Raw genomic sequence first — 60,948 nt, 5'->3', positions numbered from 1 at the left:
AGCATGGGAGGTGTCATGGTCCCCACCACCCAACAGCTCAGAGCATCCAACCCCAAATCCTGACACCCTCCCAGCAACCAGGGGGGTTGGCTGGGGTGGGGGATGAAGAAACACTCCTCAAAAACCATTATTAAAAAGCAAAGCGTGTGGCCACAGCCGCTGGTTTAACTTAGAAACACTTCAAGTGGCCCAGAGTCTTCCAAAAAACCCGAGAGCTGCTGGCCCTCGTCCCCCCCACCCTGTCCCACCCCCTTGTAGAATTCCATAAAAGAAAAGTTCCATGTTCCACAAAGTTTCCGTTTGTGTGCTGCTGATGGTCTTGTTTGTGGGTCACTGTTGGGTTGTTTCCCCCTTTCTTGATTCCTCTTTTCCTCCTGGCTCTCTGCACACCCAGCACTTCCCATGAAGCCCAGCACGTGCTGAGGGACACGCAGAGAGGTGATGTCCCTTCTCCTGCTGGGACAGCCTGGGGATGGAGCAGGAATGGCCATCAGCTCCTCCACGAGGGCCCATCGAGCCCTGCCCCCGTCCTTGCCACGGCTCCCAGGGAGTGGCAGGGGACAGGGAGCACACGGAGGGGGACAACAACGGGCAGGAGGCTGAAGAGCCAGAGGCAGCTGCTGGGTGAATTCCAGCTGAGGAGTCAAGGAGCCTCCAGGCGAGGACAAACCCAGGAATAAAAACAGCTGGGGACAAGAGAGAAGGGGCAGCAGTCCAGAATCCATTGTTTGCCGTCCCGTGCCGTGCCGGCGGGGCTCCTGCAGCGGGCACGGCCCGGCCCCGGCGCTGCGCAGTCCCCGCCCCGCCCCTCCGGAGCCGCGGGGTGCGGAGGATGGAGGGAGGGAGGCGCTGCCGGCTCCCAGCGCGGCGGGCACCGCTCACATCATGACGTGCCGCCGGCGGTGCAGGGCCAGGTGGTCGGAGCGGGAGAAGCTGCGGTCGCAGTCCGAGCAGCGGAAGGGTTTGATGCCCGTGTGCTTGCGGAAGTGCCGGGTGAGCTCGTCCGAGCGGGCGAACTTCCAGGTGCAGCCTTCCCACGTGCATTTGTAGGGTTTCTCGCCTGTGCAGGGGAGCACCGAGGGGTCAGCGCCGCCACAACAACGGGCCCCCGGAGCCCTCACAGAGATTCCAAACGGGGAATCCCTCCGCACTTCCACCCAGCACCCCCAAAGGGCCACAGCACCATCCCATGGGGAATGCAGGGACACCGCTCCCAGCCCTACCTGTGTGTATCCTCCGGTGGGCTTTGAGGTGGGAGCTTTTGGTGTAGACCTTATTGCAGCCCTCGAAGTCGCACTGGTGGATGCGCCGCTTCTTCAGGTCCGGAGAATCGGCCCTGGGCCCCCGCGCCGCCGGCCTGCCGGGAGCAGGGAGAGCTGGAGCCACGGCCCTGCCGCCCTCGGGGGCTCAGGGGGGCTCAGGGGGATAAAGGGCGGGGAGGCACACGCACGAGGACACTCACTCTCTCGGCAGGTCCTGGAAGGGCGCCGGGCCGCTCTCGGAGGCGCTGTCCTCGCTGTCGCTGTTCATGTCCATGGGGTACACAGAGCCAGGGTCCATTTTCACTGGAGGGGTCCGGGAAAGAAAAGCTTTAGGGCACAGAGAGGTGAGGGGTGAGGACAGAACAGAGACTTCCCCAAAGCACCCACCCTACATCAGGGTGCAGCCTTCCCGTTGCTCCTGCAGTGCTCCTGGCACAGCCTGTCCCTACAGAGAATTAAAAATCCAACTGGGTTGATGGAGAACCCCCAAAGGGAGGAAACAATTTGGGGGCATTACTTTTGGCTGCCTGCTCCTGCCCAGAGCAGGGCAGATCCAGGTCCCCCACCCTGGATAAGGTGGGAAGCTGGGAATGTCCTAGGAAAGGGGATTGTGGGGGGCACAGAGAGCAGCTGAGCTGAAACCAGAGCTGCTGGCAGCAGGCAGCCAGTGGGAAGGGCAGGGCAGGCTGCCAGCAGCAGGATGGGTGGAGAACAGGCAGTGCCATGCCCTGTGTGTCCCTGCCCTCCCCATGTCCCCTGGGGGGCACAGGCTGGGGGCTGAGAGGCTTTGTATGAGAGTGGCACACGGCAGTGGCAGGGACACTCCATGGTGAAAAACTAATCCCCCTCAAGGTTGCCCCTCCACGAGGCAGGACAGACACCCTCCACCCCCCAGGTTCCAGCATTCCCCCCAGGTGCCCTTACCAGACCCAGCGTTCTTGCCGTCCCCCCCGATGAGGGGCACGGTAATGGCGGTGACGCCGTCCGTGGGCACGGTGGTGTAGACGACGGGGAGGGACTGCACCACCACGGGGATGGTCTGCAGGTTGCCCATCTTGCTGGGCAGGTTGACGGAGGGGATGGTGTGGATGACGTGGAGGATCTGCTGCCCGCCGCTGCCCTGCGTGGAGGCCAGGATGGAGCCGGGCGAGAGGACAGCCGGGATGGCCGAGGTGGAGCTGAGACCAGAGGGCGGGATGGACACGGTGCTGGGAGCGGGAACCGGGGGAGCCACGAGCATGGGGGAAGACTGGACCGAGGTGGTAGGTGGTGGCGGCGGGGCCGAGGCCGGAGCCACCTTGGATTTATTGAGGGAGAGATCGACGGGCTCGGCCTGGGGCTGGCTGCAGTCGCTGGCCAGCAGCTCCTCGGGGGGCTCCGTCTTGATGTCGGCCAGCAGCACCGGGGGGTCGAGGGGGCCCTCAGCCAGCAGCGCCGACGAGCTCATGGCGGGCGTCGCCTTCTCCTGGCCCTGCAAGAGACCCGCAGTCCGTGAGGAGCCAGGGAAACTGAGGCACGGGGCGGGGGCGAAGGGGTTTTTTTAACGGGCTCTCACCAACCAACCGACCGGGGCGGCGCCTCGGGGCGGCTCCGGCGGGGCGTGGGGCCACCCGGGGGTCGCCGGGCCGGGCATGGCGGGGCCCGCCCGTCCCCTGAGGCGGGGCCGGGCCCGCCCGTCCCTCACGGACCCGCCCGGCCCCTCACGGCGGCGGCCGCGCGCGCCGAGGGCGGGAACCGCAGGTCCCGCCCCCCCGCCCGCGCCTTTGTGCCGGCCCGGGCCCGCCCCCCGCGGGCGGGGCGTGGCGGGGGCGTGTCCCGCGCGCGGGGCGGTGGCGGCCCCGCCCCGCTCCTTCCCCCCGCGCCTTAAAGGGGCCGCGCCCCCCCGGCCCGCGCGCCCCCGCCCGGGGTCACTCACGCACTGACCCGCGGGGCTCCCACGCGTGTCCGCCGCGGCCGCAGCTCCCCTCCGCCGCCCGCGGCACCATCTCCCGGGCCGCGCCGCCCGAGGTGCGAACGGCCCCGCGGCTCCACCTGGGCTCGGCCGCGGGTGGAGCTTCTTAAAGGGCCCGGCCCGGCCCCCGCGGGAGGCACCGGGCACGGCCCCACCCGCGGCACGGCCGGCACTGCGCCCCCGCGGGACCGCGACACGAGCGAGGGACGAGCGGGACCCCCGGCCCCACCTCACCCCGTTCTGAGTCCCGGGGCACGCGTGGGGACGAGCGGTACGGGGGAACCCCCGGCCCAACGAGCTCCCCGTCACCCCCCGCGCTGCCCCGGGACCCCCCGGCGCTGCCCCCGGCCCCCCGCACGTACCTGCCCACGCAGGGACCGTCCCCGCCCGCGGAGCCCCCACGCACCGGCCTCGCGCGGCGGCCCCGCCCCGCCACACCCAGCGCCGCGCCCCGCGCACACGGCCCGGCCCCGCCCGGGGGGGCGGCGGCTACAGCGCACCCCCGGCACCGGCACCGAGCCCAAAGCACCGGCACCGAGCCCTGCCGATACCGGCACCGAACCCTCCCGGCACCGGCACCGGGGACTCGGAACGGGCACCGAACCCTCTCGATACCGGCACCGAACCCAAGGAACCGAACCCTCCCGATACCGGCACTGAATCCCCTCGGCACCGGCACCGAGCCCAAGGCACCGGCACGGAGCCCCCGCTCACACAGCGAACCCCGAATTCACCGTCCCCATAAAACCGGGTTCCCCCAAAGCGCCTCCACACTCAGGGCAGGGATCCCCCGAACCCCGCACCCAGCTAGGGATCCCCCAACAGAGGCACAGAGCCCCGGAACCCCCAAACAGAGCCCCCCACGAATAACCCCGAGGTACAGCCGGGAGCCCCCCAAACACACTCCAAAAGAGCCAGAGACACCGGGAGCCCCCCAAATACACCCCCAAAAGAGCCAGAGACACCGGGAGCCCCCCAAACGCACCCCCAAAAGAGCCAGAGACACCGGGAGCCCCCCAAACACACCCCAAAAAGAGCCAGACACATCCCCCTCTCCCCAGAACCCTCCTCTTCACCTGGGGACCCCCTGGCGCTCAGAGCCCCCTCCAAATAAACCATAAACCCCCAAACACCCCCAAACAGAGACTGAGACCCCCCAGGACCCATATATTGGGGCGACCCCCCCCAGCACAAACACTCAGCCAGGGACCCCCACCAAACACCCCCATAACCGCCAAGGACCCCCAAAACACCCTCCTCGCACACTCACAAACCACCAGCGCCCCCAAACACCTCCACTCTCAGGTAGGGACCCCCATAGACCCCCCCCCAAACCCCGGGATCCCCAAAACACCCCCCAACAAGGAGAGACACCCGTCAGATACCCCTCACTTAGGGACCCCCTGCAACACATCCCCAGGTCCTCGAAGCACCCCCTCCAGCCAGAGCCCCCCAAAACACACCAGGGGACACCCCCAGACAGACACACAACTGCCCCCCGCGCCTGGGGACCTCAGGGTCCCCCCAGAGCCCCCAGGAGCGGCCCCTCGCACCCGGGGGGTCCCCACAAACAGGTTCATTGAAGGGGGTGCGAAAGGGACACCCCGTCCTCCCCTGGGGGACCCTCCCTTACCCAAATTTGGGGGTCCCTTGCACCCCAAAGCCCCGCGGGGGTAGGGGGTGCGGGATGGGGCAGCGGAGTGGGCGGGGGGTGCTTGCTCGTTGCACCCCAAATTCCAGCACTGCTGACCCTCCCCCCCTTTTTGGGTGAACTGAATTCCTCCGTCCTCAGCCCGGTGCACCCCAATACAGCCAGGGGTGCGGGGTGGAGGCTCGGGGCCCCCCCCCTCAAACCCACATATCTGGGGGTGCTGTGCACCCCTCCCAGCACTTTATGTCCCCCAGTCCAAGGAAATAATTGGTGCTCCCCCCGTTTTTAGCCCTAAACAGCTTAAAGAGGCATTTCGGGTGACCTTGGGCGGGGGGGTGAGCGTGGGAAAGCGCCTTCCACGCCCCCCCCCCCACCGCTTTGTCCCCTCGGTGTCCCCACCCCTTCCCCCCGCTGCGTGTCCCCCACCCGTGGGCGTGGGGGGGTCACACCCCGCCGCCGCCGCCACACCCCCCCGTGGAATTTCCTCCGCGCTCCACCCTCCGCCGGCGGCCGCTGGGGACACGGGGGGAGGGGGGCACGGAGGGGACACGGAGCGGGGACCCCCGTGGGGTGAGGGGCGCGGGGGGCACGGGGGGGGGTCGGGGCCCGAGCGGGGCCTGTCCCTTTAAGAGCAAAGGGCGTGGGAGGGGAGGGCAGGGCGGGGCCGCTGTGACCTCCCGGCCGCGGGGGGGCGCCCTGCCCGGAAGCGCGCGCGGAGCACGGGGGGGGGGGGGGCACCCCACGCGCGACCCCGCGTGAGGGGCGAGGGGGGAGGGGAGGCCTGAGGGGCGCGGGGGGCGGGGCCCTCCCCCTCCATCCCTCCCTCCCTCCCCTCCCTCCGTGTCCCCTCCCCCCGCCCGACCCCGCGCTCCCATCCCCCCCCCGGCCCCCCCGGCCCCCCACGCGCGCCCCCCGCGCCCCCGGCCCCACGCACCGGCCCCCGCGCCTCCTCCGAGCGCATCCCCGGCCGCCGCCGCCGCCGCTGCCCCCGGGGCGGTGCCGGGTGGGGCGGGGTGGGGCCCCCACGGGCGGGGAGGGGCCGCGTGGGGCGGAGCTCCCCTCCCCCACCCTCTTTTTTTTGGGGTGGGGGTGCCCCGCCCTTGAGATGACATCATCGGCAGCCAATGGGCGGCTCCCCTCGCATCCGGCGTTGCCATGGGAACGCGCAGAATTTGGGGGAGGGGGGGTGGACCCCAATTTGTTCCCACCTTCTCACACGGAGTGCACCCCAAAATGGGGGGGGGGGGCGGTGCTGGAGGGCTGAGCCCGGGGAAGCTCCTGGCGCTTATGAAGGGGAGCAGAGACCCCCCCACATTGGGGGTCTGGGGTTCTGTGCACCTCCACCCACCGGCGCTGGAGCACCCCCAAACCCAACAGCCACGGGTGCCCTGGGGACACTGCCTGCACTGCCCCCCACGCACAGGTGAGCCCCCAGGTATGTGGGGCACCCCCTCAGCACCCGGGGTTGTCTCCCAGGGTGGCAGGGTCCTGCCAGAGCTGGGGGAGCCTCTCCAGGGACTGCAGCCATGGGGGGGTCTGGAGGTCCCCTGGTCCCTTCCTGGGGTGGAACTGCCGGTGGGAATCCATCCCCACGCTCCCTGAACCCCACTGGTTTTCCAGCCCTCATCCCAAGGGGACCTGGCTGCTCCCAGCGCTGTGTCCCCAGCCCTGGGTGTCCCCAGCCTTGAGATGTCCCCACCCTGCTCTGAGTTTGCCAGGCTGGGTTAATCACCCCATAATCCCCCCAAATTCAGGACTCTCACCCCCAGTCCTGACCCAGCTCATCCCCAGGGATGGGAAATCCTGCAGATGGGGACTAAGCCAGGTGTCCCCTACCCACGATGTCCCTGCCAGGGGTGGCTCCAGGAGCAGGTCATGGCCACCAAGGGGGTGACCTTGGCACACACAGAGCTCATCCAGGGTGAGGAGGGGCCTCCCGTCACCCCCCCACTTCTACCATACACAACCAGCACCAAACCAACCTCGTTTTGGCAAAAAAAATCCCCTTCCCCTCCTCAGGAAACACCAGGGAGGCCCCAGGACAGGCTCAGGTGGGGACTCTCCCTCAGCCAACCTCCCCTGGGGAGCTTTTGGGGACCTGCACCCACAGCACCCCCAGCCCAATGTCACCGAGCTGAAGGACCAGCAGCAGGCACAGGTGACCTCCCAAAAAGCGCAGAAGAAAGGGGGGAGCAGGGCAGGGGTTCCCCCCACGGCCCCTCTCCCGCTCCCCAGGGATGGATTTGGGCAGGAGGGGCAGGGAATGGTGTGGATGCTCCTCACGAGGTGCCCACAAGGCACAGTTCACCCCAGGGTGACTTTGGGGACTCTGTGACCCCTGGATGGGCTGGAGGAGCTGGTTCCAGCTGGAGAGCAGCGTGTGGCCACCACAGCCCCATGTCCACCCCCTCAGCACCTCCTGGGGACAATTCTGTGCCACTGAAGAGCAAAAACAAGTGGCGCCATCCCCAGGGAGACCCTCAGGAATTGTTGACCCTACACAGCTCATCCTGGGGGAAACAGCCAGGGGCTGACCCCACTGGAGCCACCCAGGCACCGAGGCAAGAAAGAAATAATGATAATAATAATCCAAAAAATCTGGAATTATCTCCAGTGCAGCCCCAGGGAGCACAGCCTGTCCTGGGAACTCACCCCAGGCCCCAGAGCAGCTCCCAGGGAAAGGAACTGGGCCAAGGGGGGATTTATTCAGGATCTCAGTGACACATGGCATCGAGTTTCTCCTCATTACAAGGTCAAGTGCTGCCGGAAAAGGCGGGATCACAGCCACCTCATCCAGGTTTGGGATGGTTGTGGGAGAAACATCTGGAGCAGGCATCAATATTTTTTTTTTTCTGAGGGCAGGAGCTGCCAGAGAAAGAGGGAAGAGGGTGATGAGCCTGATCTCCCAAATCTCCCTGCTCAGAACGGAAGGGGCCAGAGCAGCTACCGACCCCAGGCTCCCAAAAAGGCCTGGGATCTGTTTTGGGAAGGGACAAAGGACACACCTCGGTGCCGGGGAGCAGGCAGGGCAGGTGCTGTGACACAGCCACCCGTGTTTGTCACAGGCTGCCACCCCATGAGCACAGTGGCATCTCGGCCACAGCAAAAGGACCAGGCTCATTCCCACAGAGCACCCAGATCCGTGCACTTCAGGAAAAGGGATTTGGGGTGGGAGAAAAGCAGAACTTTACTCCAACCGCACTGGGGCACTGTCCCAGGAGCTCCAGCCCGGCCAGGATTTGGCTCCTGACAGCTCCGGCCATTTGTCCCTCACAGCTCTGTCACCTGCCCCTCACTCCCCTTTGACATCATCCCACTCCCACGCGCTGTGGTTTGTTCCCAAAGGAAACCCAACCCCTGTCACCGTGGCAATGAGCAGCGTTCCCACCGCCCCCAGCAGGTGCCCAAAGCCCCTGGAACCGCGGCCTCTCCTGGAGCCCTTCCCCGTGGGATGGCATATTCCAGAGGCTCCGACACAGCTCCACATCATCCTCTTGGGAAGCTCTGACATTCCCAGCAGGGGCAGCTCCAGGGGGAACAGCGGCTGTGTCGGGGCTGTTCCACGGTTCCCACTCCAGCTATTCCACACCTGCACCCCGGCGAACACAACCTCTGCCCCTGGCCGGCCATTCACAGCTCTCCAGGGGCTCCCCTGGAGCAGCTCCTCTCCCACGGGGACGATTCCCACGGAGCTCCCCCAGCCCGAGGCACGGCAGCTGCCGGGTGGGCGGTGCGAGACGCGGGTGAGCAATTCCCGGAGGATGGAGCGGGGCTGCGAGCTCTTGTGCGGAGCCCCCAGGTTCTCTGGCCCTTTTATCACCTCCTTCCACCTCCCGGATCTCGGTCCCTTTTATCTCCTCATTCCCACTCCTGGACTCAGGTTCTCCGTCCCTTTATTTCCTCGTTCCTACTCCTGGACTTGCCCCGATGGATTTCTCCCCTGGACTCAGGTTCTCCAACCCTTTTAGCTCAGCGTTCCCACTCCTGGACTCAGGTTCTCTGTCCCTTTTATCTCCTCGTTCCCACTCCTGGACTCAGGTTCTCCATCCCTTTTAGCTCCTTTCCCTCCCCTGGACTCAGGTTCTCCGTCCCTTTTCTGTCCTCGTTGCCACTCCCGGACTCGCCCCGGAGGATCTGTCCCCTCCCAGCGGGTGTGTGGGCAGGGATGCAGGGAAGAGCCAGGCACGGAGGCACCACACCCATTTTTACACAGTAATTTGATGCAGCAAGAGAGAATAAAGGGAGGGAGATGCTGTGCTGCCAAAGTGATTCCCAGTGAAACTCTGAGTGGCTTTCAGCCAAACCCCCCCCAAAACCACACAAGGAGCCACCCAGCCCCTACAGCTCCTGCCTCCCAAAGCTGCCCGGGGATTTGGGAGAAAGCAAACCCACTTTGCAAAGCTCTCCGATCTGAAATCCCTGGTAGCAAAAATTTATTTCCATGACCAAAGATGAGGAGAAATTTATAAACTTTTTCTAGCAACCATCCAAGGAAACAGTAAATATCCCATCAGCCGGCAGGCAGCCTGGCGTCCAGGAGGGCTCTGCCACACCCCCTGCGGGCACAGCACCCTCCTGCCTCCTTCCTTCCCCACCTCCCGTGCCAGGGAATCCGGGAAGCTCCGCGGCGGATCCGGCCAGCCCCCAGCTCTAGTGTCCAACGTGATGAGGAGAAAAAACAAGCAGCACACTCATTTCAAAGCCCAACAAAGACATGGACAGTGTTAGATTCTCCTAAAAAGAAGCAGTCCCGGTGTGTTTTTTCTCCCCCCAAAGCGCCGGTGCCTGGGATCAGCGCATGAGCAGGCTGTGCTTTGGTCCATCCACCCTCTCCAGCTTCTCAAAGTGTTTCCTGGCGTTCCGGATGTTGATCAGCGTGGCCGCGGAAGCTGCGACGGAAAAGGGACAGGGGAGATAAAAAGAAGTGAAAAAGGGTGAGAGTCACCGTGGCCTCAGGGCTGCCTGGCTCCAGCAGCTCTGTCTGCAGGGGCTGGGTGCATCCTGCTGCTCCCGAGCCAGGCAAAATCCACAGGGGGATTTTGGGCAGGGAAAAATTTAGGGTGGGAAGGGCTGGGCAAGGTTTAAGGTGGGATGGTCTGGGTAGAATTCATTGGGGGAATATCTGGGCAAAATTTGAACTGGGATTGGCTAGGCAAAATTTCATGTGGGATGGGTAAAAATCAAGCATGGGAAGGTCTGGGCAAAATTTCATGTGGGATGGGTAGAAAGCATGGGAAGGTCTGGGCAAAATTTCATGTGGGATTGGTAAAAAGCATGGGAAGGTTTGGGCAAAATTCAGCATGGAATGGTCTGAACAAAATTTCATGTGGGATGGGTAAAAACCATGGGAAGATCTGGGCAAAAATTCATGTGGAATGGGTAGAAAGCATGGGAAGATCTGGGCAAAATTTCATGTGGGATTGGTAAAAAGCATGGGAAGGTCTGGGCAAAATTCAGCATGGCATAGTCTAAGCAAAATTGAATATGGGAAGGTCTGGGCAAAACTTCATGTAGCATGGGTAAAAATTAAGCATGGGAAGGTCTGGGCAAAATTCAACATGGAATGGTCTGAGCAAAATTTAATATGGAATGGTCTGGGCAAAATTCAATATGGGAAGGTCTGAGCAAAATTTCGTGTGGGATGGGTAAAAAGCATGGGAAGGTCTGGGCAAAATTTCATGTGGGATGGATAAAAATTAAGCATGGGAAGGTCTGGGCAAAATTCAGCATGGAAGGGTCTGAGAAAAATTGAATATGGGAAGGTCTGGGCAAAATTTCATGTGGGATTGGTAAAAAGCATGGGAAGGTTTGGGCAAAATTCAGCATGGAATGGTCTGAACAAAATTTCATGTGGGATGGGTAAAAACCATGGGAAGATCTGGGCAAAAATTCATGTGGAATGGGTAGAAAGCATGGGAAGATGTGGGCAAAATTTCATGTGGGATTGGTAAAAAGCATGGGAAGGTCTGGGCAAAATTCAGCATGGCATAGTCTAAGCAAAATTGAATATGGGAAGGTCTGGGCAAAACTTCATGTGGCATGGGTAAAAATTAAGCATGGGAAGATCTGGGCAAAATTTCATGTGGGATGGGTAAAAGGCATGGGAAGGCGTGGACAAAATTCAGCATGGAATGGTCTGAGCAAAATTTAATGTGGGAAGGTCTGGGCAAAGTTTAGTGTGGGATGGTCTGGGTAAATCGAACGTGGGATGGCCAGGGCTGTTGGCTGATCCCAGCAGAACACGAGGAAAAGCCTCTCCCAGGGAGAGCTGCTCCTCCCAGAGCTGCTCCCCAGCCCAGCAATGCCCAGGGATCCCCCAGTGTCCCCAGTTCCCCAAGGAGGAGGCAGGGAAAGCACAGCAGCAGGCCTGGGGAGGGCTGGGCAGTGTCCCTGGAGCCCCTGAGCTCCCAGCAGCAATTCCAAGAGCTGTGTAAACAGGGATCTGCTCCCAGGGGCTGCGGGCTGGCACTGCTGCAGATCCTCCTTGGGATAAACAGAGGCTGCTAAAATTAGAGCCTGTCCACCCAAGACAGCCCAGCAACACCCAAACATGAGCCAGCTCTGCTTCCTCCCCAAAAATCACCGGGGCTGCCAGCTCCCAGCTGCCCAAAATAGGCTTTAGGCACGACCTGCTCAGCCAGCTCTGGTTTGGTGGCTCCCTGTGACAGCAGCAGCAGCAGCTCAGCTGTGCCACCACCACCTCTGCAGGGTCCTGCTCACACTCAATCTCTCTCTCTTAATCAGTTCTGTAATTAAAACCTCATTTTCAAGAGAAACACAGTTTAAACTGGACTAATTCCACCTTTTTTGAGGTTTTTCTGGGTTTTTTTTGTCCCAAGCAGGTTTCTCTTGGCTCTGACTTACGTATGGAGGGGTCTGACATGACCACCATCACGTAGGTGTTGGATGTGAAGATGTCAATGAAAGCAGCAAAGTTGGAGTTCCTGACCTCCATGCTCTGGAAAGAAGCTGCCAGCTTACTGAAAAACAAGGAAATAAAGAGTGAATGAAGAGCTTTTGTGCCCACATGGCCAAAATCCCTGATCTGAGCTGTTGGGAACAAGGAGGAGCTGCAATTCCCACTTGGCAAGGTGTGGTTACAGCAGGGCTTTGGCTGGGCTTGGTTTTAAAGGCAAATTCCTCAGTTTGGGGCCAAATGAGGCAATGGGGCAATATCAGCTGCTTGTGCCTTGAATGAAGGAAATTCCAGACACAACCCCCCTGACCAGGCTTGCTCCCCACAGACACCAGGGCTCAGCCATTCCCAGCTGGACACTCTGGATAAGCTGCAGAAATAGGCATAAAATGGGAATATCTGGAGACATCTGAACATCTGTAAACCCCTCCAGAAACTTCTCCATTCTATCCAGCTCCACACACCCTCACAATTAACCTGGCAGTGGAGCCTGAGGGCTGTGCAAAGCCAAGCTTCCCATTTTTCCACTGAAATCAGGGATAAACAGTGCCTGCAAGCCCCATCCTCCCCAGGCAGCCCTGTGGGCCTGGGCTGCAGCAGAGCTCTCCAGCTGCCATTCCCAGATTCCAAGAGAAACACTTCTGATCACTCCAGCCCTGGAATTCCCCTGCCTTGATCCAGAAGGAGGAGACCTGGAACAAAACAGCACCAAAGCTCTCCCACCACGAGCAAAGGAGGAGTTAAATTAACATTGAAATGATTTGTGTTCCAGCTGCTGAGGAGTCCAACTGGGATTCTCTGGAGAGAGCTGGAACAGCCCTGATGTCCCCAGTGCTGATGGGAGCAGCTCACCTGCAGCTCAGCTTGAACTGTTTGATGATGTTGCTGATCTTCTCAAACCTGTGCACGTCCCGCTGCTCCTTGCACTGGTAGTGGGAGATCACCTGGAGAGGGGCAGAGCAGTCAGGATTCCAGCCCAGCCCTCCCACAGCAGCTCTGGGAATGCCTGGGGAGCAGGGGGGATCCCCTCTGCCTTTGGCTGACTGATCTTGGGAGTTTTACACAAATTCTTGTGGCACAGACCTGCCAGGGGACACCACTGTCCCCTGAGGGCTTCACCTCAGCAGCAATTTACATCTTGCTCCCAAAACAGGTGGGAACAGAGTAAAAAAATGTGTCCATCACCTCAGGAATGGGCTGGGATGGATTTTCCCTCCCATCCTGCACAGGCAGTGATCCCAAAGCCAAATCAAGCTGCTCCTCCCCTAGACAAACAGCTCAAAGGCAGCTCAAAGCTGCTTCCTTGGGAATTCCTTCTCCATTCCTTCTCTGACTCCAGTCTGGATGCCAACACCCAGAGGGTCTGAAGGGCTTCAGGAGCCCCTGAAAACATCTCCATAAACATTCCCACCGAGCTGGTGGCCCCAGCCCTTTATTGCTCAGCCACATGGAGTGAGAGCTGCATTTCCTGCCCACACAGCTCCATCCCCACAGCAAAGCTGACAGCAATCTCTCCACAGCCTTAGGCCAGCTGCTTTGAACTCTTCACAATCCCAAAATCAGCTCTCTCTGGATGTGTCAGGAGCCCTTGCACAGGGATCTGGACTGTTCTATTCAGGGAGTCACATTTATCAGGGTTTTTTAGGGTTTTTTTCCTCTTTTTTCCCTTAACCACCTTAAACCCATCACTTTTTAAACTTGCCCAATTATTGCCACAAGCACAGTTTTAGCCACATTCAAGACTTGCAGGTCCCAGTGTTCAATTTCCTTCCTAAACTTCCCAGATGAGGTTTTTCCACTCCAATTTAAACACAATTGTAGAACTGTACAATTCTACAATTTAAATTATAATTTCAGAATAAGATTTCCCTAAGAGATTTTCACAGGAAGATTTCCCCATCAAGAGAAGAGAGTCCTGAGAATGTTTAAGTATATGAAAAAAAAGAGGAGTTTTTTAAGAAGTCACCATTGCATTTAAATTAAGCACACAATTTTTGAAGCAAAGATAATTTCTTTCAGTTAAAAATGTCCTTGTAACAATCACACTGTCACACACCCCAAGGTGGAACTATTCATTATCTCCAAAAGGTCAAAAAGCAGAACTTGCCAGGCATGGCAAGTGTTTGTTTCTGATAGTTTAAGGAGGAAAAAAAAGTCATGGCTCCTTTCCCAAATTCCCTCCATCATTTCCAAATCACCAGCAAGGAAAACACTCCAAATAATTCAAGTATTTCCTTCAGCTCAGCAAGAGTTTGGTGCAAAGTGTGAAGAGCCCAGCCCAGCAACCAGGAATATGGCCAAGCACCAAGAGTGGTTTTATCCAGCAGCTTTGCAGAGGGATTGGGAGCACAAGGACCTGGAGAAGCACCACAGTCCCATGGCTGGCCCCCCATCCATGCTCTGGATTTGCAGAACATCAAAAACCAAAAGAAATCAGGTCCAGCTCAAATGCTCCAGCAGGAGGAAGTGAAAAGGTTTGGCTGTGAAGCTCCAAAAGGTCCCAGCCCTGTGCAGAGGGGGATTCTCAGAGCAGTCCCACCACAATGGGGACATGAAACACTCCCAGAGCCTGCAAGAGGAAACCCCAACCAAAGCTCAGCTCAGCTGCTGCAGGGGGGATTCTGGGATGGCCCCACGGGCTACAGGGTCCCAAGGCCTGGATCAGGGCACTCCTCACTGGGGCTGGCACCTCCCAACCTCCATGGGATCCCACGATGGCTTGGCTTGGAAGGGCCTCAAAGCTCATTCAGGTCCAACCTGACACCTCCCACTGTCCCAGGAGCTCCAGCCTGGTCTTGGGCACTGCCAGGGATGCAGGGGCAGCCCCAGCTGTGCCAGGGCCTGCCCACCCTGCCTGGGAACAATTCCCAATTCCCAATATCCCATCCATCCCTGCCCTCTGGCACTGGGAGCCATTCCCTGTGTCCTGTCCCTGCATCCTTGTCCCCAGTCCCTCCCCAGCTCTCCTGGAGCCCCTTCAGGCCCTGGCAGGGCTCTGAGCTCTCCCTGGAGCTGCTCCTGTCCAGGTGAGCACCCCCAGCTCTGCCAGCCCGGCTCCAGAGCAGAGGGAGGGAAAGGGAGGCTGCACCCAGGGAATCCATTCAGGAACTCACCAGGAACGTGGCTCTCTCAAACAGCAGCACCTCGTCTGCCTCGATGATCTGAGCAAAGTTCCTCAGGTTCATCTCCAGCTGCTGCACGTTGGGGATCAGCTGATAGACAATGCTGGACCAGGCCTGCACAGAGAGACACACCAAGGTCCCACCAGTTCCTCTCCTCAGCCCCTCGTGAGAAATGTGCTCCCAGAGGGATTTTTGCCACTTCTGGCTGCTGACAGCCTGGGCAAGGCTGAGCAGCTTCTCCACCCTCCATGCTCAGGCCCCAGAGGGAGCCCAGACCTGAGGAGACCCTTCCCTGGCTCCAGTTCTTCTCCAGCAGGCACAGAAACTGCAGTGCTGCTGAACAGACTTAAATCATCCCTGCTTTAAGCTGGGAATGCTTCTGTCTCCTTCTCCCATTTAAGTTCACAGAGATTTTTAATCCTGAGCAAGGTCAGCACACAGATGGACACTTGGCAGCTCATCCCTGACCCAAACAAAGTTCCACCTTATCCCAACAGGCCAGGAACAAGCCCAGGAGGGGCTGGGGGATGTTGGGATCAACATCTGTGCTCATCCACACTCAGATTTTCCAAGCTCAGCCTCCCCTCCCTGCCCAGCTGCTGACCCAGGTGTGGGGCAGTGGCAACCTCACCCTTCCCAGAGCCAGGGGGATGTTTGGATGCCTGTCTGCCAAGTTAACAATATTTACCACACACTCCTGACTTCTTAAAATTAATTAATAAACCCAGGACTAATTTGGGTTTCACTGACACCCTGCAGAAGCAGCTGCAGAGCTGAACACAACAGCAGCTCCAGGGATCCTCCTCCTGCCCTGCTCCCAGTGGGATGAGGAAGAATCCTCCCAGATGTGGGGAGGAAGCTGCACCAACCTTGTAAAGGGTCTCATCCCAGATGGAAGTTCTGAAACAAACACACTCCAAGGGCCGGGAGAGGCGCTTCAGGTCCTCCTCACGCTCCTTAAAAATCTGGGGGGCAAAGAGAGTTGAGGGGTTGAGTGAAGTGTTCCTGCCTGTGCTGTGGCTGCTCTATGGATTTATGGGGTGAGTTTCACATGGATCTCTGGGACACTGCAGGGGAGAGTGGCCAGGAACCCTCCCAGGGAGCAGCAGGGATGTCTTGCTGCAGAATCCCAAAATTGTTCTGGTTGGAAGGAGCCAAGGTGTGCTGGGAGCTCTGGAACCAGGCAGGAAAGGCTTTTCCTGTCCCTAAAAACCAGCACTGCTGTTCTCCAGTGGATTCTAGGATGACACACTTTAAAAGAAGGCAGGAAAAGCTCTGAGGAGATCTGAGAAAGCCTTTGAGGAACAGCCCCAGGGGCTGCCTTTGAGGTGTGACACAAGGGATGCATTTCCATGGCAATGCCAGCTCCTCACCAGATCCCGCTGGTCCTCCTGCACCAAGTCCATCTTGTGCACCAGGCAGAAGATCTTGGCATCAGGGGAGTTCTGCAGGATGGCCTCCAGGCAGGACTGGTAGTAGTGCATGTCCTTCTCCAGCTCCCTGCTCTCCACGTCGAACACGTAGATGAGCACCTCCACGTTGCGGAAGATGTTGTCCCTCTGGCTGGTGAAGTAGTTCTCCATGAAGGTGTCCTGCCTGGGGGCAGAGCAGGACACTCCTTAGGGCAGCTCCTGGCTTTGTGGGAAGCTGCTCCTGGCAGGAGGGCCAGGCTGGGGTGTGGAGATGCCAGGCTGGAGCTGTGTGCCCTGGCATTCCCAGGGAAGCTGGAGGCTCCTGGAGAGCACCAACCCCCCAGTGCCACAGGAAACCAAAGCTTCCCTCATGTGCTGCTGCTTCTGGCCCCAGGCTGGCTTTAAGGAGCCTTTTGTGAAAGCCCACAGCAGCAGGACAGGTGAAACGTGACCCAAAGCATCAGTTCAGCCTTAAATCCCAGGATTAAATCTCCTTAACTCTGGCTGAACATGACTGAGATGATCCAGAGGCCATGGAGCTGAGGAGGGGACACATTCCTTGACAAAAGCTGCTTCCAGGAGCCACAGGATCCACCTCCAGCACGGCCTCTGCACAAATCCCACCTGGATGGAGCTGGAGTGAACAATTCCAGCACCTCAGGACAGCAGAAGGAGCATTCCCTTGGCACCACCTCATCCCAGGGGGAGGAGAATCCACCCTGCTCCACCCCTGGTTCCCCAGAGCCTCCCCCAAAGGCTGGGCAGGAACAATCAATACCTACCCTCCACAGTCCCACAGGTTCAACACCAGGTTTCCCAGGAATCTGACATGGGAATGCTCCACATCAACTGCAAAGAGACAGCAGGAGCTCACTGAGTGCACCACAGCCAGGGCAGAGCTTGGGCAGCCAGAAACCCTGGAAATCAGCACCCAGTCATGGAATGGTTTGGGCTGGAAGGGATTAAAGCCCTCATTCCAACCCCTGCCACCTTCCACTACCCCAGGCTGCTCCAAGCCCCATCCAGCCTGGCCCTGGACACATCCAGGGATGGGCATTCCTCACAAAGCAGCCCCAGTTTGTAAAATCTCACCAAAATCCCATTTCCCAGAGGAACTCAGGCCTCCCTGCTCTCCTGAGAAGTGCAGTGAGTGTTCCTGTTCACTCCCACATTCCCTGATCCCTGGGATATTGCAGGAATGACTGTGCAGGGCTTGAAGCCATCCCTGACAAAACAAACCAGGAACACAGGGAATGTAAACTTCAGGAAGAGGCCAAATTCACGGCAAAGGGGAAATTTACACCAATCCCTGACATGAAATCCACACAGGCCCCTCCCAGTGAGAAGCACCAGATCCCAACCACTCATCCACCTCTCCCAGAGGAATCACTGCTTGCTCTTTCCCAACAAAGGCTTTGGAAAGGGAAGAAGGAAAGGCATTCATTAAACAAACACAGTGCATCATCCTGCCAGAACCACGGGGGCACTGCAGGATCCCTGTGCTGGAAATCCCTGCAGGAGCAGGAACATTCCACCAACACACAGGAGGCTCTGACAGGTGCAGCTGCACCAAAGCTGCTTCCTGATCCCAAAAATAAAGAGTTAAGGACCAAATTTAAATAATAAAGCAGCAAATGCTTCCCCCCCAAAAAAAGGGAGTTAAGGATAAAAGTTGAATAATAAAGCAGCAAATGCTGCCTCCTGATCCCAAAGAAGGGAGTTAAGGATAAAAGTTGAACAATAAAGCAGCAAAGGCTGCCTCCTGATCCCAAAGAAGGGAGTTAAGGATAAAAGTTGAACAATCAAGCAGCCCAGCCGATCCCAGCGCTGCCTTTCCCTTCCCTCCCCTTCCTGCCTGTCCCTGGCTGATCCCGAGGCTCCCAGCGGGTGTGGCAGCTGCCGGACACACCCAAGGGAGCCGGGGATGGCTGCAGGGAGCGGCCCCGCCCTCTGCTGAGGCTGGAGCTGCGGGAATGGGAATGGGGCGGTTCCTTACTCGTGGCCCCCAGGCGCCGCGTGTCCCGGGCGATGTAGTTGGCAAAGATAATGGATCTCATGCTGGTCTTGCCAGACCCACTCTTACCCATCAGCAGCACCTGCACACGGGGAGAGAAGGAAAAATGAGCTCCCGCAGAGCACTGAGTGCCCCCCAGCTCCCTCGGGCTGGCAGCTCACTGCCAAAGGCACTGAATGCCGCACTGGCACAGCCCAGCTGGGAATGCACCAGGAGAGGCAGAGAGGAGCACGTGGGGAGCAGGACAGACATCCCAAACACTCCTGGGTGGTGACTGGGCCATGGTCATCCCACCTCCCTGCTGTCCTTGGTCACCCCACCTCACTGCTGTCCCTGGTCCCTGGGCCATGGTCACCCCACCTCACTGCTCTCCTGGGTCAGACTGAACACTTTTAACACTTTTCTCCAAAAATGTGGACAGGACTTGGGAAAAGCAGGAGCTGCCTCCCTATTCTCAGCCCCTCCCATCTGGTGGCTTTGGTGGCACCAAAGGACTTTAAAGATGAGGAACAGCTTTGTCTCAGCCCCTCCAGACCAAAAACAAGCCCTCAGCTCCTGGTTTTCCACCCCAAACACTCTGTGCTAACCAGACAGGGGTTAAAAACCTTCTAATACTGCTTTTCCCACAACATGACTGGTTTTCTTTTCCCTAAATACCAGGGACATTCCCAGTTTCAGGTGCTAGAAGACCAGAAAAAGGGGAAAAGCAGATGAGACAACCCAGATCAGCATCCCCAGAGCAGGGGAGACCCTTTATGGCTCCAGTGATGCCCCTCCAGAGGAGACCCTTGGCTCCATGATGTCCCATCCCTGCAGAGCTCAAGGGAAAGGAGAGGCAGCCAAAAAGCAGGGAATGCTGCTGGGGGTGGGGATGAGGGGAGACAGTCACACCAGAGACAGTCACACCAGGCAAGGCTTTACATTGTGATCTAAAAATAAAAATTAAACAAAACAAACCCATCAGCAGCAGCCAACACAGCCCTGCTCACAAAACCCAGCTGTTAAACAAGTTCCAGTCACAAAGCCAAATGCAGCTCCTGGCAGCAGCCCTGCCAGTGTGCCATCCAGGGGGGATTTCAGGAGAGCAGCCCAGGGAGTGCTGCCCAGCTGGCACCCCCACCCTGGGCAGCAGGGCAGGAGCTGGGCACAAAGCAAGGCACAATTCCCCAGGGAAGCTGCCCACAGGCTCCAGGATTGGCAACAAGCAGGGTTCCTGGGTGTTCCACACCCAGGAGGGCTGGGGAGGGCCCCCAGATGCTGCCCTGTCCTGTCCTGTCCTGTCCCCTGAGCTGATCCCAGAGAACGGCCAAGCTCTTATTTCACAGCACCAGCACAAAATCCCAGGCAGAAACTTGATCCCAGCCTGAGGCACGGCCCAAACCAGCCCCAATTCCCAAAGTTTAAGCTGCAGAGGCCTTGCAAAGGGGTCAGACAGCAGCACGGAGAGCCAGGCAGGGAACACAACCCCACCTCACCATGGAACAGCAGCCAGATATTCCTTTAAGAGCTCTGGCCGTGCTCCTGCAGGGATACACCCACCCCTGCCATGCCCAGAGCTGCTGCTCCTTCCCCACGTGTTAAATTTCATCCTCCTGGAGCCCCGAGGGGATTCAGGCTCCTGGGACACCTCGGGAGGGTGGCAGGGACAGGGGAGGGACACGAGCAGATCCTCCTCCCTGAGCACAGGGTTTTGCAGAGGATTTTGCAACAGCCCCAGAAGTGCCCGGGGAGCAGCAACTGCCGGGGAAGGCTCTGCAGGAACCCAGGCCAGGATTAAAGCCGGGTTTAACCCAGCCCATCCAGGCCAGGATTAAAGCCGGGTTTAACGCCTGGCACCTCCAGCAGAGGATTCAGCGCTGACTCTGAGAGGCACCTGAGCCCCAGGTGAGGGATGGATCCAACAAAGAGTGCTCATGGATGGGGATGGGAAACACAGGATCACCCTGCCCGCCCTTACCTTTTTCTTCATGGCTGTGCTTGGCATCACACACCTGCAGAGAGAAGCCCACCTTGGATCGCTGCTTTTCACACACACATGCTCTGCTCGCCAATCCCAATGCCAATCCCAATACCGACACCAATCCCAAAGCCAATCCCAATGCCAGTGCTGATCCCAATCCTCACGCCGATCCCAACGCCGATGCCAGTGCCGCTCCCACCCCCGGCACTGGGGAAGCGCTGACACAGCCCCGGCTCCCCTCCCCCTGCTCCGGCCCATGGGGAACTCCCGCTGCTGCCGGGAAACCTCCGGCGCTCCCGAAACCGCCCGGCCCGGCTGGGGTGGCTGCGGCCGGGCCGGCAGCGCCTCCGCAGCCCCTTCCCGGCACGTTCCGCAGCCGCTTCCCTCAGGATCCCCGCAGCCCCTTCCCTCCCTCAGGATCCCCTCAGCCCCTTCCTTCCCTCAGGATATCCACAGCCCCTTCCCTCCCTCAGGATCCCCACAGCCCCTTCCTTCCCTCAGGATCCCCGCAGCCCCTTCCCTCCCTCAGGATCCCCTCAGCCCCTTCCTTCCCTCAGGATCCCCGCAGCCCCTTCCCTCCCTCAGGATCCCCGCAGCCCCTTCCTTCCCTCAGGATATCCACAGCTCCTTCCCTCCCTCAGGATCCCCGCAGCCCCTTCCCTCCCTCAGGATCCCCGCAGCCCCTTCCTTCCCTCAGGATCCCCGCAGCCCCTTCCTTCCCTCAGGATCCCCGCAGCCCCTTCGCTCCTCAGGATTCCCCCAGACCCTTCTCCCGGCACGTCCTGCCGTTTCCCCGGGATTCCCCACAGCCCCATCCCCGCGGTTCCCCCGGGACTCCCCGCAATGCCCGCGCCCCCCGGGCCGGGCCGCGTCTCGGTACCTCCGGCGGCGATGGGCGGCTCGGGGCCGGCTTGGGGGACGATGCCGGTGTGAGCCCCGGCAGGTCGGGCTCGGCGGGCCGCAGGCGGTGCTCGGCGCTGCCCGGGCCTGTGGCGGTGCCCGGTGCGGGGCTCGGCGGGCCGCAGGCGGTGCCCGGGGCTGTGGCGGTGCGGGGTGCGGTGTCCGGGGCAGTGGCGGTGCCCGGGGCTGTGCCGGTACGGGGCCCTGCCCGGGGCTGTGGCGGTGCCGGCTGCGGGGCTCGGCCGGCCGGAGGCAGTACCCGGTGCGGTGCCGGGTGCGGGGCTCGGCGGGCCGGAGGCGGTGCCGGGTGCGGGGCTCGGCGGGCCGGAGGCGGTGCCCGGGGCTGTGCCGGTGTGGGGCCCTGCCCGGGCCTGTGGCGGCGCCCCCGTCCCGCCCCCCGCCCCGCTCACGGGACCCAGCGCTCGGCGGCCGCCGCCGGTCACGTGAGCGCGCGCCGCGCACGCGCGCGCCCCCGGTATCACGTGATGCGGACGCGGGGTAGCCGAAGCCCCGGCCGCCATGCTGGGTGAGGGCAGCGTCTCTCTGGCACAGCGGGGGCGCTTACAGGGGGGTCCCGATGAGTCCCGGGCATTCCCGGTGACTCCCGGTGTCTCTCATGGAACGGCAGAGCGGCGCCCGGTGGGACGTCTCAAGGCAGTGAGCAGGGTGGGCAGTAGCTTTTTGGGGCGCACCGGTGCAACACATTTCAGCGCCTCCCATATGGTCTAGCGGTTAGGATTCCTGGTTTTCACCCAGGCGGCCCGGGTTCGACTCCCGGTATGGGAAGTTCCGCTTTTTGTCCTGTCGGATCGGTAAACACCCTGCCCTCCTTTCTTATTTTCCCGCACGTTCTCCCTCAAAACTCCTTCGGGAGTTGATTTTTGCACCTCTGCAGCAAAATTTCTCGGCGCCAGGAGCTTCCTGAAACCGTAGGAATCGCTTTGCCTCTGCAAACTCAGCCTCACAGCTAATTAAAACTTCAAGTACATTGGAGCACAGAGCCCCAGCTAATTAACATGCTGTTAATTGGCTTTTTTTCTCTAACACAAGCAAGAAAATTCCTGCTTGTGTCCCACGGTGTGTTTTAAACCACCCTGACTTCCTCAAGGCACACAGGATTGTGCTGAAGATACATATTTACAAATCCATATATGACATATAGATTTACACATGTTTATTGCTGAAGGGACTCCTGGCAGCTACCCCAGATGTGTGGATTTGGAGATCTGGAGAGATCTGCTGGGGTTTCCAGGCTTCCAGAGATCCTGGGAGCTGCTGCTGCCACAGAGCCAGGGCCATCATCACCTTGGGTGTCCCCTCCCAGAGCCATCAGTCACCTTGGGTGTCTCCTGAGAGCCATCACCTTGGGTGTCTGTGAAAAATGCATATTTTATGACTGGCTTTTTGCAAATATTCAAATGAATATTACATGTGTTATGTTAGAAAGTGATGCTGTATTAATTCTCTTAAGTAGTGTGTTAAATATAGTTTTAGCTTATAACATAATGTTAAAATGGAAACTGTGCTGTGTAAGATAGTTTTTTTAAAGAAAGGACTCGCAGGGAGATAGCAGCCACAGGACACCTGAATCTTTCAGAGAAAGAGAATTTATTGCTCTCTTATCAAAAGAAACGAACTTCCTGCCTTGCTCAGCGCTGAAGATGCTGTCAGGATTCAGAGGAAGAAGTTGACACTGCCCAGACAGAATCCTGGGTTTGAATGGAATTTATGCATCATGTATGAGGTGTAGGAATATGCAACAGGTTATTGCTTTTAAGGGTTAATCCTCTGTTAATGTGGGTCCTTTTTCAGGCTTATTTTGTCCAGAAAGAGGTACCCGGACTGTCCACAACTCTTTGTTTTGATTGTCTCATATTTTCCTAAATCCTAATTATCCAAATTTTTATTACTCTAATTATATTGCTATTTTTATAACTATTTTATTATTATGAAACTTTTAAAATTTTAAAAGCAAGTGATTGGTGTTTTTCACAGTGTCCCCTCCCAGAGCCATCAGTCACCTCGGGTGTCCCCTGAGAGCCATCACCTTGGGTGTCCCCTGAGCCCTTGCATGTCCCCATGAGCCCTGTCACCTTGGGTGTCCCCTCTGAGCCTCACTGTCCCTCCCAGAGCCACCAGTCACCTGGGGTGTCCCCTTCCAGCCTCATCACCCTGCATGTCCCCTCACTGCCATCACCCCGTGTGCCCCCTCAGTGCCATCACCCTGTGTCCCCTCGCAGCCTTGTCACCCCCCTCAGAGCCATCACCCTGCATGTCCCCTCTGAGCCATCACCCTGCATGTCCCCTCGGTGCCACTCCCTCAGAGCCATCACCCTGCATGTCCCCTCTGAGCCATCACCCTGCGTGTCCCCTCTGAGCCATCACCCTGTGTGTCCCCTTGGTGCCATCACCCTGTGTGTCCCCTCTGAGCCTTGCCATCCCCCTCAGTGCCATCACCCTGCACGTCCCCACAGTGCAATCACCCTGTGTGTCCCCTCAGTGCCATCACTCCCTTGGGTGTCCCCTCTGAGCCCTGTCATCCCCCTCAGTGCCATGCCCCTGTGTCCCCTCTGAGCCATCACCCCATGTGTCCCCTCAGTGCCATGCCCCTGTGTGTCCGCACAGAGCCTTGCCATCCCCTCAGTGCCATCACCCTCAGTTCCATCACCCCGTGTGTCCCCTCAGTGCCATCATCCTCAGAGCTATCACCCTGCATGTCCCCACAGTGGCATCACCCCATGTGTCCCCACAGTGACATCACCCCATGTGTCCTCTCAGTGCCATCACCCTGTGTGTCCCCTCAGTGCCATCACCCTCAGAGCTATCACCCTGCATGTCCCCACAGTGACATCACCCCATGTGTCCCCTCAGTGCCATCACCCTGTGTGTCCCCTCTGAGCCTTGCCATCCCCCTCAGTGCCATCAGCCTGTGTGTCCCCTCAGTGCCATCACTGTGTGTGTCCCCTCAGTGCCACCCCCTCAGTGCCACCCCCTCAGTGCCATCACCCTGTGTGTCCCCTCAGAGCCATCACTCCCTCATGTCCCCCCTCAGAGCCGTGCCCCCCTCCCTTCCTTGGCACCGGGCAGTTTCAGGCAGCTCCAAGGAAATTCCAGCCTGGCAAACCTTGAACTGTTCAATGGGTGGGAAAGGCAGTGCTGGTCCCACAGGATTCCAGGTTTTGAACCTTTTTGAAGCTTTTTTCCCCCTCATTCCTTAAAGCTTTTAAAGCAAACATGGACATAAAAATGGGTTTGGATTTCTCCTTTAAAAAGCAGGAAATGTCAGGAAAACACACTTCCCTTCCTTCTTGCACTGGATTGTAACAAGTGTTTTCTATTTACATTTCAAATATCCTTGTCAGAGCCTGAAGCCCAAATTGCAGAGTTTTGTCTGACTCTGGGTGTGTTCGTGTTATATTCATGCAAAACAATTCCCAGGAGAGGCTGTGACAGTAACTTTGTGTCCCTTAAAACTGTGCCAAGGTCCACGAGACTTTGGAGCCATTTTACCTCTTTGTTCCTCTTGCTGAATTCTCAGATATCCCAATTAAACAGAAAAAAATTCCAAGTTTGATCAGCTGTGAAAGGGGAAGAGAATAAAATGAATAAAATGTTTTTTTTTTTCTCTCCCACCCCCCTTCCTTCTGGACCTCTCCTCTATTTTTAAAGCAGATTTTTGAATAAATGATCCAAAGTCAGAATATTCTGATAAAATCTGTCTAATTCCCTGATGTTCTTGCAGGAGAACAACTTGTCTCCAATTCTGGAACTCAGTTTCTAACGGAGCTGCACAATGACAACATTCACTTGCTGCCAGCAGCTGCTCTGAGCTGTCCTTGTTCAGCACGAGCCTTCTGCTCACAGATCCTCTACACTCAACTTGGTAATTTTTGAAGTTTTATTGGCCAGGTTTTCACTGAACAACCCAAAAGCTGTAAAAAGTGCAGCTCAGGGGCTGTGCAGAGATAACCCCTCACTCCAGGAGCCAACACTGAGCATTTCAAACTCCTGCTTCTGTGCCACAAAGAACTGAAGGAGGTGGGGCTCAGCTCCTTCCTTGACAGACTGCCCTGGATTTGGGATTTAGGGCTGTTGGCACAGAAATAAAAAGATAAAGACACCAGCATGCCCTTCATCTTTAGCAGCAGCACAGGAAAGCAGGCAGGAAGTTGTGCTCACTCCCCAAAATATCCCAATTTATAAATTCAGCCCACAAGACAAAAATAGCTTCAGCAGCAGGTATTGTTTAATTCAGGAGTGCTCTGAAATAAAGCAGTGACCCCACAGAATCCTTACTGTCAAGGAGAAAAACCCCAAACTGAGCTGCCAAAACCCAAAGACTGAAACATTTTGCGTAAAATGTGCCCAAAAAGCAGCCTGGGGTTTGCTGCTCTGATCAAAGCTGTACTCAGGGCTCAGCAAATGTTCCAAGGCTCTCCCTGCATTCACTGGAGGGTTTTCTTCACACACTGAACATTTCCATGGTTTTAGGGAACAGAGAGGCACAAAATGAGCAGGAAGGTGTTTCACACAGGCACAAAGGGCTATCCCACCTCTCCATCCCCAGGGAAATGAGGTGCCTTTAGAGCTCTGGGCAATTCTGAACCAGGAGAAGTCACCAGCCAGGCCTTCCTTTGTCTCCTTGGCCCACCCTGATCAATAAATGTTACTCAAATCCAGGGCAGCAGTGCCCTGTGTGCAGCCCTCAGTCCCTCCAATGCCTCCAAAATCAGCAAAATCCTCTGAAGGAAGTGAGGTGGGCTGAGTGAGAAGTCTTTGTGTCAGTGCTGCTGTGGGTAATTAGCACAAAGTCTTTAATTACTGAATCCCAGACTGGTTTGGGTTGGAAGCACCTTAAAGCTCATCCAGTTCTACCCCTCCCACTGCCCCGGGGTGGCACTCCCTAAGGACACTGTGGTGGCTGTCACAGAGCTGCTCTGTGTGTCCCCTTCCAGCTGTCCCTGTCTGCCCTGGCAGGAGCTCTGAGTGTGCAGGGAAAGGAGGGGAGCAGGGATGATCAGAGGCAGGTGCTTTGTGTCCTGGATTGCCAAGCAAATTTTATTCTATTTGCCATCTTGGCATTTGTGTTCTGTTCAGTGGGCAGTTTTCCTCATTGTTGGAACTCAGGGAATTCCTCTGGCTGCCCTGGAGAACTTGAACCCCTGCTCAGGGGGCTCAGAGACCTTGGCACAGAGCCCCAGACCCCTGTGCCTTTGATTTTAGCCCTTGGAAAAAAACAATTACCAACCTTGTATGAAGAATGACAAGCCACGAAAGTTTAAGAGAATGATAGTGAATTTATCGTGGGGTGAAAAATAGTTTTTTGAGGTTTTTAGAATGGGGTTCAGGGGGCAAGATGGAGGAATGTAGTCATGTCCAGCCTTTCTCCTTCTTCTTCTTCCTCCATATTCTCCTGTGATGTTGGCACTCACAGATTGGTTTAGAGTAGAAGCTCACTGTCTAACACAGGTGATGGGCATTGGAAAGTAATTGTAAACATTGTACACGTAGTTTTTAGTATAAAGCCATAACACTGCCCTGGGAGCAGGCAGAGTGCCTGGAACTGTCCTGCTGAATGGACCTCAGCAGGACAGGAGAAAGAATTTTATAGATAAGATACAATAAACAACCTTGAGAGCGAGAAATTAAGAGCCCTGACTCCTTCTTTGAGTGCCAGGCTGGGAAAAGAGGCTTTCTAACTCTTCTCAGGGTCACTGTGAGCAGCAGAGACCCGGAGACCTTATCTCTTCCACACCCCCTCCTCCCTCAGGGGAGACACCTGCTGATAACAGCTATTGAATGTCCCTGCATGGCTGATAAGAACTACAGCATCCCATTGGGAGATGGGAGCCCAGAGGGAGGAGCCAAGCATTCCTACCCAGATATAATCCAGAGGTTTTGAGACACCAGCACGGCTTCTCCACTGGATTCCCCAGAGGAACAGCAGCTGCCTCCCCTTCCACTGGATCTTCAGAGGAAGAATCCATCCTTCTCTACAGGATCCTGCTCCAGCAGAACCACCCCTGACACTGCAGGAGGGCTGAGCCACAATTCCAATGGGACTGCTGCCAACACCCTGACCCACAGGGTGTCAGGCTGGGTTCTGACTCTGCCAGTGTTGGTTTAGTTTACTGCATTGTTTATGTTTTTATTTTCTTTCCTATTAAAGAACTGTTATTCTTGCTCCCATATCTATGCCTGAGAGCCCCTTAATTTAAAATTTTTAACAATTTGGCGGGGGGTATGTGTTTACATTCTCCAATTCAGGGGAGGCTCCTGCCTTCCTTAGCAGACTCCTGGCTTTCCAAACCAAGACACCTTGTCAGAGGGAGCCTCCAGCAGCACACAGAGATTCCCATCTATTCCAGCTCTGCTTGGAAAGCTGTGTGTGCCTCTGCTGTGTCCCCAGCCTCAACCATCCTCCTTTCCTGTAACACTCCTGTCACAGACATGTTTTATGAAAAATCCTTTCCTTAGGATTTTTTCTCCTGAGAAGCTGGGAGGCCTCAGGAACAAAATGTAAACAATGGTTATCTGCTGCTGTGGAATGCAACAGGTGCATCTGGGATTGGTCTCATGTGGTTGTTTCTAATTAATGGCCAATCACACCCCAGCTCGGACAGAGAGTCTGAGACAGCTGCCTTTGTTATCACTCTTTGCTATTCTACTCTTAGCCAGCCTTCTGATGAAATCGTTTCTTCTATTCTTTTAGTATAGTTTTAATGTAATATATATCATACAATAATAAATCAGCCTTCTGAAACATGGAGTCAGATCTTCGTCGCTTCCCTCATCCTCAGACCCCTGTGAACACCATCACACACTCCTGTCTCATCTCCTGCTTTCAAGGCTGCAGAATCCTCCTGCAAAGCTGCCAGGATTGCACGGGGCAAGTGCAGCTTGCACAGAGCTGCTAATGAGCCTGTCAGATCCAATGCCAACCAGAGGGTCTGCCTTAACCATCAGGGTGCATCCGCCTGTAAATCAGCACAAAATTCACCCCAGCTCAGGGTAAGGGCTGCAGATTCCTCCTCTGCATGCTGGGAAGTGTGGGGGGTATGCCAGCAGCTGCCAGCCAGCAGCAGAACAGGGTTTGGGGAAGCTCATCATAGATAAACCACAGCCTGGAGCAGCTCCTTGACCTCCTCCAACTCTTCCTTTGCAGAGGATTTGTGACCGGGTTTCTGCCCTTCTCCTGCTGCCACCAGCTCTGGGACACGAACAGGGCTGCAGCTGCCTCAACCAGACCCAGCCTGGAAAACTCCCCCGGCACCAGCACAGCGCCAGCCTCTTCCACGGCGTGTCCCTCAACCGAGACCTGTCACCCTCAACTCCTCCCTTTGACCCTCCTAAAGCCACCGTGTGACCCCTGGGACGTCCTGGTCCAGGCCCTGGAGCCCGGAGCCTAGAATTGCTCCCAGAGCTCGGAGCCGCTCCTGCAACCCAGAACCGCTCCAGGAGCCACTCCGACAGCGCAGAGCCGCCTCCGGAGCCCAGAACCGTCCCCGGGGCCGCTCCCGGAACCCGGAGCCGCTCCCGGTTCCTCCGGCGCCGCTTCCCGGAGCGGGGCTTCCCCTCACAGCCCCTGTGACGTCACGACCGCGCCGCCGGCTACGATTATTCGCTTCTACTCCCGCGCCTGCGCACTGGCGCGGCTAAACCGGCGTTTCCGTGTTGCTGGGGTTCGGCACCGCCGCTCCCGGTGCTCCCGCCGCTCCCGGTGCCCGTGGTGCCCTCAGTGCTCCCGGTGTCCCCGGTGGGGCATTGTGGCCCCTCTGCCGCCCGCGCGGTGTCTGAGGAAGCGCGGACGGGGCCGCGGACACGGCAGCGAGCGCTGCGCGTGCGTGAGGTGCGTTGCTCCTGGCGCCCCCTGGCGGCCACGATCGGGGCCCCTCAGGCGCCGGGAGCGCGCGGGGCCGTCCCGTCCTGTCCCTGAGGGAGCGCTGGGGCTGGAAAAGCGCTCTGGGATCATGGAATCCGGGATTAGCAAATCCGGGATTATCGAATACTGGGTTAGCAAATCCAGCCTGTGTCCCGTCTCCACCTTGGCACCAGCGCACAGCCCTGAGTGCCACCGCCAGGCGTTCCTTGGCCACTTCCAGCCATGGGGACTCCAAACCGCACCGGGCAGTTCCAATCCCTGACCGCCCTTCCCATGGGAAAATTCTGCTGATTTCCACCCTGAGCTCCCCTGGCCCAGCCTGAGGCCGTTCCCTCTCCTCCTGTCCCTGTTCCCTGGAGCACAGCCCGACCCCCCGGCTGTCCCCTCCTGTCAGGAGCTGTGCAGAGCCACAAGGGCCCCCTGAGCCTCCTTTGCTCCAGGTGAGCCCTGCCCAGCTCCTCTCCAGCCTCTTCCCAGCTCCTCTCCAGCCTCAGCCCCTTCCCAGCTCCCTCAGCCCTGCCCTGCGGCCCTGCCTGGGAAGTGCTTTGGGCTGGGAGGTGCCAGCCCCCGGCCGGGCAGAGTTTTCCAGGTGATTGCACAAAGCAAAGGCTCCCGTGTGTCCCTGTGGGAGGGACGCTGGTGCTGGGGGTTCCTGCAGAGCTGTGCCACACTGGGGCATTCCATGGGGTGGGATTGTTGTTGTCCAGGTGCTGCACACTCACAGAGCACTGGGGCAGGGATGGTGTCCCCCTGCCTGGTGACAGCCACTGCTGTCTCCTTTTCTCCAGGCTGAGCCCCTTTCCAGCTCCCTCAGCCCCTCCTGGGGGCTCCAGCCCCTTCCCAGCTCCATTCCCTTCCCTGGACACGCTCCAGCCCCTCCAGGTCTTGCTGGGATTGTCCCAGAGCTGTTCCCAGCACTGGAGGTGCCCAGCAGTGCCAGCTCTGGGGATGGGCACTGCCCTGCTGTCACACCATGGCTGGCACAAGGTGCCCTTGGCTTTGCCCACCTGGGCACACCTGGGCTCCTGTCCAGCCACTGTCCCCAGCACCCCCAGGGCCTTTCCCAATTTTTCAGCCCCTCTTCCCCCAGCCTGGAGCATTCTATGGGGACCCAGGGGCAGGACCGGGCACTTGGCCTTGTTAACCCTCACAGTTCTGCTCTCACCCCACAGATCCAGCCTGTCCTGATCCCTCTGCAGAGCCTCCCTGCCCTCCTGCAGATCCACATCCCACCCAGCTCAGTGTCATCTGTGAATTATCCCCTAATCCAGATCATCAGTAAAGATATTGAGCAGAACTGGGCTCAGTGCTGATCCCTGGGGGACACAAGACTAGTCCCAGCTGGACATGGCTCCTTTTCCACCATTCCCAGCCCTCCCTGGGCTGGCCATCAGTCAGTTTTCAACCCTGCCCAAATGACCCTGTCCATTGGCTGCAGCTTTTCCAGCAGCTCCAGCACAGCAGCACCCTGGCAGGGCTGAAATGAGGCACAAAGGCAAAATTCCATCCCAAAGAATAACCTGGAAAAGGGAAAAGCATTGGGAAAAGCCACAGAGGATTCTGAGAAAAAATGACCCAGCTTCTGGGCCTGGCCCAGGGACAGGGAAATGTGTAATTCCAGCCCAGAGAATGTGTGCTTCTAGAAATAGAAAAATTAGAATACAAAATTAGACACAGAGAGAAAATTAACTCCCTGCATGTGTAAAACAGAGTAACTGGGAGAGGTAGGAAAGCTCAGGCAAATCCCTCACATGTCCAAATGCTGGAGCAGGCTGCACCCAGCAGGTGTGGCTGTCAGTGCAGGGATCAGTGCTTGGATCCATCCATCCATCATCCATCCATCATCCATCCATCCATCCATCATCCATCATCCATCCATCATCCATCCATCCATCCATCCATCCATCCATCCATCCATCCATCATCCATCCATCATCCATCCATCATCCATCCATCCATCATCCATCCATCCATCATCCATCCATCCATCATCCATCCATCCATCCATCATCCATCCATCATCCATCCATCCATCCATCCATCCATCCATCCATCCATCATCCATCCATCATCCATCCATCCATCCATCCATCCATCCATCCATCCATCCATCATCCATCCATCCATCATCCATCCATCATCCATCCATCATCCATCCATCCATCCATCCATCCATCCATCCATCCATCCATCCATCATCCATCCATCAATCATCCATCCATCCATCCATCCATCCATCCATCCATCCATCCATCCATCCATCCATCATCCATCCATCATCCATCCATCATCCATCCATCCATCCATCCATCCATCCATCCATCCATCCATCCATCCATCCATCCATCATCCATCCATCCATCATCTATCCATCATCCATCCATCCATCATCCATCCATCCATCCATCCATCCATCCATCCATCCATCCATCCATCCATCCATCCATCCATCCATCCATCCATCTATCCATCCATCCATCCATCCATCTATCCATCCATCCATCCATCCATCTCTCCTGGCAGAGCAGGAATTGGCTGGCTGGCAGCCAGGTGTCCCTGTTCTACAGGCAGTGTGATGCTGGCTGTGTCCTCGCTGGTGACAGGGACATTTCTGTCACTGCAGTGACCCCATGCCGGACAATTTCCATTCCTGTCTCCAGGTCAGGCCTGGGGGCAGTCGGTGCTCCAGGGAGGGATTCCCAGAGCAGGGATGAACGCAGGCAGCAAAGGAGGAGGCTGTGCAGGAGCTGCCCTGTGCTGCTGCCCACAGCTGGGCTCCGAGGTGTCCCAGCACCTCACCACAAGGGTCATTTTGTGGTTTTAGTGAAAAAATCCCTTTTCAGTGAGTGCCCAGGTGCTGGGGCTGGCTCTGTCCCATCCCACAGCCCAGAACAGAGGGACACAGCTGAGGCAGGAACACCCCACAACATCCCGTGGCTGGAATTCAGCCTGGACTTTCCCTCCTTCTGGAGGAGGTTCTGGTTCCCTAAACTGTCTTTCTGCTCCATTATTTTATCCACTTCAGCAGGGATCACTCAGAAAATCCTGTTCCACTCATGCCACCTGGCACCATTTGTTATCCTTGGTTCCATCTCTAGAGCAAACATAATCTGTGAGATTCTGTAAAATTTCAGCATCAGTTTTTACCAACTACTTTGTCCTTTTCTTTTCATCTTTTCTTTTTTCTCTCCTTTCTTTTCTTTGTTTTTATTTTGCTTTCTCTTTGTCACTTTCTTTTTCTGTTTTTACATTTATTTTTGTTTTTAATTTTATTTTTACATTTAATTTTTCCATCTCTTTCTCTTTTCCATCTCTTTCCCTTTCCCTCTTCCATCTCTTTCCCTTTCTCTTTCCCTTTGCTTTCCCTTTCTCTTTTCCATCTCTTTCCCTTTCTCTTTCCCTTTGCTTTCCCTTTCTCTTTTCCTTTTTCTTTCCCTTTCTCTTTTCCATCTTTCCCTTTCTCTTTCCCTTTGCTTTCCCTTTCTCTTTCCCTTTGCTTTCTCTTTCTCTTTTCCATCTCTTTCCCTTTCTCTTTTCCATCTCTTTCCCTTTCTCTATCCCTTTGCTTTCTCTTTCTCTTTTCCATCTCTTTCCCTTTCTCTTTTCCATTTTCTTTTCCTTTCTCTTTTCCATCTCTTTCCCTTTCTCTTTTCCATCTCTTTCCCTTTCTCTTTTCCATTTTCTTTTCCTTTCTCTTTTCCATTTTCTTTTCCCTTTCTCTTTCCCTTTGATTTCCCTTTCTCTTTTCCATTTCTTTCCTTTCTCTTTTTATCTCTTTTCCTTTCTCTTTCCCTTTCTCTTTGCCATTTTCTTCCCCTTTCTCTCTCATCTTTTCCCTTTTTCTACTTATTTTTCTCTTTCCTTAAGAAAATATTTTAGCGCACCACTTGCTGTTTAATGGACAACTCAAAATTTTTTGGAAGCAGTAAATTCCACATTTAAGCTTTGATTACTGGATAGGGAGTTCCCCAACACCCTTTAGATCAAATCTCTTCATTTGATTCACATTTATCTCTAAAAACCACAGGGTTCAAGTTGCACCCTCTTTGCTGAGGAGCAAAACTCTCAGACCAATCCCTAAAATTTTACTGGAAAATTCAGCTTCTCACTCAAGTGCTGGAGCTGTCCCATGGGGAAATCTGCCAGGAACAGGGAGTAAAATATCCTGTAAAATATCCCCTGAGCCAGTTAGGTCAGCAGCTGTGCCCAGTGAAGGTCCAGATCGCCTTCCCAGGGTGTGAGAACAGATCTGATCAAGGTAAAACCCCCTCTGGTGCTTCCCCTCCCTCAAAACCACCCAAACCCCCAAATCTGAATGGGATGGGTTGCATAAATCAGGATTAAAATCACATTTAGGGCATTTGTATCTTAACCAGCCTGGGTGAGATGGAATCATGAATTCAGGGGTTCACTAGGGGCATTCCCAAATTCCCTGGAGGTGAAGGGGTGGCCAGGAGCTGGGTCCTGCAGGGACAGGGGGTATGGGGACGCCCCAGTGCTCCCCCCCTGATCTCTGCATGTCCATTCAGGCCCAAGGGGCTGTGGGAGCTGCCCAAAGAGAAGCTCCTGTGGATTTGGAGTCCTTGTGCTCACACAGAGCAAGAGTCCTTGTGTCCAGAGCCTGCAGGGAGCAGGAATTAGAGAGAATAATCCTGTGGGATTAATTCTCTGAACCTGGGAGAAGCAGTGAGAAAAGCAGAGAAATTAATGATCAGAACACTTCTTATCTTATTGGCTGCTCCTGTGTTGTGCCAAATCAGAATGCAACATGGAGATTGTTCACCCAGTGATGGGGTTTTGTTTCCTTGACCTGTCAGGGCCAAACACATGTGCAGACTGTGGGTCAGCAGGCAGTCAGGAGATTCTGGGCAGCTGAGTGTTTGTGCAGTTTCAGTTTAGATGTAGTGTAATATAATGGAATATAGTATAGAATAAAATAGTATAATTAGGACAAGAATGTGTCTGTTTCCTTAGAGCCCACATGCACACCTGGCCTGTCACACCAGGCCCCTGCCCCAAGTCCCTCTTTGTGGGATTCACATTCCCTGGACCTGAGAGAAGCAGAGGAAACAATGATCAGAACAATTCTTATCTTATTGGCTGCTCCTGTGTTGTGCCAAAGCAGAATGCAATATGGAGATTGTTCACCCACAGTGATGGGGTTTTGTTTCCTTGGCCTGTCAGGGCCAAACACATGTGGAGACTGTGGGTCAGCAGTCACAAGATTTTGTTGAGTGCTTGTGCAGTTTCAGTTTAGATGTGGTGTAATATAGTGTAATATAATATAGAATAATATAGTATAATGTAGGAAAAGAATGTGGCTGTTTCCTTAGAGCCCACATGCACAGCTGGCCTGTCACACCAGGCCCCTGCCCAAAGCTCCTCTCTGTGGGATTCAAATCCCCTTAACCTGAGAGAAGCAGTGAGAGAAACATAGAAATTAATGATCAAAGCAATTCCTATCTCATTGGCTGCTCCTGTGTTGTGCCAAAGCAGAATGCAACATGGAGATTGTTCACCCACAGTGATGGGGTTTTGTTTCCTTGGCCTGTCAGGGCCAAACACATGTGCAGACTGTGGGTCAGCAGGCAGGAGATTCTGGGCAGCTGAGTTGAGTTGGGTGCTTGTGCAAATTCAGTTTAGATGTAGTGTAATATAGTATAGAATAATATAGTAAAATAAAGTTATTATTTAGCCTGCTGATATTATGGAGTCCTCTCTGACATTTCCTGCCTTCGTGGGCATTGCCCTGCTTTCACTATAACATCCCATAATGTTTCCTCACCCTCCTGAAACCCTCTCCCACACCAGCTCCAGGAACATTTCTGCTTGGAAGGCTCTGGTTTGTTTTTAGGGGTGGACAGGGAGGGCTGGGTTTTCAGAAATGTGTGATGATGCTAAAGGACTCCTGTTATTCCCAAATTCCACGGCTCCTTCCCACTGATCTTTAACCTTTCCACACCCATGGATTTTCACCTCCTCACCCCAGCACCACCTTCTGGCTTGGCAAATTGGTTCAGGTTCCCAACAGCCAAGGGTTTGTAGATCCATCCTCTGGATAAACCACCTCCCATGGGAGACAGGAATGAATGAGGGAGGCAGTTTCCAGAAAATGGCCAAAAGTCCTGGTCCTGATCCCTAAATTTGCAATTAGCAGCTCATTATTTAAGCAGGGCCTTCCTGGATTCACTCAGACACTCCCAAACCTTTCTGAAAAGCTCCTCCACTCTCAGCAGGTCTGAGTCACTTGGAATAATTCCTTCTGCATCCCTCAGAAGAGATTTTAACAAATTACATCGTAACCTCTGGATTTTAATAATTACAAAAGCTGCAGGGGAAGAAGTAAAACCAGAAGTAAAACCACTTTCCACTTATTATGAGTTTGCCAACATCATCTGTAATGTTTAAAACCCAGCAGCAATAAACCCACACAAACACACTCCCCCTAAAGAACAACCCCATCCTTTAACAATCCTTTTTCCCCCCCAGATTTAGCAGGGTAAATGACACAAGATGGAATTAGCACGACTCCAATAACAAGATTATTTCTGTGTTCTTCAGCAGCTCGGGGCTCTAAAACCATTCTGGTGTTGGGAGGATGAGGCTGGGCTTTCAAACACACACCAGCAGCAGGTCTTGAGCAGATGAGCCTGGAGTGAGGCATTCAGTTCATTATTCATGGTTCTTGAGGGAATTTTGGTTCACTTGTTATATTTGGGGCACTTCTGGTCAACAACACCTGCCAGGTTCACCCTCCTGCCAGGTTTATCCTCCTGCCAGATTTTTTCTTGCCCCATTATCCTGCCAAGCAATTCAGCTCTTTCTTAGTGAATTGCTCATGAATTCAGTGGGTCTTGCTGGAGGAATGAGTCACAGAGTGCAGGGAATGCTCTGTGGGGTGACTGCAGCCCCCTGAGCAGAGCCTGACAGCTCCACCCCGCTCAGGACAGGGCTCCAGCAGCTCCTGCCAGGCTCTTTGGGCCCAGTTCTGACTCCTGAGTGGAAAGCAGGAGTGACTGCCCTGAAATCCCTGTGTTTCACAGGACAGACAATTCCCATTTACAGAATTCTCTTATGGTTCATTCTGAGCTCAATGGAATTTGTCCAACCCTTCCTTGCTGGTTCACAAAATGCCTCAAGTCCAGAACAAAAGAAACCACCAGTGTCCTTTCCAGAACCTTTCAGGGACACTTTCCACCATCCCAAGCTGCTCTAAGCCCTGTGCAGCCAGGCCTTGGACATTTCCAGGGATCCAGGGGCAGCCCCAGCTGCTCTGGGAGTTCCAGCCCAGCCCCTCCCCACACTCACAGGGAACAGTTCCCAATTCCCAATATCCCATCCATCCCTGCCCTCTGGCAGTGGGAGCCATTCCCTGTGTCCTGTCCCTCCATCCTTGTCCCCAGTCTATTGTAAATGCAGGGCCACCAACAAAGGCAGGAATGATTGATCTGACTCCATGTTCTCAGCAAGCTAATTTATTGCTTTATTAAACTATATTATGTTAAAGAATACTATACTATACTAAAGAATACAGAAAGGATACTTACAGAATGTTAAAAAAATAATAATGAAAACTCCTGACTCTTTCCAGAGTCCTGACACAGCTTGGCCCTGATTGGCCATAGAGTGAAAACAACTCACAGCAGAATCCAATGGAACAATCACCTGTGGGGTAAACAATCTCCAAACACATTCCAAAGGAGCACAACACAGGAGAAAATGAGATAAGAATTGTTTTCCTTTTCTCTGAGGCTTCTCAGCTTCCCAGGAGAAAAGCTCTGGGCGAAGGAATCAAGTTCAGAGAATGTGAATGCCACATCCAGCCCCTCTCCAGCTCTCCTGGAGGCCCTTCAGGCTCTGGAACCTGAATCTGCTCCTTCATTCTGCTCCCAGGTGGATTCACCAAACCTCTGCACTCTCCTGGAACTCCGGGGTTTGGAGCAGCCTGGGATGGTGGTGGAGGGGACAGGCTCAGCTTTAAGCTCCTTCCAAGCCCACCCAGGCTTGGAATCCCTTGGTTCTGACATTTTATACCCACAGGGGAGAACTCTGAAGGTTCAGTGGGAATCAGCATCCAGCAGAGCTTCCTTCAGTTCTGCCCTTTCCATGGAATGAGGGGAGCACTGGGGTGGGAACTGTCCGCCCTGGAGTTCACTCACCTGAATGACCCTGCTGGAACCCCCCCAGAAAGCCCAAATCCAGCAGCTCTTGTGCACCCCAGAGTGGAGAGTCCCTCGTGTGACACCCACAGACCGGGAGCAATTATTTCTATTATTTCTATTTATATTTAAAGGTAATTTCTATTTATATTAATGGGTATATGTGCATACATATTTATATTTATATTTATATTTATATTTATATTTATATTTATATTTATATTTATATTTATATTTATATTTATATTTATATTTATATTTATATTTTTTTGCAGTCCCTTAGCTGTGTTGGCCAGGAAAGCAAACCTCCAGTTGTTGATGAAATTCATCCCTGGATGAGACACAAATGAGGAAATGCAATAAATACAACTGCAGGTTTCATTGTCCAAGGGAACTGCTGGAAGTGTGAAGAGAAGCAGATTTTTACACATTTATAATATGAAAACCTTCCTCTCCTACAACTGCCAGCTCCCATGGCCATATTAAATAACCTAATTTTTAAAAAATGGGTTTGGAGCATATTGATTTGCTCTCTTTTGCCTGTTTTCATTCTGTTTCCCCACAGTGACAGAATATATGACAGACAATAACGACAAAATCCAAATGTGTGTGGCTGTGGCTGTGAGGAGAGAGAAAAGCAGGAGGCTGGGGTGTGCTTCCCCATTTTCCCCATAAGGGGATGTCTGTGTGTCTCCTTAACCCTTCAGGCAGCCCTAAGATATATTTAGAGAGAAGCCAGGGAAAAGGAAGGCTCTAAATAGCTTCAGTTCCAAACCTCTGAAATGAGAAACTGGGGAAAAAGAACGATTGACAAAAGAGGAGAATGTGGTAAAGATATTCTGAGATGGTTCCAGCACTGAATTCCTTCTGTTCCCTCCCACTGTGGGGATAAAGAGAGATTTTTACATTTATAAAATAGGGAATAAATGAACCACAGGGCAGGGTGGGGCAAAAAAGGAGCCAGAGAACAGAGCCAGAGGTTCCTGCGCCCACAGAGGACCTGGGCCTGCTCAGGGCCATTCCTGCTCCCTCACTTTCCTCTTTTCCCACTGAAACCTCAGCGGGGAATAAATCAGTTCTGAAAGAGAGGGAAATAAATCCGTTCTCAAGCAGGGGGAGATAAATCAGCTTCTCCTCCCAGCCCTGCCTGTGTTCATCTGCATTTCCCACTCATTTTTCACTCTGGGTACAGCTGGAACTGAACAGCCCTGCCAGCAGCACCTGGCAGCTCCAGCTCTGCCTTCCCACATTTATTCCCATATTTAAGCCATAATTCCCAGATTTAAGCCATAATTCCCAGGTTTAAGCCTGGTCTATCTCCCGATCTTCAGTCCAGGACCTGTCCTTCAGGATAAACCAAGCCCAGCTTTACCTGGCAGCAGAGTTAGGCCCAGCCTTGAGGACAGAATGATTTCAGGATGTTTCTCTGCACATTTTCTCAGCTTCTGATGAGCTGGGCTTACCTGGACAACCTTAAACTTCCACCTGAGGGGAAAATGAGTCAGAGCTCACCTCTGGCTGGGTTTATTGGGGCATTTTTAGGCTGGTGAGCTGTGAAATACAGGATTTGCTGAGGGCACAGCAGCTCCAGGATGGATCCTGAGCCTCTCTTTGATTTTGCATTCTCCTTGTCCAACAACCCTGTAAATAAAGGGTTTGAGGGCATTTCTGTGGAGATCTGTTGAGCAAGAGCACAGAGAGCTGCTGGGTTGCATTTTCCAAGGATTTTATAGCCATAGAAACAATGAAATCCTTCAATACCCTTCAGTCCCTGCTCACTCTGAAGGCAGAGCTGAACTCTTGTGCTTTAATTCTTGCTGCCAGCGCCAGCTCCAATTCTGCCCAGTCTGAAAAAGCCACCCTGGAGCATTTATCCCTTTAGAAAACAAATTAAGCACTAGGGAAGTCAGTGCTCCCTGAAACCTTTGAACCCAGCAGAAATTAAAGGCACCCCAGAAGGTTGAATCAACAAAAGTGAGTCCAGAACTGAAGGAGATGAGAGCAGGGAGGAAAATAAACCTGCAATAATCCAGCTCTCAGCCCAAGGGATGAACACATGGCACCTGAGGACGTGGATTGTGTGACCATGGTGGTGACTGATCATCTTAAAGGTCTTTTCCAGCATTAAAACCCTGCGATTCCAGGATTTTCTGCCTTTTTCTCCTGCTCTGAGGCTGAGGAACCCCTTGAGTGGAGCCACAGGCTGCACATCAGAGCTGTGCAGCATTTTCAATCCATCTCTTTGTGTTTATGGAAGGTGGCACGGGAAATCTCTCAGCTGTGACCGTGCTCACAGGGGTCTGAGGATGAGGGAAGGGACGAGGATCTGACTCCATGTTTCAGAAGGCTTGATTTATTATTTTGTTGTATATATTATATTAAAATTATACTAAAAGAATAGAAGAAAGGATTTCATCACAAGGCTAGCTAAGAATAGAATAGCAAAAAATGATAACAAAGGTTTGTGTCTCAGCTCTCTGTCCGAGCCAGCTGACTGTGATTGGCCATTAATTACAAACATCCAACATGGGCCAATCCCAGATGCACCTGTTGCATTCCACAGCAGCAGATAATCAATGTTTGCATTTTGTTCCTGAGGCCTCCCAGCTTCTCAGGAGGAAAAATCCTAAGGAAAGGATTTTCCATAAAAATGTCTGTGACACTCAGCCCTGGAGCATCTCCCAGCCCTGCATATCCAGGACAGAGCTGAGGTGAATGATCCCCTCCAAGCTCGTTCCAGAGCTGTCCCAGTGGCAATCAGAGGCAGCAATTCCTGGAGAAATAGCTCCTATCAAATTTAGGAGCCTTCCCTTGGGGAGGAAACATCCATTTCCTCTTCTACCTGTCATTCTTCTTCATTTATGGGCTGAATAAGGCACCAAATCTGGCAGGCTTTAGGTAAAAAATGAGCTGTTCATGGCAAAGAGAGCCTCAGTGAATTAAAAAAAAACCCCAACCCAACTGTTGGAATCAAGATGCAGTTAATAGGAGCAAAAATAAATAGAAACAGGCTCTAAATGTAAATGAACATTACATCACCACTGGCATTTCAGCTCCTTTTCAAACACAGAAATAGAAGCAGATTTCACTTGCAGAAAGTTGCTGTGTTCACACAGCCTGAGCTGCTTTGGGGGCACAGCCCTGAACCTTCTGCTCCCCAAAACAATCCAAGAAAGGAGCAAAGAGGGATCAGGCAGAGGGGACAAATCCCAAATTTCTGGTCAGAAGAGGTTGAGAGAAACACAATTAACCCTTGAGCCCTGTGGGGAGGAGATTTGTTTGTGTTTGCCAGCTCCAGTGGAGCTCACTCCACCTCAGGCAGATTGGAGGTGAAAGCAAATAATTCAATTCCAGCCCAGGAGAAGGCTGGGCCCTTAATGAACTGAGAGAGATGACAGAGAGAGGGAAAGAGCTCCAGAGCAGCTTTAGCAGCAGATTTCTTTCCCAGCTGTCACCTCAAATCCTCGAGATCCACGTTGGCCACGCAAATTCCTGCCACCATTTCCAGCCTGGAAATGAACTCAGAGTGTTCTTGGAGTGAGACCTGAAAGCTGGGGCATCTCAGGAGCCCCTGCCCAATCCCTGTTCCCAAATATTGCCAATGCCACCCCATCCCAGGGGCCAGAACCTTCCTGGAACTGCCCCGCTTCCCAATCCCATGGCACTCTGCCCATCAGTGGATTTCTCTGGTCCTCATGCTGGATATTTGGAACAATTCCTTTATGGAAAGGGCTGTCAAGCACTGGGATGAGCTGCGAGGGTCCTGACATGCTCAGGGCCAGGAAAAGGTGAGGGAGAACAAGGAGAACTCTGCAGCCTTTAACAGGGTTCCTCATCCTCCCAAAACACCTCCAGGTGTTTTAAGGGATTTCAGGGAATGAAGAGTTAAAGGGCAGCAAACAAAGCCAGCTAAAGAAGATTTGAGATGATTTCCCCTCATCCTTACCCACCTCAGACATTCAATTTTACACAAGTTTGTGTCTCAGAGTTAACACCAAATTCTTCCCTGTGGGAAGGAGGAGATGGATCCCGGGCTCCCATGTGCCACAGCAGGAGTGACAGAGGGAAGGATGTTAATTTAGGAAGGATGGCACACTGACATTTCATCCTGTCTGATATGGCAGAGAGATTTCATTTTTTTTAACAGGAAGAGCTTCAATATTTCACAAAAAAATGTGTTGCCTGTGATTATTTGTAAAGCATCGAGGATTGGCTTGGCACTTCCCTGACAGAAACACTGGCAGGTCCCTGCCTGGAGGGATCTATAATTGGAGCAGAGCAAGGGAAGGTGATGGGAAGAGTGGATGGGAGGACAGGGAGGCAGCAGAGGGAGATCAGGAGGAGAATTAGGGATTTTTTTATTCTTCCCTGGATTTTTTTTGTTTTCTTTTAATGTCATCTGATTTAAATCCAGGCTTAAGATCTGATTTAACTTCGGATTTTTTTTTTTTTTTTTTTTTTTTCCTGCCCAAACTTTCCTCTGGCCCTGACTGGAGCAGAAAACCAAAATGTTGAGATTCCTGCTGGAATAAAGAGGAGGGTGGTGTGGAAACAGCCTGCCTTTGCCAGGTGGGGGCATTTCCCTGCAGGTTGATCATTCTGGAACAATTCTGGCCCACAGGAGGGGAAGCAGAGAGGGCCACGTCAGGGAGTGACACAGCAGGGCACAGGGAGGCCTTGGGATGTCTCCAGGTTTGATTGTGGAAGGTTTGGGTGGTCCCTGGCATTGGGGCTGGAGTTTCTGACAGAATGAATTGGAAACCAATCCCACTGTGGATCCCCAGCTCCCTCCCAGGGTGCTCCTGCAGTGCAGTCTCCAAGGGGTTAATGGAATTTCTGCTTTTTCCTGCATGGATAAGAGAGCACAAACCCTTTCCTGGGTTCCTGCAGGAGCCCCAGCACTAAAAATCCCTGAGCAGCCCCAGGGAGCTGCCCAGGAGCCAGGCAGGAGGGGAAGGGCCGTGTCCTCAGCTCCTGGCTGCCAGCTGGGGGATATTCTGGGATTTAGGGAAAAGCCTTGGGTTCCCACCTTTTCCCTGCGTGGGAGGAAGTTTCTGCCACCAAGGAACGAGCTGGGAGCAGCAATCCCAGCGTTCCTGGAGAGAAACCGTGAGGATTAACTGGGGATGACATGAGCTGCTCCATTCCCTGTGCTTGGGGACACCAGGTGAGGGCAGGGCAGGAGGGATGTGCTGGAGACCCAAATCCCACAGGATCCTCCTTTCCCATCCTGTCGGGTCCTGTGGAGGACAAAGCTGTGCTGCAGCCCAAGGCTGGGTACCAAAAACCCCAAGAGGCAGCTCAGGCAGGGCTGGGTGGAGGGGTGAGCTGAGGAGGTGCTAATTAGATTAGGTGCTAATTAGCTGTGCTGCTCGGCAGAGCTCAGCCTTCAGCTGTCACTCACCCACTCCCAGCCTGTGGAACACATTCCTGGGCGAGGGAGGCTCTGCCACCACTTCCCTCCCCCTGCAAATCACAGGGATCCTGTCCCTGGGTGGCCCTGGGGACCAGGGCTCACGAGGGTTCAGAAATGTGGATGTGGCACTGGAGGACAGGCTTGGTGGTGGCCATTATCCTGGTTTGAAAAGATGCTGAGCAGGATAGGAGCCTTCCCTGAAATGAGCAATGTAAACCCTCCCCACCCCTCCAAATTGCTATAAATTTTAAATTAAGGGGCTCTCAGGCAAAAAATATGGGAGCAGGAAATAACAGTTCTTTAATAGGGAAGAAAAATGAAAGGATAAAATAAACAAGGCAGTATGCTAGAACAACCTGACACCCTGTGGGTCAGGGTGTTGGCAGCAGTCCCATTGGAATTTTGGCTCAGCCCTCCTGCAGTGTCAGGGGTAGTTCTGCTGGAGCAGGGATCCTGTAGAGAAGGATGGATTCTTCCTCTGAAGATCCAGTGGAAGGAGAGGCAGCTGCTGTTCCTCTGGGGAATCCAGTGGAGAAGCCGTGCTGGTGTCTCAAAACCTCTGGATTATATCTGGGTAGGAATGCTTGGCTCCTCCCTCTGGGCTCCCATCTCCCAATGGGATGCTGTAGTTCTTATCAGCCATGCAGGGACATTCAATAGCTGTTATCAGCAATGTCCCCTCCCAGGGAAGTGTGAATGTGGTCACTCAAAGAGAGAGATAAGGCAAACTGTCCACTTGACAAAGATAATCTGCCATACAGATGGGAATGGAAAACATCTTGCCTTGGAATCTTCAACAGAGGGTCTCAGGCAAAGATACGGGAATAGGAGTAACAGTTATTTATTATAGAAAAATAAAAATACAAATGCAGCGATACAAACCAACACTGCCAGAGTCAGAGCAGTCCCTGCCCCCTGTGTGCCAGGGCGGTGTCCCAGCCCCATGCCATGGGGGCTCAGCCCTCCTGCAGTGCCAGCTGTGGCTCTGCTGCAGCAGGGATCCTGCACAAGGGGGGAGTTTTCCTCTGCAGCTCCAGGGCTGCTGCAGATGGGCCTGGGCTCCCTCTGGCCATGCAGGGCAGCAGAAAGCTGCTCCTCTGGCAGTGCAGGGGGCAGAGGCTGCTGTGCTGTGCCAGGCCCAGATTGGATCCAGGCAGGAATGCTTGGCTCCTCCCCTGGGCGGAGCATCTCCCCATGGGATGCTGGGATTGGATCAGCCCTGCAGGGACACTCAGTGGCCATGGACAGCAGAGATCTCCTGCAGGGAGGGTTGGTGTGGGAGAGAGAAAGGAAAAACTGCCCATGGACAGCAGGGAACTGCCCCAGCTCTGACAGATGGGACAGAACACACAGCCCCAATAACATCCTTTCACCTGAGACACTGTGCTGTGGGTGCTGGTGAATCACTGGACTTGATGGCCCCAAAGCCCTTTTCCAGAAATTCTCATGGAAATGGAATATTTATATTAAATAACACACAATTCAGAGCTCCTTAAACAGTTACATTTCAGTCAGAACTCTGGACACAATCTCTGTGAGAGGTGTTTTTATCTCCACCTTCCTCTGCAGCAGCAATCCCCTGATTCCAACATGGATCTCCAGCCCCCTTTTGCATTTTTTGATTTCCAGGCAACACATCACAGCTGCAAAAGCTTTTGTAGATTGAATTAAACTTAGACTGAGTCTAAAGTGAATTCAAGCAGGGCTTTCAGGTGTGATGGATGCTGTTGGAATGACACCAAAATCTGGTGGCTCTAATCCAGGTGTCACATCCCATTAAACCTCCACCTCCCTGAATTAGAAAGGAACTTCAATGGTTGGAAAAGAAATCCCCAAACTGAATTGGGAATGAGTGAAGGACTTGGAAATCATCCAAACTGGAAGTCAGAGGGATTCAGAGCTGGCCTCAGGTGCTGGCACAGGGAGGGGAGGTGGAGGCTGCAGACCCTGCCCTGGTTCCTCTCCCAAGGGGGACAGAAAGCTGATGGTGTTCCCAGCTGGTGTGAAATGCAGGGAGAGAAATGCAAAATTCAGATGAGGAGAGGCAGCCTGGAAACACTAGAGGGAGCAGAGACAGGAGCAGGAAGAGGGGAAGGAGAGAGCACTGCAGCTGCTGAGATGCTTCCAGGGCATGGGGAAGGGAGCCCAGGAACAGAGGGATGTGTGTGACAGGGAGTGCAGGACAGGAGGCACCAGCTGGAACCTCCTTTGGGGAGCACAGGTGGGCACTGCCCAACCCAGCCTAGCCCAGTGTCTTGATTTGGAAAGCCAGGAGTCTGCTAAGGAAGGCAGGAGCCTCCCCTGAAATGGAGAATGTAGACCCTCCCCACCCCTCCAAATTGCTACAAATTTTAAATTAAGGGGCTCTCAGGCAAAAATATGGGACCAGGAAATAACAGTTCTTTAATAGGGAAGGGAAAAAATAAAAGGATAAAAAAAAATGCAGTTCACTAGAACAACACTGCCAGAGTCAGAACCCAGCCTGACACCCTGTGGGTCAGGGTGTTGGCAGCAGTCCCATTGGAATTGTGGCTCAGCCCTCCTGCAGTGTTAGGGATGGCTCTGCTGGCGCAGGGATCCTGTAGAGAAGGATGGATTCTTCCTCTGAAGATCCAGTGGAAGGAGAGGCAGCTGCTGTTCCTCTGGGGAATCCAGTGGAGAAGCCGTGCTGGTGTCTCAAAACCTCTGGATTATATCTGGGTAGGAATGCTTGGCTCCTCCCTCTGGGCTCCCATCTCCCAATGGGATGCTGTAGTTCTTATCAGCCATGCAGGGACATTCAATAGCTGTTATCAGCAATGTCTCCTCCCAGGGAGGTGTGAATGTGGTCACTCAAAGGCAAACTGTCCACTTGACAAAGGTAATCTGCCATACAGATGGCAATTGAAAACAACTTGCCTTGCAATCTGGAACACCCAGCCAGGTGAGCAGCTCCAAGGGATGGCTCTGCCCAGCCTCAGCCAAATCCCAGCTCCCTGAGTCACCCTCAGTTTTAGTTTTCATGTTTTCCAGATCGTGTCCTGCATTGGTGTAGAACTCTGAACTTAATATTGTTAAAATTCAACACATAATTCTACAAGCTAAAGTTTAAATGCTTAATTCATATTGCTAACTCAAGCGAACTCCAAAAATCTCTATTTCAGTATGAAGTGTCAGCAGCTCTCCTCACAGCTCAGTCACACAGAACAATCCTTTTCCAGCCCCAGAGCCAAGGACACCACTGCAGCTTCAGGCCCAGAAAGTGCAAACAGCAGAGAACTGAGGAGAGCAATGTGGGAGGATGGGACTGCATCACCTGGAGCTGGAATTGGACAATTAACCCCAACATGGAAATGGGCCATAACTGATAAAAGTGTGAGAACTTGTGCTCCTCATCCAGCTTGGGTGTAGCCCTGGCTGGGCTCTTGTGCTGCCCAAGGTGGATCCTGTGAAGGCCTTTTAATAAATCCCCACTTTATTCCTTTAATAAATCCCCACTTTATTCCTTTAATAAATCCCCACTTTATTCCTTTCACTCTGTTATAAGCAGCCTCCCAAGGCATCACCTGCTGGGGAAGGAACAGCAGGAATGAGTTTTGCTGTGTCCTGGTGAGCCCAGGAGGGACAGACGGACACACCTGGTTCTGTCTCAGCTTTGGGCTGGAACTTCTTTAAACTTCCCTCACCACTTCCAGGCTTTCCCTCTGTTTTCCCCTGTGAAATCCAAGCAGCTGCACCTCCCTCTCTCTAAATAACCAGGGTATGGCAGGGCTGCTCTCACCACAGTCCAGTTCTCTCTTTCAGAGCTATTAGGAGCTGTTTGCACCTCAGTTTTCCCAGCTCTGTCTCCAGCTCTCCCTGGGCTGCTCCTGCCTTGTTTCAGAGTTCATTTGTTTGGAAGCAGCTCCAGGCACTGAGGAGATGCCAATTAGTGTCCAGGCAGTTAATCTGGAGAGGGGCAGGAGGGAGCAGAGCTTTGAACTGCTCCAAGGCTTCTTCCTCCTGCACTGGGGAGTACAAGCAGCACCTGAGCTGCTCAGCAGGGCTGGTTTGGGGCCCTGGAGGTGAATTTGGAGCTGATTTATTGCTCAGCAAGGCTGGTTTGGGGCCCTGGAGGTGAATTTGGAGCTGATTTATTGCTCAGCAGATGCTGGCCACGAACTGTGCATGTGCTGCTCTGTCAGGATAGAGCCATCCTCACCCTCTCCTTAGCTCCTAATGAATCTCCACCCACTCCAGCAGAATGCTGGCACAGCCTCTGAGAATATTCCATTTTGACAGGAATATTTTTTTTAAATCTTTAATTTTTGTTTGCATGAGATTTCCCTGCAAAGTGCTGGATCTGCATTGGGGTGAAATTCCTCAGTGTGGCTTCTCATCCCAAAAATACTCTGAAAAAGGAGATTTGCCTTCTCTGGGTACACCCTGAGAAAGCCTTTGGAAGGGATTTATCCCAGTCTTATCATATTAATATGTATTTTAATTATTATTATCAGTAGAACTCATCATTAATAATAATGGGATATCTACACATTAACAGTGATCAGGAGCAGCCACACAATCCCATGGAGGTGCCAGCAGCTCTTTTGTGGCCATCTCAGCCCCGTTCCAGCTGTCCAAGGGCTCCTTTTGCTGGCACCAATCCCACTTTTGGCAGAGCTGTGCAGCTCAGTGATATTAAAGTCAGCAGAATTCTCAAGTAAAACTCATTTTCCAGTTTTTTTTTTCAGGAGGGGACGTTCCTGAGGTCAGCCCTGCCCCGTTTGCTGAGGCAGGATTTATTTCAGCCTCCCTCCAAGGGAAGGAAAGCTGGTTTGGACAAATCCAATCAAACTGTGCTGGAGGGAAGCAAACACCACAAAACCTGGAATTTGCTGACACAGGGGCTTGGCCAGCACACAGCTTTCCCTGTTCCTGGTAATGGAGTTATCAGAGATCTCCTCAGTAGCTACACCTGCAGAAAAGTAAAAAAAAAAAAAGTAAATACACCAGTAAAAAAAAAAAAGTGATTTTTGCAGCCCAGGTGCAGCTGCATAAAGGTTTGGATTGCAAAATAAAAAGAATTTGAAATTCCACATTGGAGTGAATGGTGCCATGTCCTGCACCTGGGTCACAACAACCCCAGGGAATGCTCCAGGGTGGGAAGAGGGGCAGGAGAACTGGGAAAGGGGCTGGGAGTTCTGGGGACAGCCCTGGGAGAGGGAACAACTGAGAGCCACCAGCCACCAACAGGCTCCTCACAAGTGACACCGGGTGGGAAGTGACATTTGTGACATTTCCCCCCCAGAACTGAGAATGCACAGCCCAAGGCACGTGCACACCCAGCAGATAGAAAGTGTATTTTTATTCCCTGCAAGTGCTTGGAAATGAAAAAGCCTCAGCACTAAAGGTGCAACTAAAGGTTGATCCCCAAACAGCAGCACCAGAGTTACCAAACAGCTGTCAGGAGGAGCAAAACACAGCAAAAACAAAGCAGAGAGGAGCAGAAACTTGTCACCATCACATTTTCTGAAAAATCCCTTCACCAGGATTTCTTCTCCTGGGAAGTTGAAAAGCCTCAGAGAGAAATGAAAACAATAATTATCTGATTGCTTCTCCTGTGTTGTGCTGCTCTGGAATGTGGTTTGGACATTGTTTACCAACTGGTCATTGTTTGATTGGTTTCACGTGAATTGTTTTGACTTAATAACCCATCACTTGTCAAGGCTCTGGAGAGAGTCACGAGTTTTTTGTTAATATCTTGTTAAGCCTTTTGTAAGTATCCTTTCTCTATTCTTTAGTATAGAATTCTTTAATATAATATAGTAACATAATAAATTAGCCTTCTAAAAACATGGGGTCAGATTCATCATTTCCTTCCTTTGTCGAGGGACCCCAAAAATCCCACAGAAACTCCTGGTGCTGGCTGTGGTTGTGAGGGTGACAGAAGCTGCTGTGAGGGAAAACTGGGAATGAGCACAGACCACAGAAACCCTGCTGCAACCCCTGCATCTCCCTCCCACAGGAGGGACATGGATATTCCCATGGGGATCAGGAGTGCAGGACCCCCATCAGTCCCTCAGGAACACCCAGGGTTTGTGTTTCCAGTTCTGCCTCCTTAGGGCTGCCCAGAGAGGTGGGAATGTCCCAAATCCCTGCAATGTCCCAGGTTTGGAGCACCTGGGACAGTGGGAGGTGTCCCTGCCATGGCAGGGGTGGCACTGGGTGGGCTTTGAGGTCCTTCCCAGCCCAAACCAGTCTGTGAATTTTATAATCCTGAAATTATCATTACAGAGGCGGAGCTGGAAGAGCCTTAAGGTCCCTTCCAAAAAAAAAACCAAACCAAAACCCCAAAAAAACCAACAAAAACCACAAACCATTCCCCGACTCTGTGACTCCTGGAGCTGTTGGTCAATTGGAATCCGATTTCAGAGCAGCTCAGAGGAAAGGTGTTTTGGGAAGAACAGAGTGGATGGAGCAAAGGAACAGGAGCAGTCTCCTTCAGCCACCCCTTGTGACTAAGAACAGCATCCCTGGCTGTTCCTGGAGCACCTGGTGGCTCACAGGAGATGGAAATGTCCCCTGGTCCTGAAAATCCCTCCCCAGAGCGTGAGGTGGGGCTGGGAGGAGGCTGAGGGGCCTCGGGCCTGGATTGAGGCAGATAACCCTGCTGGGTTCTGGTAAAACATTCCTCCTTCCCACCCCTGCTCAGCCTGTGTCCCACTGCCAGGAGTGGCCCTGGAGAAGCTCCTTGACCACTGACCCCCATTATTAAAAGGGAGATTAATTAAAACCCCGAAGCATTAATCATTGATTTGCAGGCCTTGCTGCAGTGTTACACCTCCTGCCTTCCTCGGGGGGTTGAACCTATTGCTCTTGCTTTTGTGTCAAGATTAGGAGATTTAGAGCAAAGAATCACTTTTCATTTACACTCAGGATAAACAGAGCAGAAGGACTCCAAGATAACAATTTCCTTAACTAAGGAGATGGATTAAAACCTCTTTGTTTCAAAGTCAATAATGAAACCCCACAAGCTCCTATTCACCAGCCCTGCTCCCTGCACCTGCCCATGCTAATGATGAACCCAAATTTGGTGTTTTGCCTTCTTTCAGCCCCACAAGGCTCTCAGGGTGGGAGCTGGGCTCTGTCCTGGCCCAAACACGGGGGCAGAGCCCAGTTCACTCAGTTCTGCTCCCCAGTTCACCCAGTTCTGCTCCCCAGCTCCACCAGCCTGGCCCTCACCCCACACTGAGCTCAGAGCTGGCAACTGGAGCCCCCAAATTTGTATTTAGGGAGAGCATCAGATGGAGAGCCCACAGAGTGAGTGCCAGCAGAGCCACCAAACACCTCCCATGAAATGTTTACACTTTTCTCCAGAAAACAGCGTGGGGAGCAGTGGGAGGAGTGAGCAGCCAGGAAAGCTGACATTTGTGTCATTCCTGCCAGCAAAGCTGACATTTGTGTCACTCCTTCCAGGAAAGCTGACATTTGTGTCACTGCCTGCCTCCAGTCCCTAACCCTGCAGGTTGCACAGTCCATCCCTTGTTTTAGCACACCAGCTGCCTCTCCCTGGCAGCAGGGGTGTGAAAACCCACCCAGCTCCACTCCAAAACAACATTGCTGTGCCTCACACTCACTGCTGCAGCTCACAGAGCCCCTCTGAACATGCTCAGGTGAATTTTGGGGTATTGCCAGGGTCAGCCAGCCCAGGAGGGGATGGCCAGTGCCATCCTGTCAGTGCCAGCTCCTGTCACCTCCTCTCCTTCCCTGCAGGACCCTGCCTGGCTCAGTGGAGGGTTCTAAATTAACGAGCAGCAATTCCATCTCTGTTTTCTCTCTTTGTGCAGCCCATCTCTGGTGCCTCCCCTCCTCAGGGGTTACTCAGAGCAGCTGAGCACCTCCCTGCTGGAATGTTTTATTGCGGAACAAGATCATTTCCTCCCTGCTCAGTTTAACCCACTTCACTTCTCCAAACTCCCGTGCTGCTCTGAGCACACATTGTTAATTTATCCCCGGTTTTTCCAAGGTTCACATCACAAATGCATTTTTGATTAACTTATTGTCCCACTTTTATCTCGACTGACTGGTGAATAAATTGTTAGGAAGGGTGTTGTAAAAGGGTTGGTGAATTTTGGATTTTCCTGCCTTGGCAGGAATGGGGACAGCAGGACAGAGTGAGGGACACTGGGAATGAGAACTGAAGGTCTTTAGGATTGAAATGAGAGCAGAGATGGATGCACAGGGAGTGGAAACCACAGGGGTTTTGTGTCACAGAATCCCAGAATGGGTGGGGTGAGGTGGGAAGGGACCTTACAGCCCATCCAGACCCCCCTGCCATGGGACAGGAGGGACTGAAAGGGAATTCCAGGGGTGGTGCTGGCAGGGATTGTCCTGGGGTTCCTCAGGGTCATCTCAGAGAGCACAGGAGCCTCCTCAGCAGCCCTGACCTTCACACCCCAGCCCTGCAAACAGGGCCTGGCACTGCAGCCCACGTTTCCCGAACATTCATCCTTTGATCCAGGCTTTTTCCAGGAGGTTTTTCATCCAGCAAAGAAAGGGAACTCAGCTCTCCAGTCACCAGCACTGGGGATTTGTGTGCACAGAAGGACCTCAGGGGAAATCCAGATTTATCTTCCTGTTGTGAAGCTGAATTTCCTCCTCCTGCAGCAGCCAGGAGTGTTCATGGGGAGGGAGCAGAAGTGTCTGCAAGGATGGATCCAGGGCTGTTTGTGGGATGGATCCAGGGCTGGGTTTTGGGTGGATCTCAGGCTGTTTGTTGGATGGATCCAGGGCTGGGTGTTTGTGGGATGGATCCCAGGCTGTTTGTTGGGTGGATCCAGGGCTGTTTGTGAGATGGATCCAGGGCTGTTTGTTGGGTGGATCCCAGGCTGTTTGTTGGGTGGATCTCAGGCTGTTTGTGAGATGGATCCAAGGCTGTTTGTGGGATGGATCCAGGGCTGTTTATGGGATGGATCCAACGCTGTTTGTTGGGTGGATCCCGGGCTGTTTGTTGGGTGGATTCAGGGCAGTTTGTTGGGTGGATCCAGAGCTGTTTATGGGATGGATCCAGGGTTGTTTGTGGGATGGATCCCAGGCTGTTTGTGGGATGGATCCCAGGCTGTTTGTGGGATGGATTCAGGGCTGGGTTTTGGGTGGATCTCAGGCTGTCTATTGGATGGATCCCAGGCTGTTTGTTGGGTGGATCCAAGGCTGTTTGTTGGGTGGATCCAGGGCTGTTTGTGAGATGGATCCAGGGCTGTTTGTGGGATGGATCCAGGGCTGTTTGTTGGGTGGATCCCAGGCTGTTTGTGGGATGGATCCCAGGCTGTTTGTGGGATGGATCCAGGGCTGTTTGTTGGGTGGATCCCAGGCTGTTTGTGGGATGGATCCAGGGCTGTTTGTGGGATGGATCCAAGGCTGTTTGTTGGATGGATCCAGAGCTGTTTGTTGGGTGGATCCAGGGCTGTTTATTGGGTGGATCTCAGGCTGTTTGTTGGGTGGATCCCGGGCTGTTTGTGGGATGGATCCCGGGCTGGGTTTTGGGTGGATCTCAGGCTGTTTGTGGGATGGATCTCAGGCTGTTTATGGGATGGATCCAAGGCTGTTTGTAGGATGGATCCAAGGCTGTTTGTTGGGTGGATCCCAGGCTGTTTGTGGGATGGATCCAAGGCTGTTTGTGGGATGGATCCAGGACTGTTTGTGGGATGGATCCAGGGCTGTTTGTTGGGTGGATCTCAGGCTGTTTGTGGGATGGATCCAAGGCTGTTTGTGGGATGGATCCCGGGCTGTTTGTGGGATGGATCCCAGGCTGTTTGTGGGATGGATCCAAGGCTGTTTGTGGGATGGATCCCGGGCTGTTTGTGGGATGGATCCAGGGCTGTTTGTGGGATGGATCCCGGGCTGTTTGTGGGATGGATCCCAGGCTGTTTGTTGGGTGGATCTCAGGCTGTTTGTGGGATGGATCCAGGGCTGTTTGTTGGGTGGATCTCAGGCTGTTTATGGGATGGATCTCAGGCTGTTTGTTGGGTGGATCTCAGGCTGTTTGTGGGATGGATCCCGGGCTGTTTGTGGGATGGATCCAGGGCTGTTTGTTGGGTGGATCCCAGGATGTTTGTGCAGCCCCAGCTCCTGACCCTGGGCACCCTCAGCTGCTCTGAAACTGCTTTTGCATCCCCAGAGCCAAAGGGATGCAGGAGATCTGCCCCAAAGGGAATTTCCTCTTTGCATGTGCTGAGTTACAGCCACAACCAGAGGCACTGCTGACATTCTGGGTGCTCCCACCCCACAAGGCACCTTCCCCGGAATCCTTCAGGGCTTCCAGCCCCAGAGCACACCTGCAGCAAGGAATTCCATGGGGGAATTCTGTGGCCTGTGCAGCAGCATTCCTGTCCATTCATATCACCTGTAATACCTTTAAATTCCTTCAATCATTCCTGTCCATTAATATCATCTTTCCTTTCACATCCTTTCCATCATCAATGCCTCTCAATTCCTCTGGATTCCTCCTCACTCTCCCCAAATGGCAGATTAATTAGGAATTGCTGATTTCCTGCCCCAGGTTTCTGCATTTCACACCCCCTTTTCTGCCTCCTCCCTGGAATGAAGGATTCAGGAGCTGTCAGTTTTCCTCAGGAGCCGTTTCAGGGGTGGGGGAGCAGCCTGAGAATTCCAACAATGCCTCAGAAATCCCAGACCTCATTCCACGTTTCATGATCAGGCTGAATGCAATTAAAATTAGTGAGACTGAGAGATCAGCAGTGCTGGCTAAGCCACTTTTACATTATGAGCTCTTAACTGTTGTTTTTTTTTTTTTTTATTAAGTCAATTTTATCTCTCCTAATAAAGCCAATCCTTCCACTAGGATGGAAGGGAACAACAACCCCGCTCAAACTTTCTGCATGATGAGCTTTCATTTCACTCTGTTTGCCTCTAAATTTTGCTCTTCCCCTGCAGTCAATATTTATAACTTCATCCAGTGAGGAGGAATTTGATGGTCTGGTGTTGATGGGAAACTTTGCTTTGAATAATTCTGGTTTTACTGCCTCCCTGCTCAGTTGGGAATAGGAAAAGCCACATTCCTGACTCTCTGCTCCAAGAGGAGCTGGGACCATTAAAGGTGAGGAACCTGCTCCAATCTCTGCATGAGAAGAGCACCTTGACAGCAGCATGGACATGGAAAAACAACATTTCCCTGGGTGTGCAAACCCAGAGCACCACAGGGAGTATTTCTGTGTCTGCTCTGGGGCAGCACTGACTCTGACCCTCATTCATGGAGAAAGTTTCCCAGACTTCAAGATAGACTGGAATCCACTAAAGTGTGAAGTAGATTATAGAGAGCAGTGTAGGTGTATCACTTAGTGAGAAATTGAGGTTTTGGGATTTTTAGTGTGTTGTGGATGGAAGCAAGATGGAGGGCACAGGGTGTTGTCCTGGGCTTCTTCTTCATGCTGCTTCTTCCTCCTTCTCCATGGGTTTGGGTGGCATTTTGTAATTGGGCAGAAAAGTCCCATTGTGGGCTCTGTGGGATCAGTTATTGGGTTAAAAGGGAAAATAATCCAGGTGTCATTTCTTAATTGGATAGTTTAGTCTTAAAAGACCCTGTGACAAGAGATTGCTGGCCATTTTGTGCCTTCTAATGAAAAGCTGCTGAACTCATGGTTGTGAAGCTGTTTCACTGATAAGGAATAATAAACACCTGAATCTGAACATGAACTATAGGAGATAATAAACACCTGAATCTGAACATGAACTATAAGAGATAATAAACACCTGAGTTTGAACATGAACTATAAGAGATAATAAACACCTGAGTCTGAACATGAACTACCTCCTCAAGTGCCTTCAATTCAGACCCAGAGAAACCAACAACTGGGAATCCTCTCCTGGGGCCACCCACCTGTACCCAGGGACACTTCCACTGTCCCAGGGTGCTCTAACCTGGCCTTGGACACTTCCAGGGATCCAGGGCAGCCACAGCTCCTCTGGGAATTCCAATTCAGGGCCTCCCCACCCACACAGCCCAGAAGTCCATCCTCAACTCTTACTGAAATCAAGGTTTTCCCAATTTTCTGGGAATTTTAAGTTTTGGAGGAGGCAGAGCTGTGCCATATCAACCCTGTCCCTGTCCCTGGCCAACACTCCCTGAGAGTCACAATCTGCAGATTATTGATGCAATTCCTGACCTGTGGCAAGCCTTAAATAGAGGAGATTCAGGAAGTGGAGATCTGATAGTGTGAGGAATGTGAGTGGATTAGTCATAGAGGATTAAGAGCAAGCATTTGAAGAAAAGCTTAAATGTAGCATAAAAATATATTAGAATCTTTTCAGACATTCCTTATGGGCTTAGCTCATTGGCAAAGTGTTCGGGAGGGTGAAATGTAATAAAACCAGAGGAAAAACTCCCCTTGCACCAATGCAAACAGGGAGGAATTTGCATTCCCAGGTCTTTGCATATGTATTTGGGTGAATTTATATAAATATGCATTTAGACACACGTTATGTATAGATTTTCACTTGACATCAGACACTTCAGCAAGCAGCAGGGTATAAAAATATAAAAGGAAAGTTTCATGAAGTGCAGAAAACTTCAGTTGGTGAGGAAGGAAGAACTTGGGGATGAGATATAAATAAAGGGTGACCAGGGTTGGGAGAGCCTTTGGCAGGTCCCCTCCTGCCTGGCAATGCAGAGAGATTGTCACAAATTAACCCCAAACAGCTGGAACAGCTGTGCACAGGGATGGATCCTTGAAATCCAGGCCAAAGGAAGCTGCACACCAAGCTCAGCCCCCAGGTCCCAACCCCAGGGAAATCTCCCTGTTTGAGAAGCCAGGTGTGTGCTGAGGAAGGCAGGAGCCTCCCCTGAAATGGGAAATGTAAACTGTGAACCCCCTCCCTTTGAATTGTTATTGTTTTGAAATTAAGGGGCTCTCAGGCAAAGATATGGGAGTAGGAATAACAGTTCTTCATTAGGAAAAATAAAGATAAAAATCAGTAATAATAAAACCACTGCCAGAGTGAGAGCAGTCCCTGCCCCCTGTGTGCCAGGGCGGTGTCCCAGCCCCATGCCATGGGGGCTCAGCCCTCCTGCAGTGCCAGCTGTGGCTCTGCTGCAGCAGGGATCCTGCACAAGGGGGGAGTTTTCCTCTGCAGCTCCAGGGCTGCTGCAGATGGGCCTGGGCTCCCTCTGGCCATGCAGGGCAGCAGAAAGCTGCTCCTCTGGCAGTGCAGGGGGCAGAGGCTGCTGTGCTGTGCCAGGCTCAGATTGGATCCAGGCAGGAATGCTTGGCTCCTCCCCTGGGCGGAGCATCTCCCCATGGGATGCTGGGATTGGATCAGCCCTGCAGGGACACTCAGTGGCCATGGACAGCAGAGATCCCCTGCAGGGAGGGTTGGTGTGGGAGAGAGAAAGGAAAAACTGCCCCATGGACAGCAGAGAACTGCCCCAGCTCTGACAGATTTAAATAGAATGCACAGCCCCATTTCCAAGCCCAGGCACCCCAATTTCCCTGTGCCAGGCCCAGGCTGGGGCTGTGCAGGAGCAAAGCTGCAGAGAGCTCCCTGCACTCTTTATTTGCCCGCCAAAGAACCAGCTGGGGCTGAATTCTCCCTCCAGCATTTTCCCTCCCTGAATTCTCCCTGGAGCCTGGGTCAGCTTCCCCCTTTTCTGGGAGAGGAAAGCAAGGAATGGGGAGTTCTGCTCCAGCCAGGGCTGCAGTGCCCACCGAGGGACTCAGCTTTGCCTTTGGTGCTCTCTGATGTGAGGATTGTTTTCCTGGTGTGACATCCTCATTTACATCCTCTCTAATCCAGAGGCTTCATTAAGAAGTTGCCAAGAATCAACATTTTGACTGTTCCAGCCTTTAAGTGCCAAGGCTGGATCATTTTCTGCAAGCTGGAGGAAGGAAAGTCCCTCTGTAGGCAGCTGCCACTTGTTCCATGGCTGCTCGAGCCATTTTTGGCTGCAGCATTCGCCCTCCCTTGGGTTTTTATCCTCCCAGGACACATCAGTGGCAATTCCCCTGATTCCCAGCTCCCTCCATCGGGTGTCCTGCTCCAGGATGGATTTTCTGTGGGGCAGGATGGAGTTTCCTTTGGGCAGAAAGCTGCTGGCAGCAGAGGAAGGAGCCAGCCTACTCAGCACAGCTCATTTCTGTCTCAGAGTGTGGACATGAGGAAGGTGGAGAGGGTGGGATGTGACTTCGAGGCAGATGGAAATGCACCAGAACAGTTGCTTAGCACCTATAAAAGTCAGGCCCACTCCTTCACAAGATCCGTGTGTATTTAGGGATCCACACTTGAATTCTGGCCTCTGAATAACCCAAACCCATGCCAGCTCTTTGGGAGTGTGTGCTGATGGAATAAACAATGGTATTAAAGTATTAAAAGTCACACAGGGCTCAAATTTGCTGGCCATTAATGAGTGAGAAATAGCAGGAAAGGGGCTGGAGGAGCCCAAGGATTCCTCAGCCCGTGGGGCAGCAGGGATCAGCAGCAGCTCCAGCCTTTGTCTGAGCAGGAGATGCAAATTAAAGACAGAGAGGTGCAGATTTGAGACAGAGGTGGATGTTCCACCTGGGCTGTTGGATGTGGGGCTCGGGAATGGGTGCAGCATCCATTTCTCTGGGGCTGGATCCATGCAGCCAGAAACGGGCAGAGAAAAGGCTGAGAAACGCTCGGCAGGATGGATGTGCTCGAAAGCGCTCGGGAGCTGAACACATTCCTTTCACGTTGCTATTTCCTACTTGATTAGGAAAGCTCACCTGATGAAAGGAGCGGGAAATTTCCGCGTTCAATGGGCAGAGAAGGGGAGAAAGCCGCCGAATTCCCGGCTGCTCCCTGCCTTTGTCTCGGCTCTGTGCCGGTGGCCGTGGCTGGCTCGGCTCTCTGGCGGTGACCTGATTCCGCACCGCACGCTCCTCCCCGCTCGGTGAGGCTCCCATGTGATCCGTTCTTCCCCTAAATAAAGTTGACAAATTCGGCTGGGCTCAGATGGTGCTGCCGAGGGGGTGTGCGGAGCTCCGGGCTCGCTGCGGCTGCGGCAGCGCCGGCTCGGGGACACCGCGGGGATCGGGGACACCGGGGCTCCGGGGCTCCCTGCTCGGTACCGGGGAGCCCTGCCTAGCTCGGGGCTCCCTGCCCGGGCTGCAGCCGCACTCAGCCCCGCAGCCGGAGGACGCGGCCGGAGCAGGTGAGTGAGCGGCTGCGGCGGCTCCTTTGTGCTGGACGGACAGAGGGACAGAGGGACAGAGGGACAGAGGGACGGGGCCGCGGGGCGATGCCCAACCAGCCCCAGCCCCAGCCCCGTGCCGTGCCCGGAGGGATGCGGGGATTCCCGGGGAGCGGCGGCGATCGCGGGGCGCGGGCAGCGCCTGCGGCACAGCCCGGGGATGCTCCGCTGCATCCCGGCCCCGCAGCCCGCGGGGACACGGCTGGCACGGCTGGCACAGAACGGCACGGCTGGCACGGCTGGCACAGAACGGCACGGCTGGCACGGCACCGTGATCCCGTGTGCAAGGCTGGCACTGGGTTGGCACGGCACAGCACGGGGCAGCGTGGGATCGGTGTGCCGGTGAATGGCACGGCACGGTACTGGGGCAGGCTGGCACGGCATGGCACGGCACTGGGCAGCGCGGTACCTGCTTGGCACGGCACTGAGGTACCTGCGTGCAAGACGGGCACGGCACGGTGATACCTGGGCTGTGAGGCTGGCACGGCGCAGCACCAGGACAGCCAGACTGGCACGGCACGGTACCCGCGACTGGCACGGTCCCTGGCAGGCTCCAGGGCTGCCCTGCCCACCCGCTGCCCCCAGCCCAGGCTGCTCCCTGTCCCCACCGGGCTCCTGCTCCTGTGCCAGGTCTGCCCCTCCTGCTCCTGCCCAGGTGTGCCCCTCTAGGACACCCTTCTGCTCCTCCTGCCCAGGTGTGCCAGGTGTGCCCCTCCTGCCCCAGGTGTGCCCCTCCTGCCCCTCCAGGCTGGGTGCCCCTCCTGCCCGAGCTGCGTCCCCGCTCCCAGAGCTGTGCCGGGCACCCCTGGGCACCCCTGCCCTGCTCTCCATCCCTGAGCCCCCCATCTCTCCTCCCGCCCCCGAGCTGTGCCCTGGGGTGCCCGTGCCCTCCCAGCCTGGCAGTGCTGCCATCCCCACCATTCCCGAGCCCACACCGGGGCTTTTCCCGGCTGGAATGGGGTTGGCAGCCCAGAGGAGGGGCAGTGCTGGCAGCACGGGATGCTCCAGGCTCCAGTCCCTGCTCACCAGCTCAGCTCCCCGGGCTGCAGCTGGGCACACAGCTGGGCACACAGCTGGGCACAGCTGGGCAGCAGCTCCTGCTCACCTGCAGCTTCCAAATCCCACAGAAACTGTGCCCAGTCTGTGCTGTGGGAAAAGAAATGTGATTTCATTCCAGAAATGTACAGACAAAGTAGCTGCCTCTAAACTGACACTCATCACTCCCCCTCCCAGCCCCTGCTCCCTCCCACACCCTTTAACTTCTTCTTTCCCTGCACAATTTAAAGGTGAAATTCCCTGAGCAGTGAATTTATTGCAGTCCCAGACTGGGCCTGTTCATCAAGAGCAGGAAAATTTCCCTTTGAAAGGAGATGGACGAAAACTGGAACGTTCAAACAATCTGTGGCTCTTTTGCAATATTTTTTAAAAGAAATCTATTCCTGTGGGAGTTTCAGTCAGATTTTAGATCCAAGAGGAAGGCTGCAGTGTCCCAGCTGTAATAGATTTCCTTGCTCCTGGTAGGGCAGGAGAAAATGGGAAAGGAGAGATTAAATAGGGAGGGGGATGCAAACCCAGATCTGATTTGTTCATCCCTTCACAATTAGGCCAGAATGAAATCCCTCCTTCACCTGCACAAAATGAGAATTCTCACAAAATGAGAATGGAACAAAAGGCCATTGGTTGGCCCTGGTTGTATTTTATGGGGTTTCTTGGGTTTGGGGTTTTCATTTGAGTTCGGCTCTAAACAGCTTTAGTTTCCATTTTCCTTCTGACTCAACCATTAATCATCCACCTCTACCTGCACTTCTTGTCCTGGCTCCAAAATCCTGGAACTTTGGGGCAAACTGAGCCTAAAAGCAGCAAATGGGAAACAAAATATCACTGTGCAATTTAAGCTCAGTGCAGGTTTGGAGACTGCTCACCCCAGGGTTTGTGTTTGCACAGAATAAATTCTAAATCATGGGCCAAGGGGAAATTCCCAGGCTGCCTCTGCCATCACAGGATGGAGCTGCCCCTGGTTTGGGAGGGGAACAGCAGCATAAAAAATAAGTCTGAAGCAAATCAGCAGTGAGTGAACCAAAAAATATCATCTCAAAGGGACAAAGAATCCCCATTTTGCAGGAAAATCCACCCTCCAAAAGCAGGAATTGGGGTGCTTGGAGAAAAACAACCCAGCAGAGCTTTTAAAAGGAGTGAAGCCTCTTTGGAAGGAAACACCTGGATACAGCACTGTTCTCCAAGCTTAAAAGGGGGAAAATCCAAACACTTTCCTAGAGAAATTATTATTATTATTATTATTATTATTATTATTATTATTATTATTATTATTATTATTATTATTATTATTATTAATCCCAGTGTCTCCTCCTCACATGTTTGTGCCAGCTCAGTCCTCACACCTCTGGGACCATTTCATGAAGATGCAAAGCCACCCTACAAATGGCATCTGGGCGTTCCAGTGCTCAGGATAATAAACTTTCCTCACATTTCCTGGACTAGATGGTTCAAATATCTGTCCAGGAGCCTCCCAGAGCTGCTTTGGGGAGGGAATCCATCAAATGTTCAGCCTGCCCATGGCTGGGGTGCAGTTTGCTCCTGGAACAGGAACCACTCCAGAGGGATTTGGACTTTGCACAGAGCAAAGCTGAGATTTGCCAAGGCAGGCAGTGAGAAGGAGGCTGTGATCACACCCTCAAAGCTGCTGCTGTTTATCAGATCACACTTAGGCTAAATTAACACATTAAACTATCAGAGGTCACCAGTAAAATCAGTGGGATGGAGATCAGCTTGAGAGAGAGCCTAAAGCCAGGCACACCTGTGGCTTTAATTAAATCTCCACTTCAAGGATTACTGGACTAAAATGAAAACCAGAATTACTCACGTGGGTCCTCTGTGAAACAAACCCCAGGAAAGCAGCACCTTACATTGATGGCACTGCTGAGCACAGCCATAAATTACATTTATGGCCCTGCTAGCACAGCCCCTGCCCACAGCAGCTCCCAAAAATGGAGTTCTCTGGATCCCAGAAATCTCCAGGGGTGGTTTTGCTCAGGATCCTCCAAACAGAGGGAAGATGGGAATCAGGTTCTGCTCTGAAATTTCCTGGTTTTGTTGTGCAC

The 60,948-nt window shown here is 53.8% G+C and overlaps 2 protein-coding genes and 1 non-coding gene across 5 annotated transcripts; 1 reads left to right on the top strand and 2 right to left on the bottom strand.

Annotated features, from left to right (window-relative positions):
• Positions 1 to 224: 224 nt before the first annotated feature.
• Positions 225 to 5,855, bottom strand: KLF8 (KLF transcription factor 8). Of its 3 annotated transcripts, none has more exons than XM_058032620.1 (5): positions 5,799 to 5,855; positions 2,187 to 2,733; positions 1,463 to 1,589; positions 1,224 to 1,357; positions 225 to 1,060 (listed from the first exon to the last, which is right to left on the bottom strand). In XM_058032620.1, exons 1-5 carry the CDS (start codon positions 5,823 to 5,825, stop codon positions 879 to 881), a joined length of 1,017 nt encoding a protein of 338 aa, XP_057888603.1. In that variant the 5' UTR covers positions 5,826 to 5,855; the 3' UTR covers positions 225 to 878. The 3 variants fall into 3 exon arrangements, with proteins under 3 accessions (XP_057888603.1, XP_057888604.1, XP_057888605.1); XM_058032621.1 differs by having other exon boundaries at positions 1,463 to 1,565; XM_058032622.1 differs by lacking the exon at positions 5,799 to 5,855 and adding an exon at positions 3,576 to 3,640.
• Positions 5,856 to 9,268: 3,413 nt separating this feature from the next.
• Positions 9,269 to 21,297, bottom strand: LOC131088644 (ras-related GTP-binding protein A). The gene is made up of 10 exons (XM_058032874.1): positions 21,169 to 21,297; positions 20,286 to 20,319; positions 18,311 to 18,410; positions 17,097 to 17,163; positions 16,276 to 16,498; positions 15,772 to 15,867; positions 14,894 to 15,016; positions 12,633 to 12,724; positions 11,729 to 11,844; positions 9,269 to 9,753 (listed from the first exon to the last, which is right to left on the bottom strand). Exons 2-10 carry the CDS (start codon positions 20,310 to 20,312, stop codon positions 9,656 to 9,658), a joined length of 942 nt encoding a protein of 313 aa, XP_057888857.1. The 5' UTR covers positions 20,313 to 20,319; positions 21,169 to 21,297; the 3' UTR covers positions 9,269 to 9,655.
• A 605-nt stretch (positions 21,298 to 21,902) lies between these two features.
• Positions 21,903 to 21,974, top strand: TRNAE-UUC (transfer RNA glutamic acid (anticodon UUC)). Its single transcript has one exon. It is a non-coding gene; the product is annotated as a tRNA-Glu (tRNA).
• Positions 21,975 to 60,948: the final 38,974 nt, after the last annotated feature.

Source organism: Melospiza georgiana, chromosome 12 (assembly GCF_028018845.1).
Source record: "Melospiza georgiana isolate bMelGeo1 chromosome 12, bMelGeo1.pri, whole genome shotgun sequence".
NCBI classification, from domain to species: Eukaryota; Metazoa; Chordata; class Aves; order Passeriformes; family Passerellidae; genus Melospiza; species Melospiza georgiana.
The sequence above is the reverse complement of the archived record's forward strand: the minus strand, read 5'-3'. Positions and strand labels throughout refer to the sequence as shown.

Excerpts from the sequence above, each read along its gene's own strand:
- KLF8 (XM_058032620.1), bottom strand. The coding sequence starts at position 5,825 with ATGCGCTCGGAGGAGGCGCGGGGGCCG. Across the intron at positions 1,590-2,186 it reads CGGCAAGAACGCTGGGTCTG|CTTTTCTTTCCCGGACCCCT; the intron begins GTAAGGGCACCT and ends TGTGCCCTAAAG. Across the intron at positions 1,061-1,223 it reads CCACCGGAGGATACACACAG|GCGAGAAACCCTACAAATGC; the intron begins GTAGGGCTGGGA and ends TCCCCTGCACAG.
- LOC131088644 (XM_058032874.1), bottom strand. The coding sequence starts at position 20,312 with ATGCCAAGCACAGCCATGAAGAAAAAG. Across the intron at positions 15,017-15,771 it reads GGGATGAGACCCTTTACAAG|GCCTGGTCCAGCATTGTCTA; the intron begins GTTGGTGCAGCT and ends CTCTCTGTGCAG. Across the intron at positions 11,845-12,632 it reads CAGTTCAAGCTGAGCTGCAG|TAAGCTGGCAGCTTCTTTCC; the intron begins GTGAGCTGCTCC and ends CTTGTTTTTCAG.